At 38.6% G+C, this 72,089-nt stretch overlaps 2 protein-coding genes, 2 long non-coding RNA genes and 1 pseudogene across 5 annotated transcripts; 3 read left to right on the plus strand and 2 right to left on the minus strand.

Annotated features, from left to right (window-relative positions):
* Nucleotides 1-26,093: 26,093 nt before the first annotated feature.
* LOC145156732 (remorin-like) lies at nt 26,094-27,178 on the minus strand (annotated as a pseudogene). Its single transcript, XR_013736887.1, has 5 exons — nt 27,013-27,178; nt 26,739-26,780; nt 26,569-26,656; nt 26,411-26,492; nt 26,094-26,327 (listed from the first exon to the last, which is right to left on the minus strand). The product of XR_013736887.1 is annotated as a remorin-like (transcript).
* Nucleotides 27,179-27,955: 777 nt separating this feature from the next.
* Nucleotides 27,956-29,909, plus strand: LOC145160045 (2-methylpropanoate--CoA ligase CCL4-like). Its single transcript, XM_079079107.1, has one exon. The coding sequence runs from the start codon at nt 28,129-28,131 to the stop codon at nt 29,779-29,781; it is 1,653 nt and encodes a 550-aa protein (XP_078935233.1). The 5' UTR covers nt 27,956-28,128; the 3' UTR covers nt 29,782-29,909.
* Nucleotides 29,910-34,243: 4,334 nt separating this feature from the next.
* Nucleotides 34,244-34,612, plus strand: LOC145158158 (uncharacterized). Its single transcript, XM_079077089.1, has one exon. The coding sequence runs from the start codon at nt 34,244-34,246 to the stop codon at nt 34,610-34,612; it is 369 nt and encodes a 122-aa protein (XP_078933215.1).
* A 2,115-nt stretch (nt 34,613-36,727) lies between these two features.
* On the minus strand, nt 36,728-37,490 carry LOC145156733 (uncharacterized). Its single transcript, XR_013736888.1, has 2 exons — nt 37,094-37,490; nt 36,728-36,982 (listed from the first exon to the last, which is right to left on the minus strand). It is a non-coding gene; the product is annotated as an uncharacterized LOC145156733 (long non-coding RNA).
* A 10,034-nt stretch (nt 37,491-47,524) lies between these two features.
* Nucleotides 47,525-49,452, plus strand: LOC145156734 (uncharacterized). Its single transcript, XR_013736889.1, has 3 exons — nt 47,525-48,030; nt 48,494-48,571; nt 49,400-49,452. It is a non-coding gene; the product is annotated as an uncharacterized LOC145156734 (long non-coding RNA).
* The last annotated feature ends 22,637 nt before the right edge of the window (nt 49,453-72,089 follow it).

The following is a 72,089-nucleotide window of genomic DNA, read 5'->3' on the forward strand; positions in this document are numbered from 1 at the left end:
CCGATGCAGTGGGCACGACCCAGTAGTTGCTTTATATGTTATTATGTGGTATGTGGTAGATTGGGGGAACTCACTAAGCTTTGTGCTTACAGTTTCAGTTTTTGGTTTCAGGTACTTCCGCAAGTAAAGAGAAGAGTTCGGGATGATGACATGGCACACACCACAGTTTCAGTTTTATCCTGAGAGTTTTATTTAGATATTTTGATATGATTGATACAATATTTGTTTTGACACAGTTACATGACTTTTGAGTTACTCATTTTATGGTTCTTAGTATGTATGACATTCGATGATGTGATTTTAGTAATATTAAAACAAAAATTTTTGGGTAGTATTTTTGGGTTGTTACATCTTTCATTTTCATATACGATTAAAATTATATTAACATATTTCTACAACTTAAATATAATATTTTATATATTAATGTAGTTTCTTTGTTTGGTAATAGTTTAGTAAGTTTTTTTCTTTTAGTTTAATATTTATTTTTACGTGCTGAATTTTATTCGATTTAACCGTTAAACCGAACCGAATAAACCATAACCGAATAAACCGAAACCGATTAAACCGAACCATATTTGGTTTGGTTATGGTTAGATTTAAAATGTAAAAAAACCGATAAAACCGAACCGTTTTAACCGAAAACCAAAAAACCAAACCGAATAACACCCCTATATATATATATATATATATATATATATATATATATATATATATATATATATATATATATATATATATATATATATATATATATATACATATATATATATATATATATATATATTCTAATAAAAGAATATGTTTATTGTTTTTTTGCAATATGTCACCCTATTAAGTCATCTAATTAATGTCATGTCACTTGTCAATCTATTGATTCTCCATTTCAAATTTCAAAATTTAAATTTTTCATTGTAATTACATTAAATTAATAATATTAAAATAAAAATTAAAACAACATTAATACATATTATAAAGTCATGTATTTATTTAAATCAACGATTATAACTTTATATAACCAAAAAAATATCTCTTAATTAACAATTTATTTAAAATAATTGATTAATAATTTTGATTTTTTTACTATGAAAATTTAATTAATTTTATAATCGTGGTTCATACGGGTTATAAACTAGTACATATATATATATATATATATATATATATATATATATATATATATATATATATATATATATATATATATTCATACTTTTACATATCTATAAATACCTCAATACTTTCACCTTCAAATTCATACATTCTTCTATCAATTTCTCTCTATTTTCTGTTTAAAAAAAATGAATCCCAACAATCCAACCCCAAACTCCGATACAAGAAAAAAAAAGCCAATGTTTCGAGTTCAAGTACCCCAACTCGAAACATTTTTGGCATCGATTCATCCCATGGGGTTTATCGTCCCCAACTTGATCCCCTATTCAATCTCCTCTTCAATTTCAATAGCAAATTGTTAGGCAATACTACCTCGTGCAAGTGCTAAATGTTACTCCAAATATGTTCACCAACTTTGTCGTTTTTCCCGATCGACTTTCACCAAATCTACCCCAAAGGCCAAAGCTAAACCCCACTCTATCTGTAACACTCATAAAAATCATGCCAAATTAAAACTTTTTAGAACATTTCAAAACCAATTAATTATTACAAAACTTGTTTTCAAAATATCCAGTGTCAGAGTATCCCAGAATCAAATCATAAAAATCATAGGAGGTGTACGATCACGCCTTCGCCTTCCCGCGATCGTCAGAAGTACCTGAAACAAAATCAACAACTATAAGCCCAAAGCTTAGTGAGTTCCCCCAAAATACCAACGCCATACAGATATAACCATATCATATAACAAACACAACATGCATAATGAGCCATCAGTCTGACTGGACCACCTCGCAGGCCATCAGTCTATCTGGACCGCTCTCCGAGCCATCGGCACGTCTGGACCGCCCTCTCGGGGCCTTCATCCTATTCGGACCGCTCTTCGGGCCTTTGGCCTGACTAGTGTGCCCTAACCAGGTTTGCAGTCTATCCGGTTCGCCCTGGGTGTCTTGGCCTACAGCACAAAGCATGACCTGCCTCAACCCTATCCCAATCCCAACAAACATGTGCACATAAATATCATACAATAGCATGCAATAATAGATAGTCATACCGATCTAACAGATCACTAACATGGCAACCATCCTATACCCAGGATACGGATCTAACCGATCAATAACATAACAACCATCCTATAACCAGGATACTGATATAACCGATCTCTAACATAGCAACCATCCTATAACCAGGATATCAATCTAACAGATTACTAGCATAGCAATCATCCTAAAACCAGGATGAGATCTAACAGATCAACAACATAGCAACCATCCTAAAACCAGGATGCAAATCATAAAGGGCCGACCTTGGTGCCGTAGACCCTGTTGATATAGTGAGGAGAATTCACCTCACATGTAGCTCGAATCAATAAAGTCAACCCAACCAAATGAAGTGTAACGCCCGGGTTTCGGGGCTAAGCATTTTTAGACGATGTAATAGTCTAGGTCAACTATTGTAACTCTTTTGATGTAATAAAGATGAAATATTTGAGTATTTTGTGAATTATGTGAATTTATGTGCTTATTATTTAATTATAAATGTATAATTAATAAAGAATAAAAATAAGCGTCAAAATTAAAGTATGAGATAAGCCCGATATCTTTACATAAAGTCGTAGTGGTCGAAACAAGGATTCTGGAGATATAAAGAACGCCGAAATCCGAGTTATAACGAAGAAGTTATGACCCGTCGAAGTTTCATGATGAAACCGGCACGATACCGGGAAGCGTAAATAGTGAATTTACGATAGAGCGATTTTTAGCCTTAGCGATCTAAACGAAAGTCGTAGAAAATGTTAAACCGAGAGCATCCATAAAAAGAATGCCCAAATCTGAATTCGTATGAGGAAGTTATGATTTTTCGAAGTTTCGGCTTAGCAGTGTACAGCCCGAAATTCGAATATTAGATCGAACGGTTTTTAGCCGACACAACCTAAACGAGAATCAAAGATGTCATTAATAGTAGCACAACGATAAAAAGACAGACGAAAACGGACGTCGGATGAGGAAGTTATGAATTTTTAACGGACCAATCCTGTCCCGGCCTGTTAAAAATATAACTTTTAAAATAAAGTCAAAATTAGCCGACGGAGTCTAAACGAAAGTTGTAGAGTGCGTTCCCGCCTACGCGTGGATATAAAGAACGTCGAAAACGGAGCTCGTATGCGAAAGATACGAATTTTTAAAGTTTAGACTCGAATTTGCGAAATTTGTTGCTCGATTGATGACGTGGCATAATCTGGACCGTCGCTTGCTGATCACGGCTCGCTTCGGATGAAGGACACATCGCCCTTCGCTACGCCCCGCATCCGAAATTGAGTACGCCCGGCGTACTGATCTGATCCACTTCCGAGAGTAGGCGCGTGCGAGCCAACTGGATCCGAGCTGGTGATCTTATCCGAAGCCTACGCCCCGCGTAGACGGCTGGACGCCCAGCGTAACCGAGAGGCTTCGCGACTATAAATACCTGCGAGGGTCTCCGGGTTTTTCACACCATTTTCTTTCTCTCTCTAAATAACTTTCTCTCTCTAAGGATTTTAACCCTCCCCTAAGCCTAGGTGATCCCCTAGCACCCTAAGGAAGCCCCGAGGCTCCCGGAGTCCCGAGAAAAAGGGTCTTTCGGTTTCGGAAACGCTGCTCCGAGCAAAGTCCGGTTTTCTTTAAAATCCGCTGTAAGTGAGCTACGACTACGCAATTTTTAATATAACTTTTAAATAATTATAGTAATGTTATTAGGTCATTAAAATAATTATTTGGGTTATTATTATGAGTTATATTGAGTGTTATTTAACGCTTATATAATAATAATAATAGTCAGACAATTAATTAGTCGCGGTTAACGTTAAAACTAAACCCTAGTGGTATTAATACTAGGTTTTGACCAAGGAAAAATTGTTTTGAGATAACGAAGTGCTGTTCGAGTACCGAGTCACCACCTAATCAGGTGAGTGCATAGTTACTTTCATCTTACACATAGATATGAAGTATTTTATATAAATTACGTGCTATGTGTGCATATTATCTGAATACTTGCTGTCTATGTTGGATGAATGATTTTTATACACGTTTTTCATGATTTAAACTGTATATGTATTTTATATCTACAAAAATGTTGGGGTAAAACATGGGTAGATGTAATAAGATGATGTGTGATAAAATGATGAGAGGCCTCGATGTTGTTGGTGATCCAGTCATCTAGCGGAGTATAGATGACGACCACGGACTCTTCTAGACAGTCCAGTGGAACGCTAGCAGGCTCGCAACCTGTAGGTGTTTGTGAACGATGTGTTCACCGGTGTACTCCATCCCCCTCATGGTTGCCTTTAGGACATTTATTGCTAAGGAACCCCTTTAACAGTAGTGTCCATCCCGATGATGATCCTTAGGCTAGGTCCCTTATGATAGGTGTTTAGGGACGTAAAGTGAGGATAACGGGAACGGGTAATCGGGTTATTGTTGATTGATGAAATTAATAAACTTATTTATTGTGGGTTGAAAACCCTATGTGCTCACCAGGCTCCCAAGCCTGACCCACTCAGTTTCATGTATTACAGGTAGTGGCGCTCAAGCATAGATGTGATGTTTTGGATGAGGGATTACGGATATAGGCCTGTAGATATGAAATAATGTAGTAAGGCTTATATTGTACTGTTTATGCTTTTGATCTGTATCGAACATGACATCCCGAGTCTTTTAATGAAATACATTTCTTTGGAAATGCTTTTGATAAATCTTTATCATATTTTGTTTTGGGACAAATTCCGCAACACTTTTATTTAAAATGTTACTCTGATTTTCAAACAAGCATAAACAAAATCGGTCTTTTCTGGCCGTGAAAATGGGGATGTCACATGCAGCTCCAAATCCAACACCTACATCCACCGATGACTCACTTCCATGAATTCCCAAATTACCAAAATACCCCCAGAGGTCAAACTGGTCAACCCTTGGTCCAAGTTAAAGTCAACGGTCAAAGTCAACAGTCCATGTTGACCCAAATCATTGAGTGCAGCTAGCAACTCGTCGAGTTCCTTAAGAGTTCAGAAGATAATAAAACCCTCACTGACTCGTCGAGTTTCCGACCAACTCGTCGAGTCTATGAATGTACAGAAGTCGGGGAAAACCCTAACTGGCTCGTCGAGTCCTCTGCTGACTCGCCGAGTCCATGCAGAAAGCAAACCACGGGAAAACCTTTCCCAACTCGTCGAGTCGGCTTATCCGACTCGTCGAGATCATACAGTCTATTTCTTGTCCAGATGATTTTGAGCCATTCCAAAGCTCCAAATGGTAGATCTAGCCTCCTAGGGCCTAGTTATCACGTAAAGTTGCAAACTTTACATGAATGCAAGGTCTTAAGAGTCAAAACTGGGCTAAGGAAGAAGCTTAAGGCAAAGGGAAGGCCATAGCTTGACAAAGAATGAGACCTTATGCCAATAAGGGGCTAAAGGAGTCCAAATCTAGAGTTGCAACCTCGGATCTTGCCCCAAAACCGAAAATACCACAACAATACACCAAAAAGGGTTCTAAACCCATGAGTGGAGAGATCTAGCTAAAAGAGAGCGAAGGTAATGAATTGTTACCTTCAAAGTGATGCTAAGATGGAATAGAGTTCAGATCTACAACTTCTCCTTGTTCCAAGCTTCTTGAACTTCAAGTTCTTCTCACCAAGATCCGCCTTCCAAGCTTAAAACACACAAATATGGAGAGTAAACATGATTTATGGTTTCTGGGCTCAAGGGGGCGGTAAGGGAGGCTAAGGGAGGCCAATGACCCTTTAAATAGGGTGCAATACCCTGGAAATTAGGGTTTCATCCTCTAGCTCAAACTCGTCGAGTCGTGTCCTCCAACTCGTCGAGTTGGTCACTTAAAACACGTGACCAAATTCATTCCTACTCGACGAGTCAGGGCATCCAACTCGTCGAGTAGACCTTTCAAGATGGAATTAAAGTTGTAAAATTTATACCTGAGAGTCGGGATGTTACACTATCAATCTCAACCCCAAAGCCAAATACCAACCTTTCACTCTGAAGCGCAATACGAAAGCCTCGATGAGTGGGATGACGAAATTATACGGAAAACTCAATCCACCCCACCCCCACTTTGTCGCAAAGGAAAACAACGGTGCAAGAGATTACAAAGCAGAGGCTGATAACGTGTAGTCCCCAAGAAGAGCCAGTGTTGACAAAAGCTTGGGTTGACATTTCATAGGATTCAGCGCACAGAAATGCACAGTCAGAAGATCATTTTTGGATTCGCATTCTTGAAAGATTTCACAAGGAGTTGGATAAAGATGAAGAGTGTCGTACCAAACACCAACTTAATTCAAAGTTTCGAGAAATATCAAAAGTCGCTTAAAAAATGAACGGGTTGTATAACAACCTAAAACCCAAAGGAAAAACGGTCAAGGAGATGAAGAAATTATTCAAGAGGCTCTACATTTTTTCGCGAGGATACGGGAAAGACGTTCAAGTATAACAATCCTTGGAAATTGTTAATTCTTAGTCCAAGGTGGAGAAAATACAAACAAACGTTACATTAGGACAATCAAAAAGAACAAAAACTGGCTCCAGTGGATACAAAAATTCTTCTGATGGTCGTGTCGGGCATGATTTAAATGAGGAGGACGAACTCGAGCTAGAAGAAATTGTTGGAACGATGGGTAGGGATAAAGCAAAACAGAAGGGAAAGGAGAAGGGGAAGGGGACTTCTTCCAACGCATTGGATTTCAGCATAGACGCAGATGAAATGCGGAAAATAAAGGCAACATTTGATCAATACAATCTGAATTTTGTTGAATGTTTGACATTCGACAAAGAAAAAGAAGCCGAAAAAAAAAGAACACACGGAAAGACAAGAAATTGAGGATATGAAGTTCTTGATGGAAAACACCGATCATATTTCGAGACCGACCCTCGAGCTAGTTTTTAAGAAGAAAGAGAAGATCATGAAAAAATATTTCCCATAGATCATTTTGTTTTTTTAAATCTAGGTTGTGTTTCCTTAAATCTTGGGGTTTTTTTAAATTTTGGTTTGTTTTTATGTAATTTTAATTGAAGTAATGAAGTATTTTTATTTTAATTAATTATTAATCATTTTTAAAAAATTATATATTACTTTTTGAATTATAAATCTTAAAAATCAATTATTATTATTTAAAAAGTAATAAAAGTGAAAGATAGTGAAAGGTGACTATATACTGTCTTTTGGTGAGGGGAAAGCTGGAGTGACACTCAAAAGGTGAAAGGTGAAAGGTGGGTATACTCTATGGTCTAAGCCAACTCCCACCTTAGGTATGACTTGTGGACTTCTGCCATTTCAAGTAATAGTGGCTTGAAATATTACATTATCATTTTGGATCATTATCCTAATTATTTGTGGGTATATTCTTTACATTGAAAAGGTGATGCATTTTCCAAATTTATACACTTTTGAACCTTTGTCAACATACAATTTCAAAAAGAAATCAAATTTTTTCCAATGTGAGCATGATGGCAAGTTTGATAACTCAGTTCTCCATACTCTTCTTGACTCACATAGATTGCACATTCGTTTCTCATGCTAAAAAACATCCCAACAAAATGGAAAATTTGAATGGATGATCTGTAACTAACAACTTTATCTGAACTCTCCTCTTTCAAGAACATCTTCCCCCAATCTATTAGGTATGAGCACTAAGTTATGCAAAAATCACCACTTACTAAACATTCTTCCATCCAAATCCATAAACAATGACATACCTTTCGCCAAATTATGCAACAAGCAAACGTTGTACTCCCAATTCTACATTTTTGTTACCTATACTACCCACACAAATACACCAACCATAACCTCGAACCATGATCCACCCCGTTCATTTTCCTCGGTTATCTGTCCCATCACCGTAGGTATCGACACCTAGATCTTTCTTCCAAGAAAATCATTCTATCTCGCCATGTAACATTTGAAGAATCCATATTTCCATTTGCCTCAATGGAACCTACTATATAACCTCTTACACCTTCCTTGAGTCTAATACTGAACCTAATTTCCATATCTAAATGGCTTCTCTTATCATCCAACACCTCCCACCAGCCGACCCTCATTCATATTATAGGCCACTCTCAATCCGCCACATCCACACATATTCACCCCACCTATCACCAAGTCTATACCAACCCTCACCTTATCTTTGGCCACCACCAAGACACCCGTCCTCATCATCGAATATCCTTTCAACAGCCCCTCCACCACCTCATTCCCCTCTTTCCAGCTCCTTGAAAAACCACCAACCAACATGCCAATCACATCCAATGACCACTAAATCCAAACTTGGGATCACCAAGCCTATCTACAAGTTAAGCCTTCATACCACCTCTACCTCTCCCATGCCACGATCTCAACTTAAACCCCTATAAGATCCCAATCGGCAACAAGCTATAAGGTAATGAGTATAATATACTTAGCTACTTATTCTTAGACCTACAAGTGTGAATATTGTTTGTTGCATTAAACAACTTAAACATAAACATAACATTGATGGTTCTCTAAGACGGTACAAACCCACCTTTGTAGGGATGAGCATTAGAACCGCTGAAACCGGAAGAGGACCGGAACCGGAACCGGAACCGGAACCGGACCCGGAATTGGTAATAAGGTCCAGTTACCGGTTCTCCATTTTTATGAAAACCGGTCCCGGTTCTAAAAACCGGAACCGGTTTGACATTTTTCTTGTTTTTTTAAAATGCGTATAACTCACTCATATGAAGTCGGAATTATTTGATATTTTTTCCAACATGTAATTTGGAGTTTGTAATTCATTTTTTACTGTACAAACATATGTTTTTGTTAGATATTGAATCAGACACATGCCCCGAAAGAAAGAATATCGATGCTGTGTTTTTTCTATTTCAACATTTTTTTTGTTTTTTTGAATCTGTCTCATTTTTTAAATGTGCATAACTCATTTATATGATGCCGGAATTACTTATTTTTTTCCAGCATGTAATTTGGTGTTTGTAGTTCATTTTAGACTATAAAACACATATTTTGGTTAGATATTGAATCAGTTATAGACCCCGGAAGACAACATATCAATGATGCGTATTTTCTTTTTCAACATTTTTTTTTTGAAATCTGTCCTGCTTTTAAAATGCGCATAACTCACTCATATGAAGTCAGAATTACTTGATTCTTTTTTCATCATGTAATTTAGTGTTTGTACTTCAATTTAGAATGTAAAAATTCATAATTTGGTTAAATGTTGAATCATTTACAAGCTCCGGAAGATAACATATCATCTATAATATTTCAACCGGTTCTAGTTTAAAAAAAACTGAAAAACCGGGACCGGAACCGAAACCAGCTCTAGAACCGGCGATCCGGTTCCCAGTTCTTATAATATAGAAAAAACAGTTCCGGTTCCGTTTCGGTCCGGTTCTAAAGCTCATCCCTACACCTTTGTAACGACCGGTCATAGTTAATAACCAGAAATTGTTTGCAATGATATGATTAGCCCAATTGTTAAAACTGGCATAATTCATACCATTCTCAATCTTGTGGTATCTTGTTAGTGCCAAATCTACCAACTTGATGTGAAAAAAGGCATTTTAGATTTCCATCTTAATGAAACAATGTAATTGTATCAAACCCTAGGATTTATCGATTCCACTTGACCCTTGCAGGGTTGTCGCTTGCAAAAGTCCTTGTATGACCTCAAACAAACCCCTAAAGTGTGTTTTTAGCGTTTTTCTATGTTCGCGATCACCCTCGGTTTTATCCACTTTACAATCGATTCCTTTACAAATCTTATAGAATGGGATACTATGGACAACGAACATTTACTACAGACATATTTAAAAAAATGGAAGAAAGTTGGTGGCAAAAAATGTGCTTTTTTGCATCATATGGAGACTGATTGAACATCATTTCACAATGTTGCACAAAAGACACACAAGATATATGACACGTGTTTGAGAAATTTACAGATAAAGATCGTAAGAATAATATATTAAGATTGATGGCTACTATTTATACAGTTTTTTGGTGTGCCTTTCATTCAGTTGCATTTAGAAGCCATAACGAAAGACCATAGTCCATAAACAATGGAATTTTTCGTGAAATGTTAAAGGCAATTGATGATCTTGTAACACCCATAAAATTCAAGCCAATTTTAAACTTTTTCAAAGCACTTAAAACCATTTAACATTACATAGTTTGTTTTCAAAATAATAATTATCAGATTATCCCAATATCAATTCATAAAATCATAACAGCAGTAGGAGCAGTACGATCATGCCTTCGCCTTCCCGCGATCACCAGAAGTACCTGAAACAATAAACTGAAACTGTAAGCCCGAAAGCTTAGTGAGCTATCCCCAAAATACCAACCTCATATAACCATAATCATATCATGTCAACAAATATATAACAACATGCATCATGAGCCTTCAGCCTGACTGGACCGCCTCGCAGACCTTCAGTCTATCTGGACCGCTCTCCGAGCCTTCGGCACATCTGGACCGCCTCTCAGGGCCTTCAGCTTATCCGGACCGCTCGCCGGGCCTTCGATCTGACTACCATACCCTTTTGGGTTTGTAGTCTATCCGGTCCGCCCTGAGTATGTTGGCCTTCAGCACAAAGCAGGACCGCCTCAACCCAACCCCCAATAAAACAAACATGTGCACATACATATCATACGCTATCATAATAACAATCAAACCGATCTAGCAGATCAAATAGCATAGCAACATCCTATAACCATGACATTGACCTACCCAAGTCACTAACATAGCATAATCCTATAACCAGGATACCGACCAGACCAGGTCACTAAGCATAAGCATATCACCATCCTAACTACCATGATGTAAAAAAATAACATGTCATGTAATAATCCGGAAACAAATCCATAAAGGGCCGACCTTGGTGCCTTAGACCCTGTTGATATAGTGATGATAACTCACCTCGCTAGTAGTGTTGAATACTGTAACTCTCTGACTGTTGTCTCACCGGAAATCCCGAACTGACACATAATAAATACTAGGTTAATACCTGACATAACTCCCTTCACTAAGTGTCCACATTCCTCATTAAGTCCATTCTCTTTATTGGGCCAAGGCCCAATACCAAGTCCTTGACTTGAAAGTCTTAATATAAAGTCCACTATTGGCCCAATTTACTAAATTGGGCCCAACCTCCTAATTGGGCCTAACCCCATGATCCACTATCACTACCTGGACCAAAACATTTTATTTACAGAGTCCAGCAAAGGACCAATTCCATTTAGTCCATAAACAGCCCAAAATCCAAAGTCCATTTGTTAAAGGCCCAATAGAGGGCGTACGCGGGGCGTACTCCTCTAGTACGCAGGGCGTACTCGTCTAGTCGTTGACCACCATCGGGGTGGCTGACCCAGTATGCTGGGCGTATTGGATTTACGCTGGGCGTACTCTACAGTTTGCCAAAACCTTATTAAGTGCTTAATGGCTTAAGCACTTAAGCCCAAACTTCAGATCCCGAGACCTAACATGCCTAGGATCCATAAAAGTCGTGAACTTTATCACTTTTAACGTCTATAAAGTTCTAAATGCTTGGTCTTAATCCATTAAGACCTTATCCTTCCATGCATGGGACACCTTCAGCTAATGGGACCTCATTTTTATCACTCAAGGTCCCTTCAAGAGTCCAGAAGGACGGTTCTTTTCGTCCAAAACACAACATGCACCACCTTGTGGTTTTTGGGACAAGAAATGGGTCTTTTAAAGCAAAATGGAGAGATCTAATCATATAAGCATAAAGTTTGGAACTTTATACCTTCTGGAGCTTCTTGTGCATGAGCTAACTTCAGATCTACAAGCTTGGTCTCTTCCTTCAACTCTTTGATGCAATGGTTTCCTATTAAAGCACTCAAGAACACACCAAATGAGCTTAAACACACAAAGGGGAGGCTAGGGTTTGATAGAGATGAGTTTCATCTGTGGAGGCTGAGGTAAGAGAGGTGTTGGTGCACATTATGTTGCTTATATAGGCCCCAAACCGTAAATGTTAGGGTTTCATTCCTGACGTTAGTACGCCCAGCGTACACAAGTGTACGCCCATCGTACTAAGGCAGACCTTAATACGCTTAGCGTACTCCTAGGTACGCGCAGCGTACCCCCTTTTTGGCCCAAATTTGCAAACTTAGCCCTTAAACTTGTCTTGGCTCTCCATTCCCAATCCCAAGGGTTATAATCGACAAAGTAATGATAGAATAGGGTTCGGAAATACCTAAAAAATCTCGGGATGTTACAGTTCTCCCCCACTTGACCTAGACTTCGCCCTTGAAGTCTGCTGCGGCGAATAGATCCGGGTAATGCTCCCGCATCTCGGATTCGGGCTCCCAAGTCCACTCGGACCCTCTCTGATGCTCCCATTGTACCTTTACCAAAGGTATCTCCTTGTTCTGCAAAACCTTCATCTTCCTCTCCAGAATGGCCACGGGCCTCTCTACATAATTCAGGCGCTCATCGACCTGAATATCATCCAACGATACTACTGCCTCCTGATCCATGATGCATTTTCGCAATTGTGAAACGTGGAAAGTGTTGTGGATCCGACTAAGCTCCTCCGATAGCTCTAGACTGTAAGCCACCTTGCCAACCCCGGCAACAATCCTGAACGGTCCAATGTAGCGAGGACCCAATTTCCCCCTCTTCCTGAAGCGGATCACCCCTTTCCAGGGTGAGACCTTCATGAGCACCATATCACCCACCTGGAACTCTAACTTAGATCGGCGTCTGTCGGTGTAACTCTTCTGCCGACTCTGAGCGGTCTGCAGTCGCTGCCTAATCTGCTGAATCTTCTCGGTAGTCTGCAAGACTACCTCCGTCCGTCCCATCACCCTGTGTCTGACCTCACCCCAACAAACCTGGGTGCTACATCTCCGCCTATACAACAACTCGAAAGGCGGGGCGCCAATGCTGGAATGATAACTGTTGTTGTAGGCGAACTCTGCAAGGGGCAGGTGGGAATCCCAGCTCCCACCGAAGTCAATGACGCACGCCCTCAACATATCCTCGAGGTTATGAATGGTCCGCTCACTCTGGTCGTCGGTCTGCGGATGAAATGTTGTACTAAAGTGCAGCCGTGTGCCCAGTTCCTCGTGGAACTTCTGCCAGAACCGGGAGGTAAATCTAACATCTCGGTCGGAAACAATAGAGACCGGAACCCCATGGCGAGCAACGATCTCGCGAACATACACGTCGGCCAACATCTCGACGGAAGAACTCTCCCGTATAGCGAAGAAATGAGCACTCTTGGTCAATCGATCTACTATGACCCATATAGCATCAAACCCCTTCGCCTTCCTCGGCAGTTTGGTAATGAAATCCATCGTGATTTGTTCCCATTTCCACATGGGAATCTCTAGGGGCTGCATCTTACCATGCAGCTTCTGATGCTCGGCCTTGACCATCCTGCAGGTCAAGCACCTCTCGACGTACCAAGCGATTTATTGCTTCATACATGGCCACCAGTAACTCAAACTCAGGTCTCTGTACATTTTGGTGGCCCCCGGGTGAATAGAGAAGTGAGACTTATGAGCCTCCTCCATGACTGTCTGTCTGACCCCACCAGACATCGGAACCCATACCCGACCGCATCGGGTCAATAATCTCCGGCTATCCTGCACAAACCGGGTGTTCTCACCCCTGATCCTCTCCGGCTTCCAGTTTTCTGGTCGCATGCCCTCAACCTGAGCATCTCTGATCAGACTCACAAGCGGAGAATCCACCGCTATCCTCATACATATCACTGGGGTGGAAAACCCAACTGACTTACGGCTCAAGGCGTCTTCCACCACATTCACTTTACCGGGGTGGTAAAGGATCTCGCAATCATAGTCCTTGACTACATCCAGCCACCTGCGTTGCCTCATGTTCAGGTTCGGCTGATCCATGATATGTCTCAAGCTCTTGTGATCCGTGTATATGCTACGACGGACCCCATATAGGTAATGTCTCTATATCTTGAGAGCGAACACCACCGCTCCCAGCTCTAAATCATGCGTAGGGTATCTCGTCCAATGCGACTTCAGCTGTCGCGATGCGTAGGCTATCACTCATCCTCTCTGCATGAGGACCACCCCCAAGCTTGTGATGGATGCATCACAGAACACCACAAAATCCTCAACTCCCTCCGGGAGTGTCAAAATTGGAGCCTCGCACAAACGCTGACGGAGGGTCTCAAATGCCTTCTGCTGCTCAGGGCCCCACCAAAAATCTACCCCTTTACTCGTCAATCGAGTGAGGGGTACTGCAATCTTTGAGAAATCCCGAATAAATCTCCGGTAGTACCCTGCTAAACCTAGAAAACTCCTGATATTAGAGGGAAATCTCGGCACTTCCCACTGCATGACTGCCTCGATTTTGGCCGGGTCGACCAAAATCCCATCCTGGTTAACGAGATGCCCGAGGAACTGGACCTCTCGTAACTAGAACTCACACTTCGAGAACTTAGCATACAGCCGTTCTTGTCTCAGAACTCCCAATAACTCCCTGAGGTGCTCCTCGTGCTGCTCTCGAGTCTTGGAATATACCAAGATATCATCAATAAACACTATGACCGATCGATCAAGCATCGGTCTGCAGACCCGATTCATCAAGTCCATGAATACTGCTGGCGCGTTGGTGAGCCCAAACGGTATCACCACGAACTCGTAATGACCATAATGAGTCTGAAACGTGGTCTTCTCCACGTCCTCCTCTCTGACGCGGACCTGGTGATACCCCGACCTCAAATCTATCTTGGAGAACCAAGATGCACCCTATAACTGATCAAAGAGATCATCTATCCTCGGGAGTGGATATCGGTTCTTCACCGTCAACTTGTTCAACTCCCTATAATCAATGCACATCCGGTGCGAACCATCCTTCTTCCTGACGAAGAGGATCGGTGCTCCCCATGGAGAACTGCTAGGTCGAATGAAATGCTTGCCCAACAGTTCTTGTAGCTGTGACGACAACTCCTGCATCTCGGGTGACGCCAACCAGTACGACGCCTTGGCGATAGGGGCCGCACCTGGCACCAGGTCGATTCGAAACTCGACCTGCCTCTCCGGAGGTATCCCTTGAAACTCCTCTGGAAACACATCGGCAAACTCCTTGAATACTGGAACCTCTGAAACTGAAATCTGATACCTGGCTCGCGTATCCACCATATATGCCAGATAACCCGCACACCCGTGCTGAATATACTGCCGAGCCCTGGCAGCTGAACAGAACCCTGATCCCACTCTGGTGCCCTCGCCATATACAATCAGTTCTCCCCCACTTGGGGTGCGAACTACCACCCGCTGGCCCTCACAATCTATCATAGCACCAAATCGACTAAGCCAGTCCATCCCTACAATCACGTACACTTCCCCCATGGGAATCGGAATCAAATCTATCGGAAAGGACACTCCGAAGATCTCCAACTCGCATCCTCGGTAGACCGAAGAAGCAGAAACCCCGTGTTCATTGGCGATAGAGACTCGCAACGGACACTCTAACTCGTCTACTGGCACACTGAACTCCCTACTAAATGTCTAAGATACGAAGGACCGACTCGCCCCCGAGTCAAATAAAACCAATGCAGGCAAGGAGTTTACTAAAAACGTACCTAAACACAGGTACAATAGATAAGCATAACACATATATAATAAATGAGATAAAGGATAGAAACATACCAGAAACCACATCTGGTGCTGCCGTGGCCTCCTCGGCTGTAAGCTGGAAGGCACGCTCCTGAGCCTTCGGAGGCTCTGCCTTAACTGGCCTCCCATCCGCAATCCTCAATGTAGCCGACGCTGGAGCCTGCGCCGGCCTAGTTGCGAGCTGTGGACAGTTGGTCTTCACGTGACCAACCTGATGACAGTGATAGCATATCCTCATATCCGATGCAGGGGTGGACTGGCGACAATCCCTAGCATAGTGCCCCTCCTTGCCACACTTGTGGCACCCACTACCCGCTCGATAAACTCCAGAATGACCCTTGCCGCACTTTCCACAAGTGCGGCTATGCTGACCCCCGGTCCTAGAATCAGCGGTCTTAGACCGCTTCGACGTCGGCTGAGACTGTGTAGGGGCCTGCCGCTGCTCCCTCGACTGCAGCTCAATCTCCAACTCACGCCGCCTAGCGGCCTCCTGCAGCTCCAGCAGAGTATCACATCGCTGGGTAGACACAAACTGTCAGATGTCGGTCTTGAGCATGCTCAGATAACGAGTCATTTGAGCCTGCTCAGAAGCAAACTCTGGGCAGAACATCGCCCTCTCTGTGAACATACGGGTGATCTCTGTCACTGACTCCCCATCCTGTCTCAAACTCAAGAACTCCTGAGCCAATCGTTCCTGCTCAACTCGTGGAATGTATCGGGCGCGGAACATATCCATGAACTGCTCCCAAGTAACAACAGCTCTCTGATTATCAGTGTACGACCCCGTCGTCAATCTCCACCAGTCCTTGGCCCCAGACCCAAGCAGGTTCAGAGCACACCTGACCTTCTGTTCAGTAGGACACGAGCAAGTAAAGAAACACCCCTCCACATCGGAAACCCACCTCATAGCCTTGATGGGGTCCTGAGTCCTATCAAAAGTAGGGGGCTTCGTGTTATCTAAGTCCCGGTACTGGAATCCCTGACTGGCTCCTCCTCCTCCTCCTGCCGCTGTTACAGTCGATGCAGCTGCAGCGGCAGCCGTCTCCGCAAGGGCTGCGTAACGCTCGTCGAAATACTCGACCATGGCGGTCTTAATAGACCCAAACATCTCCGGTAACTGTGCCCGGAACATAGCAGCGACCTCATCATGCAGGATCTCTCGAATCCTGGCATCTAGCTCCTTTATACCCATTTGCAACACAACCTCAGGTGCTGCTGGCCCCTCCTGGCCTCCGTCTCCTGATCCTGATCCCGACCTGGATCCAGACACAAAGCGTCTCGTAGCCACCATACTGAAAATATAACAGGAAGATATCAGAAATTCCGCATAAATAACGGGGAACCAACTCCCGACTAAACCCTAGGGGTTGTGACTTCCTTGCTATGCGTATGGGTCCTATGCTTTCAGTAGTACGGGCCCATACTACCTTCCAAACATACCCATATTTGTCTCAAGTATCATCACAACACCTTAACAATATACATGCATATGGTGGTCGCTCTATCTCACTCATCCATGAGGCTTCCACCAATCCCTGCAGCACTTGTGTATGCTTACCATACATAACGCTGGACCCTACAGACTTTCGAATATTGGATCCTACCCTAAGCCCTAATCAATAAGAACAGAACATAAGGCCAAATCAAACATTCTCAAGCTATAAGATCTTAGTGATGTACAGCCGTGATACATACTCAAGCAACTACAGTAATGATGTCAATCTCATATAAGGAAAACCCTAGGCTAGCAGGCATCATGAAATCAGGCAATTCTATCATGCAATTTCCTGAAGATCCCTAACCTAGTTCTAGCATGTTGTTCTAACATATCACATAATCAATTAACTGGATGGTATTTTAGGGTCTACTTACTGGCTCCACCTGATCATACACCCTGTATCCTCCTTTACTTATTTTGAAAACCATTTAAAACCATTTTGAAAATCTTTCCTCGATTTGAGACTGGATTAACACGAATGTTCCTCCAATTCACTCAAACCAAGGCTCTGATACCAACTTGTAACACCCATAAAATTCAAACCAATTTTAAACTTTTTCAAAACACTTAAAACCATTTAACATTACATAGTTCGTTTTCAAAATAATAATTATATATCAGAGTATCCTAGTATCAAATCATAAAATCATAACAGCAGGAGGAGCGGTACGATCATGCCTTCGCCTTCCCGCGATCACCAGAAGTACCTGAAACAACAAACTGAAACTGTAAGCCCGAAAGCTTAGTGAGCTACCCCCAAAATACCAACCTCATATAACCATAATCATATCATGTCAACAAATATATAACAACATGCATCATGAGCCTTCAGCCTGACTGGACCGCCTCGCAGGCCTTCAGTCTATCTGGACCGCTCTCCGAGCGTTCGGCATGTCTGGACAGCCTCTTAGGGCCTTCAGCTTATCCGGACCGCTCGTCGGGCCTTCGGTCTGACTACCATACCCTTTTGGGTTTGTAGTCTATCCGGTCCGCCCTCGGTATGTTGGCCTTCAGCACAAAGCAGGATCGCCTGAACCCAACCCCCAATCAAACAAACATGTGCACATACATATCATACGCTATCATAATAACAGTCAAACCGATCTAGCAGATCAAATAGCATAGCAACATCCTATAACCAGGACACCGACCTACCCAGGTCACTAACATAACATAATCCTATAACCAGGATACTGACCAGACCATGTCACTAAGCATAAGCATATCACCATCCTAACTACCAGGATGCAAAACAATAACATCTCATGTAATAATCCGGACACAAATCCATTAAGCGCCGACCTTGGTACCTTAGACCCTGTTGATATAGTGAGGATAACTCACCTTGCTAGTAGTGTTGAATACTGTAACTCTCTGACTGTTGTCTCACCAGAAATCCCGAACTGACACATAATAAATACTAGGTTAATACCCGACATAACTCCGTTGACTAAGTGTCCACATTCCTCATTAATTCCATTCTCTTTATTGGGCCAAGGCCCAATACCAAGTCCTTGACTTGAAAGTCTTAATATAAAGTCCACTATTGGCCCAATTTACTAAATTAGGCCCAACATCCTAATTGGGCCTAACCCCATGATCCACTATCACTACCTGGCCTAAAACATTTTATTTACAGAGTCCAGCAAAGGACCAATTCCATTTAGTCCATAAACAGCCCAAAATCCGAAGTCCATTTGTCGAAGGCCCAACAGAGGGCGTACGTGGGACGTACTCCTATCGTACGCGGGGCGTACTCGTCCAGTCGTTGACCACCATCGGGGTGGCTGACCCAGTACGATGGGCGTAGTCTACAGTTTTCCAAAACCTTATTAAGTGCTTAATGGCTTAAGCACTTAAGCCCAAACTTCAGATCCCGAGACCTAACATGCCTAGGATCCATAAAGTCGTTAACTTTATCACTTTGGACGTCTATAAAGTTCTAAATGCTTGGTGTTAATCCATTAGGACCTTATCCTTCCATGCATGGGACACCTTCAGCTATTGGGACCTCATTTTTATCACTCAAGGTCCCTTCAAGAGTCCAGAAGGACAGTTCTTTTCGTCCAAAACACAACATGCACCACCTTGTGGTTTTTGGGACAAAAAATGGGTCTTTTAAAGCAAAATGGAGAGATCTAATCATATAAGCATAAAGTTTGGAACTTTATACCTTCTGGAGCTTCTTGTGCACGAGCTATTTCAGATCTACAAGCTTGGTCTCTTCCTTCAACTCTTTGATGCAATGGTTTCCTCTTAAAGCACTCAAGAACACACCAAATGAGCTTAAACACACAAAGGGGAGGCTAGGGTTTGAGAGAGACGAGTTTGATCTGTGGAGGCTGAGGTAAGAGAGGTGTTGGTGCACATTATGTTGCTTATATTGGCCCCAAACCCTAAATGTTAGGGTTTCATTCCTAACGTTAGTACCCCCAGCGTACACAAGTGTACGCCCAACGTACTAAGGCGGACCTTAATACACTTAGCGTACTCCTATGTACGCGCAGCGTACCCCCTTTTTGGCCCAAATTTGCAAACTTAGCCCTTAAACTTGTTTTGGCTCTCCATTCCCAATCCTAGGGGCTATAATCGACAAAGTAATGATAGAATAGGGTTCGGAAATACCTGCAAAATCTCGGGATGTTACAGATTTTAACAATGAGATTAAAGAATTGTTTTGCATTGCTCATAAACATGCATGTTTACTAGCAGGAGCTGTTTAGATATGGGATATGGTGGCTGTTTATTGATATGTGATCAAGCTAAGTCGATTTCAAGTATTTTTTTAAGTTGGTTTCGAATAAATTACAAGTTTGCTCGATTCGATGAGGAGTTGTACAATGCATTCTACCGTGGAATGAGCAAAAATGCAGTGAAAAGGGGAAAGGGGTACTCTTCACCGTATAAGCCCACATGCTATATCAGTTTATCATTGTGCAGTCAACCCAAACCCTATACCGTAATTAGACGGAATGTGGAAAGCGAGATATTTTTCACAAAATGTTAAGTGGATATAAATTTGAGAAAAATGATGTTTTTTTTTAAACGGTAAACTATCTAAACATACTCTTAAATACCACAAATGTTTCCTGAGAGACTTGAATCTATGACCTCTCATTTGAGAGGATCTTTCATTACCGCTAGCCCAAAGAAGTTAAAAGGATGTTTTAACTTTTAAATTATGACGACCAAACCCATCTTAAACGGTCCAAAAAGATCTTCTTTAAGAGAGAATTTTAATAGCCCACACATGCTATTAACCATTAACAATAATAATTTGTCTGGATAACTTTCCCTAATTCCCTTTAACTCGTAGCTTTCTATGTCTACTTTGTGTTTGTTTTATTCAAAGAATTAAACTATTTTATTTTATGCAGTTCTTTTCAAGCCTTACCGAAACTACCCATAGCAAGTTAGCAACATATGAGATAACTACGTCTAACATGTCTAAAATGAACGGATGAAAAGAAGTTATAATATTATATATCGTAGAAATAGGGATGTAAATCTGCCTAGCTATTTGAGCTCGTTTCATTAAAAGCTCAAAATGTGTCGAGCTTTAACGAGCTCAAGCCTAAAATAAAGTTCATTTAATAAACGAACATGATCTCGAGCCTGTGGGTGAGAGCTCATTTATGCTCGCAAGCATAAATGATCGTTTGTATAATATACAATTTATTTTATTTATTATTATTTATTACTTATAATGTTAATGAAATATGAAAAAATAACCAATTGTTCCTTATCTTTAACGAGCTTCACAGACAAATGAGCATTAACGAGCCGAGCTCGAACTCAAGCTCTCGAGCCTCCAAATTATTAATGATCTCAAGTTTTTATAGCTTTAAACGAATCTAATTCGATTAATGTCAAAGTCGTAGCAAAGTTGTAAGAAATCAACAAGTGATCCACTATCTTTGTCCCCTGAAAATAGATTTTTAGGTAACATGTAAACAAGGAGAATGATTCTAAACTAGTGTGGTATAAATGGATCGAGTTCAAGAGGTGATTGACTTTGCTGCGAATTGAAGTCACTGCCCAAAGAAAAGAAAATTCTTAATATCTATTGTTTATGGAACAATATGGTCCATTTGGAAGTTGAGGAATAACAATGTTTTTAACAAGATCCTGACCTCCCTGCAAAAATGGTGAGGAACAGAGAGAGGGTAGTTATAATAATTATAATTGGGCATATTGGAACTTTTATTGGTGTAATTCTCCTTGTTTTGTCTCCCTTGTCTTGCATCTTGCTATGGGTTTTTAATAAAATTTTGCTGAGTTCTAAAAAAAACTAAAATCTCTTTAAAGAAGTTATAATATTAACATATCCTATAAATCACTTTTTATAAAACTAAAAGTCTAACTGCCTCATAAACCAGACAAAATTGCAAAAATGGTCTTTGTGGTATGCATTTTTGGGGTTTTAGTCCAAACCACGATTTTTTTGAATTGGTGGTCCTTTTAAGGTAGTTTGTTTGTGATTTTAGTCATTCGATAAACTGAAAAGACTAAATTGCCCTTATTATATTTATTTTCCATTTTTTTTCTATAAGTATTTATATATATAAAATTAAAAAAAGGGGCCCACATACCCATCTCTCTCTCTCCACTAATTGTATACATATATATGTTGTTATATATACTATATAAGACTAGTTTTGTTGCGGGATTTCACTCGTGGAACTAAACATCCTATACCAAGTCATCATTTGAATCACCCTCCAAAAGGTGAGTTCATACCCCCCGTATTTTCATAGTTTTTACTGTTTTAAAAGGGGAGGGGGGGGGGGGGAAATACAAGTCTAACACAAGGATTTTGTGTTACAAACAAATGGTTTCAAAACATCTTACCAAAATGGATTTCAATTATTATCAAAACAAATGGTTTCAAAACATCTTACCAAAATGGATTTCAATTATTATCAAATCAAATGGTTTCAAATTGTGTTAAAATGACATCAAGTCACCAAAAGTATTTCGAATTATTAAACTTTTTAAATGATTTTATAAACTTATATTTTTCCCCAGAAATCATATATATATATATATATATATAAGATTTAAAATGCTAAGGACTGATAACTCACTTTGGTTCCTTTTCCTTGTTTGGATGTGGGCTTATAAGTATCGGTTATTTGTCCGAATGTCATTTAAATTTTACTTATATATATATATATATATATATATATATATATATATATATATATATATATATATATATATTTTGTATATGTATATAAATATAAAAGTTATTTCATTCCGTTCAAATACCCTTTGTAACATGTTGAGCAATGGGTTGCATTCATGAACAGTTAGTATCAATTCAGAAAGTACATATAAATTATTATAGGTATAATTTATGATTCATAGAACATTAATTCACGATTCAAGTATACTAGAGTACACTGTTTTTGTAACATCCTGGATTTCGAGTCCAAAAATTTCTTTTAAAAACATTACTGATTCATAGCATTAAGTCATTCAAACATACTAAAAGGGTTTATATGACAAATCATAGTTTCATTTCCAAAACACTTGTTTAATTATCAGAGTAAACATCCCAGGCTAACTTGTCATGGTGTGTACACTGCAACCCTTCCGAGCTCCTCTTCTGAAAACTGAATACCTGAAACCAAAACTGAAAACCCTAGCACGAAGCTTAGTGAGTTCCCCAGATACCACATACCATACAAACCAACCGATCCATACATACCATACGTAACCATGAGCCATACATAACAAACATATCCATAATCAAGTAAAGTGCTATGTGCCAAACATAGTCTTGCTGTATTGCCACGGGCCGCACGTGGTCTTTCTTGTCAAGCCTGGGGGCCACTCCCTGGGTCTTACAGACAAGTGCCAAGGGCCACCCCCTGGTCTTCCATGCAATCATCACAAAGACAACTATACCTACTACTCTACTAGGCTACTCAGCATACAGTGTGCCAGGAGTCACCTCCTGGTCTTTCATTCATAATAGTATACAGTGTGCCAGAAGCCACCTCCTGGTCTTTCATACATGTTGCCTAGGGCTAACCCCCGGGTCTTCCTACCATACATAATAACATAATGTGTGCCAGGAGCCTCCTCCTGGTCTTTCATGCATAATGCCTAGGGCTAACCCCCGGGTCTTCCTACCATACATAATAACATACTGTGTGCCAGGAGCCTCCTCCTGGTCTTTCATGCATAATGCCTAGGGCTAACCCACGGGTCTTCCTACCATACATAAACTAAATGGGTCGCCATTGTGGCCGTAGACCCATACAAACAGTGAGGAGACTCACCTCGCACTGCTGACTTTGCTGATAACCCTCTGGCTGCTGTCCGACCACTCTCTGAACCGCTGCTCCGCTAGCTCCCCGAGCAACTAATATCAATAAAACACTTAGTTCCAAACTGAACTCTAGAAGTCAAACTAAGTCAACTCTGGTTAAAGTCAAAGTCCTGGTCAAAGTCAACCTTCCAGTTGACTCGACTCGCCGAGTCAACCCGACGACTCGCCGAGTCCTTAAACTCAGAAGCTCTCAAAATACGACCCAACTCGCCGAGTCACCCCAGGACTCGTCGAGTTCAACGATCTCTGAGTCCCATCCTGTCCAACTCACTGAGTCACCGCTCAACTCACTGATCTGCATCTTAACCAGAAGAGGTTGGGGGTTCTGCGACCTGACTCGTCGAGTCCAAGAACAGACTCGCCGAGTCCTAGGCAATCTTCAACAGACTCGCCGAGTTGTTCTTCCAACTCGCTGAGCCCATGCACATATTCATACAACTCGTCGAGTACACCCATGTGACTCGCCGAGTCTCTCCAGTTCTCAATCCATACAGTGGCTTTTCGAGCCATGCAGGGGCTCCAATCCATAGATCCACTCTTCTACAGTCTATCCCCCACGTAAAGTTGCAAACTTTACGTGAAACCAATGAGCTAAAGGCCCAAAACACTCTAGGGCTAGGGTTTAAGGCAAATGGGCTTCACCAATAACTTATTGACATAAACTTTATGACCTTCTGGACCATCATAAGTCTAGATCTGAGGTAGCAACCTCAGATCTAGGCCTCTAACTCGACATATATCTCAATCATGCCCAAAATGCCCCAAATCTCAAACATAAGATAGATCTATTTGTAATAAAGCCAAAGCAACAGCTTATTACCTCCAATATATGCTCCAACTGAAGTAGATCCCGGATCTACACCACTCCTTTGCAGCAAGCCTCTTGATCTTCAAGCCCCTTTTCCACCAAAATCACTTATCTAGGCTCTAAATTGCTTCCAAGGGCTCTCACTCACGATTTAGGGTTTCTGGATCTCAAAAGGGGAGTAAAGAGGTTGGGGAAGGGATGTAATGTTCTTTAAATAGGGCACAACCCCCGGGATTAGGGTTTTTCTCGCCCAGACCAGACTCGCCTAGTCCACTAGCCGACTCGTCGAGTCGGTCACTTACTCTATGCCCCGGATCCCGCTTCGACTCGTCGAGTTCCTCCCTGGACTCGATGAGTTGACTCTTGACTTAGAGCCTTTCCTTCCTTTTCTTGGTCTTTCTGATTCTGAGTGTTACAGTTTTACAAGAACAATGGTTTGATTCAAAACTAATCAAGGGTATACATATTTCATATACATGTTAAGAATACTAATTCAGGAACATACTATCAATCATTTATTTCAGAATGATTGGGTTTTCATAACTTTTATACACATAACGTCTATATGCTTTTTATGAGTCATTTGATTTAGTTTGTTTAATTTATTTAAACAACATAGTTAAAGTCCTGACATTATAACCAGAATCTCCAGTCGGGGATCGAAACAAGTGTGTATAGATCTATATTGGGATTGACAACCCCGCACTCAGACTGCTAGCTATAATCAGGCATACACGCCTACGAGTGACAGTTGTTATCAACAGTTTTTAACGCCTTCAAAGCGTTGTTTCAGGCCATCTAGTCTCAGTATGGTTATAATAACTCATTAAAAAGATATTAACAATACGTTAGTGTGTAATTAATCAAACATAAGTACATCTTCAAAGTACTAGTTTACAAAATACAATCTACAGTATTACATTATAGTTTACAATAACAGCTGGTGGAACCAGGCACACTCACAGTTACAGGTTTTACAAAAGGAATACAAATACAGAACATTCGTTTACAAACAGAACGGTTTTATGAGATTAAAACTACTTTTCACATACAGCAGAAAATATAGGATTTTTCTGGAACAATTTACATATTCAAGAAACAGAAAACATACTTTCAAACATAAATGCTTATGCACTCACTCAACTTTATGTTGATACTCTCTTTTCAAATTACTTGTATTCTCAGGGAATCAGTAGACAGGTACTCCCCGAGCTTTTGAGAAGATGGAGCTATTTTTGAGTCATGTCTTCTTCTTTTGTATAACTATTTTGGTGTCAATATACATTGATTGAACACATGTAAAAACTTATACTTATTAATGCAATGGTTGTTTGTACTTTGATTACTATAATGCATGTGTTGTGATACTACAAATGAAGTCATCCACCCCGGACGTTTCCGCCGACTGGTTTGGGGTGTGACCATCCAAGACCGAGGCGGTGGCTACAACTCCAGTGAACCTTGCTAAAATTATGTTCTTCTTGCCTACTTCTGGTTCCATAAGGGAGCAAAGCAAGATTGCAAGTTGCTGAATCACTTGGGCGCATAGTTCTTGGGTTGATAAAGGTGGAGGTTGAAGGTGATCATGAACACAAATGGTAGAACACAAAATGAACCTGGAAAAAAATCTATCAAAACCCACATCCCCATTTTCAAACCTCAGGCACCAGAATACTTTTATGCGTTCATCTTCTTCACTATACCTGAATTCCGATGAGAAACATGAACATCTAGCTCGAAAACCACCCTTTCTTTGGGGTTTCTCCGGTGGCTCTGCACTTAGCCGCCGTCTCCTCTGCTTTCAAAAGAGCTTCTCCTCTTTTGGCTTCCGTCATCGCCCTTTTCTCCTCTGCTTTTTTATGAAGAAGAGTTATCTGGTTCTTTATCTTCTCAATATGCTTTAGACTTTTTTTTCTCCAAATTCTCCTGCAATACATTATTTTTCAATTAAATGATTTTCTTTCAACATATTTCATGATCGATGATCGATGATATGATGTAAATGTTACCTCAATCTTCTTCAGTTCAGCTTCTAAGTCTGCTTTCTTGCTGTTCTCCCATGCTCCAATCGAAGATAGCTTTTGTTGAGCTCTGTTCAAGATCACAAGTTGAAAATGAAATCAATTAAGATCAAAGTTTGTATTTTTTTTGGTGGTGGTGTTCTTACTTGTTCTCTGCTTTTGATTTCTCGCTTTCTTCCCATGCTTTGATTAGTGCGTCTTTCTTCTCTGTTGAAACTCTCGCAAGAACAACATCTGAAGAAGTAGTCGATTAATTAATCTCTTTGAACTTTTCAAAATCAAAACCAAAATCGGATTTTTAGATTGCTAATATTACATCTATGGACAAAACCCTCTTCCGATTTATCCTCGATAGGCTCTGACAAATTAACAATCAGTTAGACTGCAATATTTCTTAATGAACATACTCACTGAAAATTGAGAGGTCTTCGTTTTCCAACTTTAATTGGTTCAAGAAACCGGTGTCAATAAAAAACAGAGGGTAAAAGGATTCAATCATAGTAAAAAAGCAAAAATCTTTTTAATTGTAACGAAAAGTATGGAATTGCTTAATTTAGTTGAAATTTGTGAGAAGTACGAAGAAGAATTACTTTCAACGATGGCAAGGGCTTTGGTATTATCGACAAGCTTTTCTTTTGTAACAGGAGGTTCAATAGCTTTCTCCTCCACCTCGGCGGCGGGTGGTGGCTCCATCGGGCACTCGGGTTCAACCTCTACCTTCTTAACCTTTTCAGTTGCCATATTGAGAGAGAGAGACGTGGGCCCCTCTCTTTTTTAATTATTAAAATAAATAAATTTTAAACTTTTAAAAAAATAAAAAAAATAAAAAAAAAGTAAATACCCCAAAGTTATTACAGTCATTTCAGTTTACTGATGGGCCAAATCCGCAATGAAACTAGCTCAAAAGGACTACGAAGCCAAAAAAGTCGAAGTTTGAAATAAACCGAAGAAAAAATGCATACCATAAGGACCATTTTTGAGCGACCATTTTTATAGTTTTGTCCATAAACCATTTACAATTTAATATTATACAATTTTATTAGATTGTCTTAAAAAAATACCTTTAACATTATATAGCATTATCCAAAAACTAGCAATGACAATCAAATAAAATATTATTAGACTATATTTGGCGTACTAGCTGAAAAGTTTGCTGTTAAATAAAAAACTAGCTGATAAAAAATAATGTTTGGTAAACTAGCTGAAAAACTAGTTGGAATATATAAAATTACATAAAATGACAATTAAAAATATTTTTTTCTATAATTAATTAAAGGGTATATTTGGAAAATTTAAAAAGAAACTCCTAGAAAACTAGTCTAAGTAGCTTTTCAAAAATCTAACAAGCTACTTTTTCGTCTGCCGTATATAAAAATATTCGAAAAATAAACTAGCTTGATGTGACGCCTCAAACACACGGATAGCCCTTTATTTGAAAGTAGCGTTAAAAAAGATAACATCTTATCTTATTAACTATTAATTAATAGCAAATGAATTGATGGATTCTCATATATCGATAAGCTAAGCTATCAACAACCACGTGATCTCACGACGTCCGTTGGATCTGTTGACTTGTAAAGACAGAAAGTCAAACAAGCGATCCCTTCGCACATCTTGCCATTAAATGCAGCTCGCCGGAGTTTACTCTCCATAACTAAATTCAGTTTATTGTGGCCAGTGTCTTACTGAGATAGATAGGCTCGAGCATGGATCAGTTCCGCCGAAGTCCAGCCAACTCATCGCCGCTTACTCCTCTAAGCTTTCTTGATCGGTGCGCCACCGTCTATGGCGACTGCCCTTCCGTCGTCTACGGCGACACTACCTATACGTGGAACGAAACCCGACGAAGGATTCTTCAGGTGGCTTCCTCCATTTCCAACTTCGGAATTAAGAGAAATGACGTCGTTTCAGTCGTTGCCCCAAATGTCCCTGCCATGTATGAGCTCTACTTCGCCATACCCATGGCCGGAGCTATCATCAATTCAATTAACACCCGCCTTGATGCCCGCACAGTTTCTGTAATCCTTTCACACAGCGAATCGAAACTTGTTTTTGTAGATTATCAGTCGGCTTCTATCATCCTGGATGCAATCTCCATGTTTTCCCCAGGTTTACAAAAACCGATGCTCGTACTCATCACTGATGATGGATCTACCCCCCAATCCATGGTAGGATTCCGATGTACTTATGAAAGTATGGTGGAAAACGGCGATCCGGGGTTCAATTGGATTAGACCAGTATCGGAGTGGGATCCGATGACGTTGAATTACACCTCCGGCACGACGTCGTCTCCTAAGGGAGTAGTTCACAGCCACCGTGGTATGTTCCTCATCGCCGTTGACTCTCTTATTGAATGGTCTGTTCCGAAACAACCTGTTTACTTATGGACTCTGCCGATGTTTCATGCTAATGGTTGGAGCTACACATGGGGTACGGCGGCGGTCGGCGCCACCAACATCTGCTTACGCAAATTCGACGGAGCCATTGTCTACGACGCCATTAACAAACACGGCGTCACTCACATATGTGGTGCTCCGGTTGTCCTCAACATGTTATCGAATGTCCCGAACGTGAAACCCTTAAAGAAACCCGTTAATATCATGACGGCTGGAGCTCCTCCGCCTGCGGCGGTTCTGGCTCGGGCGGAGTCTCTTGGGTTCATCATCAGTCACGGGTACGGGCTGACGGAGATAGGTGGGTTAACTGTGACTTGCGCATGGAAGCAGAAATGGAACCGATTCCCAGCGACGGAGAGAGCTAGACTGAAAGCTAGACAAGGGGTGAGAACTGTTGCATTTACAGACATGGATGTGGTGGATCCCGAGTCAGGTCTGAGTGTGACTCGGGACGGGTCAACACTAGGGGAGGTGGTGCTACGCGGCGGATGTGTTATGCTGGGTTATTTCAAAGACCCGGTCGGAACCACCAAGTGTATGAGAGAAAATGGGTGGTTCTACACCGGCGATGTTGCAGTGATGCACCCAGATGGGTATTTGGAGATTAAGGACAGATCAAAAGACGTGATCATTAGTGGTGGCGAGAATTTGAGCAGTGTGGAGGTGGAATCGGTTTTGTATACGCATCCGGCGGTGAATGAGGCGGCAGTGGTGGCGAGGGCGGATGATCATTGGGGAGAAACGCCGTGTGCGTTTGTGAGTTTGAAGGCGGAGATGGTGGGGAAAGTGACGGAGAGAGAGGTGGCGGAGTATTGTAGAGGTAAGCTGCCGGGATTTATGGTGCCGAAGACGGTGGTTTTTAAAGAAGAGTTGCCGAAAACGTCGACGGGGAAGATTCAGAAGTTTATACTCCGAGAAATGGCAAAAGCAATGGGACCAAATACGAGGAATAGTCGCCTGTAAAGTGTAAACTGTAGTTCTAAATCTTTAAAATATTAATAAAACCTTGGGAAATTATTGTTTCCATATCAAAAAATGAAAATATTGAAGATATATAATTATACATCGAGAATAAATTGTTATTTAGCTTATTTCACTCTATACATGATCGTTTGAATATTGTTTACAAACTTGATTAGTTGATTTATCTAAAGTTATATAAATGGTCGATGTTTGGTGGGTTTGTGGGGTTTTTTTTGGAATTGTTTACAGGAATGGCAATGTTTGGTTGGGTTGTGTCTTTATGGGTTCTTTTTTTGGATTTGTTTGGTGGATATGAATATTTAACTCGCGATTTAAAATTTATTGTGAAACTTTCATCATTTAAAACTCTTTCTTTTTTTTTTTTTTTTTTAAACATCATGCAATATACTGGTCATGTTGTAGAATAACTTTTGTAAAACCGAGTGTCAAACCATAGGGAAAACGACCAAATCTTGATTGTAACCTTCCTTTACTAATTAGATTATGGCCAATTTCCATCTTTCTTAAATTTGCAACAACGCAAAGAAAGAGAAAAACTCTTCAGGAAAAATGGTAATGGACAACTACAATCGCAAGAATCCGGTAAATTGAATGGTTATGATATAATGATAGTTAAGTATTCCTGTCGCCGGTTACCATGGACGGAGAATGGACAGAAGTCCGGTGGAAGAAAAACACTAACAAAGCACAAGTCAACAAGGAGCTTACTAATTACTATGTGGCAGGCTTTCCAGATGGAACAAGGAAGGAAGAACTAAGGACACCATTCGCTAGATTTGGGAAGGTGGTTGACATATATTTTGGTCTTAAAAAAGATTTCCACAAAAAGAACTTTGCATTCGTCAGGTACATTAACATCGAAGATGCCAAGAAGTTGGAGGATAAACTACAGGGCATAAAATGCAGAAACAAGACTTTAGAGATCAACATCTCGAAACATCAGCGTAAAGTTGTCCAATAACCACACCGGGAAACAAGGCACCAACCTATACCTAAAGCCAGGCAATATCAACAACAGGGGGCCTTTAGGGCGGATTACTCTCACTTGACAGGAACAAGGGATAAAATGACTTTTGCACAGGTTGTCGGGGGCTTGCCTATTGACCGGAACAAGTCTGCAGTTCCGCAGGTAGTCCTCAATTCAAATACATACATGAACGAATGGTTAAAGAAAAGCCTATTAATTGGTGAAGCACATAGTCTGGATCACATCGGCACCATCCATGCCATGGGAATATTGAACGACGAAACGAAGTATCTTGGGGGACTAAGGCTTGCCATTCACTTTGGTTGTTCTAAGGATGCAGATGTGTATCTGGAAAATAAAAAACATTGGAAGGATTGGTTCAAATGGATAGTACGAGCTGACCAACAAGAACTAAACTATGAAAGAATGGTCTGGCTAAAAATTCTCGGTGTTCCACTAAATCTCTGGGATGAGCAAAATTTTTCCCTCATTGTCAGTAAATTCGGAAGAGTGATAAGTCCCTTTGACAACATCGCCAATAGAAGGGATTACTCCATGGGAAAAGTTGGAGTAATTACATCTAACAGAAAGTGGATCAATGAAGAACTAATGATAAACTCAAACGGAGTAGAATACAAAGTAGGTGTGGTGGAATATACAGATGAATGGACGCCCTTTAAACCCCTCCCGTTTGATAAAGTTGAAGATTCTGATGACGATGAAGAAGATGTTGAAGGGATATCAGAAACTTGGATGGAAGAAGAAAACGACGAACCGGAGGAGGGGGAAATCAGACCGGAGAAGGATGAAACTAGACCGGAGGCGACGCAAGTAGAGATGCAGGACAAATCTCCGGCGACATCTGGGCCAGTACCGACGATTGTGGGTAACGAGGCGGTGGCGAACGAAAAGCCGTTTAGCGTGGCAAAGAAGGGGATTAATGAATCGCAGCTTCCCGATGCGGTAGTGACGAATGAAATTCCCAACATCCCTTTTCTAGACAAACGTAATATAGAAACTACCCAAAGTATATCGGTGGACCCCAATCCATCAAATAATACTTCTTTTATTGGGCCAGTGGAAAAATTAGTCCCTTCAGGTTGTTTTGGGCCGTTCCCTACTACGAACGTGGCCTTTTCCTTCACTTCTCAACAAGCCCATGCCATTGATCGGACTACTGAGGAGGGTTCTATTAGTGGTGGTCATAAACAGAAAAAAAGAAAGAGAGATAAATCGGTGCTCCTGTCACACATATCTGATCAGAACTCTATACCAAACAGTAATTTTACTCTCCTCGCTCTTAAATTGAATCAACCGGTGCTGGGAAATCAATCCAAGACAATGAACGAAATGTTAAACCATTCGACCTGTGTGGTAAATCATGCGTCGGCAAGTGATGTTGGTATTGTGTCAGAATTAGAGGAAACAGCTGCGGTTGGGGCCGCGATCGGATTTCTGGTCAACGAGAGGGACTCAACCCTAGCAGAAGTTGTAGGAGAATAAGGTGAGCAAATGTTTGATCAATGAATTGCATATCACTAAATGTTCGTGGCATTGGGGTGGAGGCGAAAGTCAATTGGGTGAGGAAACTAAAAAACCTACACAAGGCCGATTTTGTGGGTTTGCAGGAAACTCAATTAACAGACCATGAAAGAATTGATGTTCAAGGGTGCTGGGGTTCTCAAGATTTCGAGCATGAAGGTGTAAATTCTAACGGACGTTCCGGTGGCTTAGTATCGATGTGGAACACACTATGCTTTTAGAAAAAAGAAATTATAAAATCAAGTCATTATATCATTGTTATAGGTAAATGGATTGGAATCGATGGGGACACCGTCTTCGCAAACATTTATGGCCCACACAATCTTGTTGATCAAAAGAACCTATGGAAAGAGCTACTATCAATCAGGTGTATAAAACCGGGCAATTGGGTCGTATTTGGCGACTTTAATGCAGTAAGAAGACAGGAAGAGAGATTTAATTCACACTTTTGTCCGACCAGCGCATTCTCTTTTAATGAGTTCATTCAAGAGGCGGAACTACATGATTTCAGAATGGGTGGCGAAGCATACACATACATGTCCAGAGTTGGTGCAAAACTTAGTAAACTAGACAGGTTTCTGGCATGTTCAAATTTCCTATCTGCCTTTCCCTCCCTTGCTGTGACAGCACACCCCCGTGAAATCTCAGACCATTGTCCCATCACCCTAAAATCCCTCAATGCAGACTATGGCCCTCCCCCATTTAAACTATTTAATTCATGGCTTCTCAAAGATGGATTCGACTCCACTGTTAGGGAAGCGTGGGAGAAGTTCTTTGGGTTCGGTTACCCAGACGCATATCTTGCCAATAAGCTCAAATTCTTGAAAGATGAGATTAAGCAGTGGAAGAAAAGGACTGTCTTAGAAGAACATCAAGATGTAATTAAAGTCAAATGGGAAATTGCGCAGATTGAGAAAGCGGCTGAAGATAGATCCTTAACAGATCATGAACTACAATCACGAAGTCAGGGCCTTCAAAAGCTATTAGAACTTGAGAAACTTGTTGTGTTAGATTTAAAACAGAAATCTCGGGTGAAATGGAATGTAGAAGGGGACGAGAACACAAAATTTTTTCATGGATTTATCAATAGCAGGAATGGGAAGAATAGAATTAACGGCTTAATGGTGAATGGTAAATGGACCAGTGCGGTAGATGAAGTAAAAGGGGAAGCTCTCTGTTTCTTTACAAGCAAGTTCACTGAGACTAAGACTTCGAGGCCTAAACTCATCAGTCCACTATTCAAGTCTTTATCCATGATGGAGGCAATTAAACTTGAATTTCCATTTACGCTTGAAGAAGTAAAAACAGCGGTCTGGGCATGCGGTAGTGACAAGGCCCCTGGGCCTGACGGACTAACATTTAAATTTATCAAGACCTACTGGGATTTATTTAAAGTAGACGTGATGAATTTTGTTATTCACTTCGACAAATTTGGGACTTTAGCAAGGGGATGCAATTCATCATTCATCACTCTCGCTCCAAAGATTAAAGATCCCATCTCGCTCACTGATTATTGCCCAATCAGTCTCATTGGATGTATGTATAAAATAATCTCCAAGATCTTAGCGTTGCGTCTCAAAAAGGTCATTGGTGGGCTCATAGGTGATGTGCAATCCACATACGTAGAAGGTAGAAGTATTCTTGATGGACCCTTGGTGATAAATGAGTTGTTGTCATGGGCTAAGAAAGTGCAAAAAAAGGTGTTGATGTTCAAAGTAGACTTCGATAAGGCATTCGATTCTTTAAACTGGCAGTACCTTGACTCCATTCTCGCCCAAATGGGTTTCGGCAGCAAGTGGCGATCATGGATCCACGGGTGTCTTATCCGCGCGTACCTCGGTAATTATAAACGGATCTCCCACAGAAGAATTCGAAGTTTCTAAAGGGGTCAGACAAGGCGATCCATTGTCCCCATTTCTTTTCATCATAGCAATGGAAGGTCTCAATGTTGCATTGGAGGCAGCTAGAGACAAAGGAATCTTCAAAGGTATTCAAATCCCGAACAACGGTCCCATTTTATCACATCTTTTCTATGCGGACGATGCCTTATTTGTCGGTGAATGGTCTAGAACCAATCTTAAAAATTTATCACGGATCCTCAAATGCTTCAACGCCTCCTCGGGTCTCAAAGTCAATTTCCACAAATCTAGGGTATTCGGGATCGGGGCTGCAGATCGTGAGTCCGCAAATTGGGCTAGCATCCTTGGTTGTGAAGCGGGCACATTCCCATTCAATTATCTTGGTGTGCCGGTGGGTGCAAATATGAACTTAATAAAAAAATTGGAAACCGATTCTAGATAAATTTCAGTCAAAACTTTCAGCCTGGAAAGCAAAGGCGTTGTCTTTCGGTGGGCGGTTGACCCTAATTACCTCAGTTTTGGGGAATCTCCCAACCTATTTCTTCTCTTTGTTTAAGGCACCGATGGCAGTCACTGAGGCTTTGGAGAGGATTCGCCGAAGGTTTTTATGGGGTGGTGATGAAAATAATAGGAAGATCCATTGGGTGTCGTGGGATAAAATTGTGGCCCCTAAATCTGAGGGTGGTCTAGGCGTGGGATCAATTCGTACTCTAAATACAAGCTTATTAGTCAAGTGGTGGTGGAGACTGAAAGTGGAAAAAAATTCGATCTGGAGTTGCACTATAAAAGGGATTCATAATATCCATAACAAACCACATGACTATCTATCAAACAGGAACGTTACTGGTGTTTGGAAGAATATTGTTGCATCAAGGACTGATCTCAAAAAACATGGGTTAGAGATTGAAGACATCTTTAAAGTGCACATAAAATCAGGTGAAAACTCTTTGTTCTGGTTCGATAGATGGCTAGGTACGGTGCCCTTAAAAGTCAAGTACACATCACTGTTTGAGCTTGAATCAAGGAAGAACTGTTTGGTGGCAGATAGATTTTTTGAGGGTACTTTTGAAGGACACTGGTCCATTCGAGTAGAAGACACAGTTGAATCCAACAACCTGATCAATTTACATAGGGATCTTGATCTAGTTAGGTTGGTACCAGGTGAGGATGAATGGCGATGTATCCTAGATAATAGTGGGACATTCTCGGTGAGTAACATGCGGAAAAAGATTGCATCAAAATTGTCCCCATCCCCCTCTTGCGCCTCAACCAGCTTTGTCTTCAAATGGAATAACGTATCTCCTAATAAAGTCAATTGTTTTATTTGGCGGGCATTACAAAAGAAGATCCCTTCAGCGGTGGCGTTACGATCTCGTGGTATTGACCTCACGACGATTACATGCGGTGCATGCATCAATGAATCCGAGTGTGCAGATCATATACTACTTCTATGCCTATTTGCTCGTTCTATTACTGATAAAATCCTTTCTTGGTGTGGTGTGCAACATAACTCATTCACATCTGTGGGTGAACTGTTGGAATATGCAAACAGATGGGGTCGAAATTTGAAGATGAGAAAGAGATTCATCACCATATGTCATGGACTTATCTGGAACTTATGAAAACTCAGGAATGATCGTGTGTTTAAAGGAGTATTCGCAAAGCCCGCAACTGCTGTTGAAGCCGTAAAATCAATGGTGTATTTTTGGTTAAAATGCAGGGGTAAACAAGTAATGTACACTTGGGAAGAATGGTCAACATATCCGTTTTGGGGATGTCTTTAATTGTCATTTGTTGTTCTTTTGTATTTGTTTTAGTTTGAACAATGTTCTTTCTGTTGGTTTGTTCCTTCGCTAGTTTCTTGCTAGTCGTGGGTTCTTTTTATAAAAGTTGCCGTTTCCAAAAAAAAAAGTATTCAAAACATTCCATAGAACCAACCAATAACATGTCCATAGAACGGATGTAACAAAAATTGAAAATAGTTATCATCAAAGTTCATTACATATTAAGACTAAGGTGATGTTTGTTTTTTCAGAGACAAAATGTTTGCAGCCTGCGGACTACATCTGCAAACTTCTGATGAAAAAGAGGTGGACCAAACGTCTGCAAGAAGAAGACTGTTTTGTTTTTTAATGTCTGCAGGTTGATAAACTAGACTGAAATTTAAATAAATTGATTTGACAAATATTAATATACAATATATTATGAGGTTTTCTGTGACAATTATATACATAAATAACATCAAATTGTCAATTGCAATCTAATCAAATTATCATTTAACGAGATAATTTTTCTTTTACATTAAATAGCCATTGTAATCTAATCAAAATTCCATGTATATAAAAAAAAATCATCAAAAACTCCATATAATAACATTAAGCAGCATCATCAAACACATCTTTCACCCATTCAAATTTGTGTAGATGAGAAGACTACAACCAACAACCAACACATGTGAGATCATATATTGTTGTTACCGTGAAGAGAAGAGTGAAGTATATGTTCAAAATTATCATGGCTCTATATATAAGCATAAGATTGTGAATTGCAAAATCAATTAAATCTAAGGAAATCAATGTGAAATCATATAAATGATCAACCGAATTCAATTACATATGTGACAATAGTTAATTAAATAAAAAATTGAAATCATTTGAAAAATCCAATCATTTATTTGCCAAGAAATAGCGCCATCGCTTCACATAGAAAAAAATGGGATTTCAATTAAATAAATCGGCGACCCAATTGACTTCCAATTGTACCAGTAAATGGTTCCCAATTTCACCGATTCGCGTTCCAGATTCGATCAATTCTAGATCCCAATTGAATTAGATACAAAATCGGGAACAACACATATTCAACAAATAAATAACACACAATAAAACAAACTCTAGAAAAAATAGTCGAGGAAGATGGGGGTTACCTGGCATCGGCGGAAGAATGTAGCGGGAAGAGGGTGATGTCGGAATAGCGAACGACTTCTAGACGACGAAGACGGTTGTGAACGACCACCGGGACGACGCCGACACCGAGAGAGAGGAACAAGATGAACGATGAAGGAGGGAGGCGTTGAATTGTGGAAGAATGAATTATGGAGGCGTCGATACATTGAGAGAAAACAGATAAACATTTTTTTTTCAGGTTATGAATAAAAGCGTGTAGACCTTAAAAGACTCAAGGCCAAGTCTCTGCCACGAAGACCTCGCGTAGATGTTTTTATGTCTGCGGACTTCTGAAAAACAAAAAACATTGCAAGCCTCTATGTTTGCATGTGGCTTGCGGGACGCAGATAAAAGAGGTCACACAGACATGTAGAGAAAAAACAAACAACTCCTAAATTGTAAAATTAGTCTTTTGTGGTTTCGTAATATTATGGGTAAGGATTAAAAAATTTTCAACTGGGCATCAAAAATTTCTGATAGTTTTGGAACAAAATTACATAAATGGTCCTTGTGGTTGACACAATTGACCAACTTTGGTCCTTATGACAAATTTTGGGCTTAGATGGTCCATTTGGTTACAAAATCTTACAAAGACAGTGTTTTTGGCTAACAATGTTAACTTTTTCTGATAAGTACTTTGTGAAATGACCCATTTGCCTTTCATGCCATAAGGACCATTTATGTAATTTGTTCTAGCCACAAGGACCATTTATGTAACTTTGTCTATTATTTATTATTATTTTTATTTAACTTATTTATATTCTATGATTTAGATTTTTTTTGACGTTTTGTTCGAATATACTTTTAATTTTTTTCTTTGTTTTTACTTTTTTCGTTTGCGTTTTTTGATATTTGTTCGTATAATTTCTTCTAATTTTTTTGATGTTTTATTCGAATACTTTTATTAATATTTCTTTTGACTTTTTGCTTTAATAATTTTTTTTGACGTTTTGTTCAAAAAAAAAAACTTTAATGATTTTTTAATGTTTTTTTTTACATTTTGTTTGTTTATATTTGTTTAAGATTTCATGGTCACTATAGTCATAATTCGTAACTTAATTAACTTGTAATCATATTTTTCTATTTTTTTGTTCTTTTAATATATATAAGATTATATAATTATTATTTTTTTAATTCAAATATATAACTATATAACACATATAAGGTTGTATAATTATTATTTTTTTAAAGCTTTTTATAAACATTCTTTTTTAAATATATAAAAAAACTTTGTTAAATGTGAATATGATTAATATAGATAGGCTAATCGGAACATATAGGCTAATCGAAAAAAAATGCCTAAAAGAATTAAATAACTCGAAAATACTAAAGTTAAGTCCAATGTGAAATGACATGGGCGCTCTCGTCAAGACTACGAGGCAGTCTTAGGTTAGCTTATGTGTACCTAATTTATATTAATTATATTCACGTTTAACAAATTTTTCTATATTTTTTTTATTAAAAATGTCTATAAAAAGCTTTATAAAAATAAGAATTATAAAACCTTATATGTGTTATATAGTTATATATTTGAATTATAAAATAATACTTGTAAAACCTTATCTATATTAAAAGAACAAAAAAAGAAAAATATGATTGTAATTGAATTAAGTTAGGAATTATGATTACAGTGACCATGAAATCTTTAATAAATACAAACAAACAAAATATTGAAAAAAACAATAAAAATATATTCGAACAAAAAGTCAAAAAAAAAATAGAAGAAATTATTCAAACAAAAAGTCAAAAGAAATATTAATAAATGTATTAAAAAATGTCAAAAAAATTAGAAAAAATTATACGAACAAAATATCAAAAAATGTAAGCGAAAAATATAAAAAAAACATTAAATAATATATTCGAACAAAACGTCAAAAAAAAATCTAAATCATAGTAATATAAATAAATTAAATAATAATAATAATAAATAATAGTTGACGTTACATAAATGGTCCCTGTGGCAGGAACAAAGTACATAAATGGTATCTATGGTAGGAAGAGCAAATGTGTCATTTCACAAGGGACTTAACTGAAAAAGTTAACACCATTAGCCAAAAAGTCTGTCTTTGCAATATTTTGAAACCATATGGACCATCTAGGCACAAAATTTGTCATAAGGACCAGAGTTGGTCAATTGTATCAACCATAAGAACCATTTATGTAATTTTGTAAGGTTTTGGTCCTAAAAAAGTTGACAGGACTGATTTACCCTTATTTTTTATTTTTACATTTTTTATTTACTTTTATATTTTAATAATTATAAAAAAAGAAAAAATATCAATCCTAATCGAAACTCACAACTAGTATGTTCAGTGTTCACCCTTGACATCACTGAAGATCTTGTTAGTAATCTAAACAAATTAATCTCTCGTTTCTCTCTCACTCCTGGCGGAAGAACATCAATACAAAAACTATATGTGTATATTCTTTATGCTCCAACACTAGCGGAAGAACATCAAGATCTGTTGGGGTTGGAAAACTCTTCTATTAAACACTAAAATAGAATTACAATATGAGGAGTAACTCTCACACTCAATTATTACAAAAAACCAACCCTCTCACTAACACTCTCACTCTAAGTGTTATACTATATGTTTCTCTGTGTTTGGGATGCATACAACTGAAGAATGAAGTCTCTATTTATAGTCTTGGCAGCCACCATTGTAGTTGCCTTCATTAATTGTGTTCATCATAGGGTGGGAAGAAAAACTTGTCCCGTAGGTTTCATTTTGTCAACAATGATGGCTACTGTAGCTTTGGAGGCTTTGGAGGCTGGAACACAACAAATCTCCCCTTCCAGTCTCCGTCCAACAATCCTCATCCCAACTATGTCAGCACATAGTCTGTGTTTCTCTTGTGTCACCACCTTTGTCAACATGTCTGCAGGATTGTTGTTGGTGTTGATCTTTAACAACTTCAATTCTCGTCCCTCAATTGCTTCTCTAAGCCGGTGATAACGTATATCAATATGTTTTGTGCGGGAATGGTACATCGAGTTCTCACTCAGGTCCATAGCACTCTGACTATCGCAATGAATGATGTACTCTTCTTGTGGAAAGCCTAATTCTTGAAGAAACCGTTTCATCCATATAAGCTCCTTCCCAGCTTCAACAGCAGCAATATACTCGGCTTCTGTTGTTGACAGTGCGACACACTTCTGTAACTTGGATTGCCACGAGATAGCTCCCCCTGCCAAAGTAAAAATGTAACTTGATGTAGATTTCCTACTATCAAGATCTCCTGCCATATCGGCATCTGTATAACCTTCCACGATTGGCTTTGCTCCCCCGTAGCATAAACATAGTTTCGAACTACCCTTCAGGTATCGAAGTATCCATTTGACTGCTTCCCAATGTTGTTTTCCCGGATTAGCTAGATATCTACTCACAACACCGACAGCATGAGCAATATCTGGTCTTGTACACACCATTGCATACATAAGACTTCCTACGGCTGAGGAATAGGGGACTGCCTTCATCTCTTCTTTTTCTTTCTCAGAAGATGGACAATTTTTCTTACTCAACTTGAAGTGGTTAGCCAAGGGCGTACCAACGGGCTTGGCATTTTCCATGTTGAACCTTTTGATCACACGTTCAACATACTCTTCCTGTGATAAGAACAATTTTCTTGATTTTCTATCACGGATAATTTTCATGCCTAATATATGTTGTGCTTGGCCTAAGTCTTTCATATCAAAGAACTTAGACAAATCCTTCTTCAAGTTGTTGATCATCGTTGCATCTTGGCCCACTATCAACATATCATCCACGTAGAGCAAAAGGATGACAAATTTCCCATCTGGAAACTTCTTCAGATAGACACAATGGTCTGCAACAGTTCTCTTGTACTCATGATTCATCATAAATGAATCAAACTTCTTGTACCACTGCCTTGGGGCTTGCTTAAGACCATAAAGGCTCTTCTTTAATTTACAGACGAGATGCTCTTTCTTTGGGACTTTAAAGCCATCAGGCTGCTCCATGTATATTTCTTCATCCAAATCACCATGGAGAAAGGCTGTTTTCACATCCATCTGCTCAAGTTCAAGATCTAGACTGGCAACTAATCCGAGTACAACTCGAATAGACATCATCTTCACAACCGGCGAAAAAATTTCATCAAAGGCGATTCCTTCTTTTTGTTGGAAACCGTTGACAACGAGTCTCGCCTTATACTTCATAGTATTTCCCTTGCCGTCTTTCTTCAACTTGAAAACCCACTTGTTTTTTAAGGCTTTTTTTTCCTTTGGGGAGTTTCACCAACTCATATGTTTGATTCTTCTGCAAAGAATTCATTTCTTCTTCCATGGATTTCTGCCAATTTGCTTTGTCAATATGAGATTGAGCTTCTTGAAAGCTCTCTGGCTCCCCCTCACTGGTAAGAAGGATGTAGTTTGAAGTCGGATATCTTCTTGATGGAGCACGGACTCGTTCGGATTGTCGAAATTGAGTTCCTTCATTTGCAACTTCTGGCAGTGGATCTGAATTATCCAGGGGTGGAAGCTCCCCCTGCTCAACACCTTCTTGATCTGCATCATTGACTTCTTCATCAAATTCTTCAGCGGAAACATCTTCTTTATTTTCAGATATTATATTTGAAACTTTGGAGCTTTATTGCTTGTTAACCGCTGCCTTGAAATCATAATACTGGTTTTCATAGAAAACCACATCTCTACTTCGAATAACCTTCTTTAGTTCTGGGTCCCATAGCCTGTACCCGAACTCTTCATCTCCATATCCAATAAAGATGCATGGAGTGGATTTGAGGTCCAACTTCTTCCACAATTCACTTGATACATGTGCAAACGCCTTGCACCCAAATACTCTCAAGTGAGAATATGATATGTCTTTACCTGTCCATATCTTCTCCGGAACTTCAAAATTCAATGGAGCGGAAGGTGACCTATTTATTAGATAGCAAGATGTCAATACAGCTTCACCCCAGAATGGCTTTGGGAGTTTAGCCATGCTGAGCATGCATCAAACTTTCTCAACAATGGTGCGATTCATCCGTTCTGCTACACCATTGTGTTGTGGGGTTCATGGGACAGTCTTTTCATGTCTGATACCATGTTCCGTGCAGTATGTAGAGAACTCACGGGACTAGTACTCGCCTCCATTATCTGATCTGAGACATTTCAACTGCTTGCCTGTTTGTCTTTCCACCATTGCATGAAAAGCTTTGAAGCGGTCCAATACTTGGTCCTTCGTCCTCAGACAGTATGCCTATACCTTTCGTGACGCATCGTCAATGAATGTCACAAAATACCGGCTTCCAGCAAGAGATTCTACTTCAATGGGTCCACATACGTCGGAGTGGACAAGGCTCAACAACTCAGAGCGGTTCTTTCTTGTGGAGCTAAAGGAAACTCTATGTTGTTTCCCAAATAGGCAGTATTCAGAGGAATCCAGGGCAACGTCTTTTTCCATTGAAATGGACTCCTTCTTTGCAAGAGTCGTCAATCCCTTTTCGCTCATGTGGCCTAGTCTTCTATGCCACAAGTTTGGTGATGTCTCTTCTTTAACAACATTGAGACTTGGTTGAAGCAGCTTTGCATGGCTTTTATAAAGAGTACCATCAAGTCGTCCCCTTGCAACAACCATAACACCTTTCAACAACTTCCAGGTGCCATTTTTGAATTGATTATCATATCCTTGGACGTCAAGAGCTCCAACTGAGATAAGATTCATTCTCAGCTCTGGGACATGCCGAACATCTTTCAACACCAATGTACATCCAACATTGGTCTTTAAATGCACATCACCAATACCAGCAATGCTTGAGAAACTGGTGTTTCCCATCTTTACGGTACCATGGTCTCCGGGTTTATAAGTAGTGAATAAATCCCGGTTTGGAGTCGAATGATATGATGCAGCGCTATCAATCACCCACCCATCATCATGAGTTCCAACATGTAGGCATGCTTTCTCCTCGTATGTAACAAGGGCAACGTCTTGTGTTATGGTGACCATGGTTTCACCATTCTCCCTGCTTGGATTCTGGCTTGTCTCGGGCTGTTCTCGTAAGAACCTTCGGCAATCACTCCTTTTGTGGCCATAATAATTACAATGATTGCAATAGCCTTCGAACCATGTATTTGAAGATTTACCTCGCTCTCGCAATTTCCCTCGGTCTCGTGATTTCCCACGATCTTGGGATCTTCCTCTACTTTGACCATGTCTACCTTTACCTCTACCTCGACCTCGGCCTCCAGTTCTGCCCCACCACTTTCTTTGTTTTCTGACACAAGGGCAAAAGACTGTTCTGTACCAGCTTCTTTCCTTCTTGCTTCCTCGTTCATTAGGGCGTCTGTGACCATCTCCATTGTCACTTTACCACCGGGGGCAGAATTGCTGAGAGTCACAACAAGCGTCTCCCAATTATCTGGTAGAGAACTCAAGAGCAATATGGCTTGTTCCTCATCTTTGAGAACCTAATCAGCAGCACCGAGCTGGTTTACGAGATCCTGGAACTGACTTGTATGCTCGGTTATGGACATACCACTTCGTAACTTGTGGTTTACAAGGCGCCTCATCAGCAAGGTCTTGTTGCGTGCCGTCTTTGCCTGATACATATTCTCGAGCTTCTCCCAAAGTTTGTACGCGTCTGTCTCTTGAGATACATGATGAAAAACACTGTGGTCGATCCACTGTCGAATTTGTGCCACCGTTTTCCTGTTTATTCTCGTCCAAACTTCGTCTGTCTTTGTGTCGGGTTTGACGCCTTGCTTTTCTATAGGCTCTGCTAAATCTTTCAGATTAAGCAAATCTTCCATCCTTGGATTCCACATGTTGTAATTTGTGGGCGTAAGTCGAACCATCGTAATCGTACTTGTAGATTCCATCGAAAATACTTGTAATGTGCTTTTACAAATATTTCGAGGAAAAATTAGATAAAAACGAGCTCTCGGTTGGATTCGGAAGCGTCAAAAATGGTGGGGTAGAATTTTTTGGGCTCAAAATATACTTTCTTGAAAAGTTATGTGCTAATTTGTAACTTTTCAGAACTATATGGGCTTAACTGTAATTTTCAGAACTTACAGGGGCCAATATGAAATGTTTCTGCGAGCCAGGGAACCAACTGAAACTTTTCAGAACTTCAGGGACCAAAACAGTTATTTTCCGAACAACAGGGACCGAACTGCAGTTTTTCAGAAACAGAGGGACCTTTCTGCAATTTTCTGGAACTTCAGGGGCTAAAATGCAACTTTTCTGAACTATGGTCAAACGCTGACGTCACTCGTCTTCTCCGGCGAAACGTCTCCGACGACTGGTTTTGCCGGCGATATTTCCGGCAACTTTGACCGATCTTTGACCGGCGTTTTGGAGGTCTTCCCGTGGTCAAAAAATCACGAAAAATATATTTTCGAAATCCTTGAAACGAGACCTTTCTAATGGTGTACCCAGAAATCGATTTTGAGACAAAAAAAATTTTGACGAAAAAACAGAGAAATTCGTGAAAAAATCCGTGGACACCAAACCAAGCTCTGATACCAGTTGTTGGGGTTGGAAAACTCTTCTATTAAACACTAAAATAGAATTACAATAAGAGGAGTAACTCTCACACTCAACTATTACAAAAAACCAACCCTCTCACTAACACTCTCACTCTAAGTGTTATACTATCTGTTTCTCTGTGTTTGGGATGCATACAATTGAAGAATGAAGTCTCTATTTATAGTCTTGGCAGCCACCATTGTATTTGCCTTCATTAATTGTGTTCATCATAGGGTGGGAAGAAAAACTTGTCCCGTAGGTTTCATTTTGTCAACAATGATGGCTACTGTAGCTTTGGAGGCTTTGGAGGCTGGAACACAACAAGATCTCTATATCTAAAAAAATCATAGGAATTGATCCCAGATGCCCCTTCATTGGCCTTGCAATCAATACAAAAACTGATACTTAGATTTGATCTAAAAATCACAAATTGAAAAGGGTTTAGTTCAATTGTGTACCTCAGACACTAACGTTTGGGAGTGAAACACGAATTGATGTTCGTTAAAGAAGACCGACCTCAGTCTGCAATGGCAATGGGAGGTAGATGGTGACAACATGATCGGCCGGCAACATTCTCCGAAATCTTCAAAAAACACCACCATCGTAATCGATGTCTGATTCATTTTCAGGGGTTCTACTTTATCACGAACACCTCTCCTTCGTGTTCGATTTGGAGCAACCGGAGGTGATTGGATGTTAAAATCATGAATGAAAATGGTCTGTCAGGATATTAGGGTAAATAGAAAGAGAAGGTTAATCGAAAAAGATGCACATGAGGGGGTGGAAGGGGTGGATTACATGGGCCTTTTGCATTCTTTTATTTAATAAAACATTAAGAAAATTCAAAAACGGCCAAATAAAATAGAAAAAATAAATGCGCAGGGAAAAATTGACCGTTCAAGTCTTTCAAGTCTACCGGGTAGGGATGAGAATTTGGCTCGGAAAACCCGAACCAAACTGAAACCTGAACCGAATCGAACCGAGTTAGGCCCGAATAAACAATTCAATACAGGTTTCGGGTATCTATATTATGCTTATTCGGTTCTCGGGTTATTCGGTTCGGGTTACCCAAATAAGATCTTATTTGGTTCTAAATACCCGACCCGAATAAGCATCCTTCGTCCCATTTCTCTTATCGACAGAAGTCAAAATCACGATTCACACTTCTGTCTTCGTCGTTCATAACAAAAAAAACCCTACGCTCATTATCGTTGTTTCAAAATCGACAAATCTTCTCAACTATTTCTAAACTCGAAATCACTTATTTCGATCCTTCCTCTTGTTTCAGACTTTCAAAAATCGACCATTCTTATTGTATCTAAGGATTCACGAATTCCTACTTTGTCTAGTCATGGAAAATTAGGCTCCAGCTCAAGAAAATCAAGTAAGAAGTTAATTCTCATTATGTTAATATACTATGTAAATGTTATTCTTTCAATGTGTTATTATGTTATGTTAGTCTTTGAATGTTTTACGTTGATGTATAAAAATACATTGTTATTCTATTATTCGGGTTATTCGGATTATAGAATCGTAATATGGGTTATTCAGTTTTTTTCGATTATATTAGGTCCTTAATCATCTTGTACATGTTATTCGGGTAATAACCGAATCGAACCAAACCGATTAATACTCGAACCGAACCAAACTCGTATTGGTTAATCGGTTCGGTTTTCGGTTCATGCAATTACCCTTATTCGGTTTTCGAGTTATTCGGGTTCGAGTCGGTTCTGTCCGGTTCCGACCCGAATAACATCCCCGCTACCAGGGATTAAAACTATAGAAAATTTCTTATTTTAGATCTTTCCTACAAGTTGCAATTTTTTTGGACAATATCCATAGTTTTTTACAAACTACAGTGACAGATTTTGCAGTTTTGTCGTACATTAATCAATATCAACCTTTAGATAATTAACTTCAAGTTCATAGTACATTAATCAATATCAACCTTTAGATAATTAACTTCAAGTTCATAGTAGTTATTTTCACAAAGATCAGTTCAAATCTATATAATATATAAGTTAAAGAAGCATTTTGTTGAAATGTCGCAAGAAGAGGGTGTATATACCATTAAAGTGGCGGGTTGTGTTTATTTCGGAATAATCATGTATTGACTCACTTTGTTTTCTGAGGTGTCGTCCAATTGTGGGTGGCTCTTCAATTAACTGCAGTTATGGTTTAGCTTTGGATGTTGTTGATCTTTTAGTTTGTATTGTAGGGGTTATTGGTTGGCATTTATGGCTGTTCAACTTCGTCATTATTAAGTTCATATGTAAATGGTGTTTGTTGTGTGTATAATTGAGGACGAATGGAGGTTCAAGTAATAGTATTTCGGCTACTATCAGCCACAACTTTCATTTAAATCAATTATATTCAACTATAATTATTCGGTTATATTTAACCACTACTGTTTTGCTATAAATAGTTATATCAGTTACATTCAGCTATAACTATTCTACTACATCAACTCGCTACATTACACAACGATATACATTTATTAATTTATTCCAAATCACTACAACTCACGGCAATAAACCGCTTTACCAACTCACTGTAACTCAGCACAATAAACATCTATACTAATTCACTGCAATTCACAACAATAAACAACTATACTAACTCACTACAACTCACAACCAGCATTTTGAAAACCGGACCGGACCGGCCGGTTGGACCGATTCAACCGGGAACCGGCAAGGTTACCGGTTTTTAAACCCCCAAAAACCGCTTGTAAACCAAGCCGTTAAAAACGGCCGGTTTTGTTTAGAACCGTAAAAAACCAGTCTGGTTAAATCGGGAATAAAACCGGTTTAATGAACAAATTTGGCTCTCATATTCAGTTCAAAGGAGCAAGCCAGCTCAAAGTAGCGAGCCGATTGAAATGAGTCTTTAGTTTGTTCCTCAAAGCGTTGATAATGCCCTGTTTTATAGTTTCACTTTACCCTCTATTCCTTCTCACCCACTGATGTGGGATGTACTTCCTCAATCCTTAACACTTCTATTTCATTTACAATTTACAACATATATATATATCTACCTCTTTTAATAAAAGAATCACATGACATCTTTATACACAATGTTTATGCCAGGTGTCATCTTTCCTAAATATCATCCATTTAATTAGTAATATTAAGTAAATTTCAATTTTGAATTCTACCTTATTATTTGAATACCTAGAAATCAGGAATCAATTGAACGTACTTTTTTTGTAATTTGATAACTACCATATACACTTTGATTGACGTATTGGATGCGATCCTAATTATCCCATGTATCTTTCACTCCACTCGACATCGACGACGACGATGCTGGAAACATGTGGTTTTGATTTTGTGTTCACCCATGGCTGATTTGGTTATCTCCCGTCAATGCACTATCCACAGCCACCACCACTCACCCTGTTCTTCATCATTTGCCAATTGGTAAGATTGTTTTCAATTTGTACTTATCTTTTTTAAAGCTTCAACCTTAATGCAATCAAATAAGTTGGTTTAATAGATTTGAATGTGCACGACAACCATTCGATAAAATGCATACATGAATATAGAGTGGAGTTTTATTTTAGGTTTGCTCTATATTGGTTCTACAAGTTTCCTAGAGATAATCATATTTTTCTGGGAGTTACATGCTTGAAATTTATAATTAGATTCTTTTTTGAATTAATTTGTGTTAGATATATGTAGTTGCGCTTGAAATATTTATGTATTTTTTGCCCTGGAGGATGAAAGGTGGATCAATCTCTTCTCATAGAAGTTCTCCTTACATCAGAATGTTCTTTTTTTTTTGTCAAATTTATGAACATTTTTGTTATTGTAATACTTTTTATGGAGTGAAACATGTGTCCTTTGTCCTCACTATTGATGAATTATGACTTCTTTTTTAAAGGTTATGAAAAGCAGAACTAAATGCAAGAAAGAGGACAACAATATGAAAGACTAAATCAGTGACATGACAGCAAACAAGGTGAAGCATCATACTTCATCATTTTCGTTACACCATTGTACTAAACATGCCTCTTTTCTTTTTAGTTTTTTAGTGATTTGAGAAAAATGAACATAGCTATCTGATTGGATATTTTTGTTGTTTCGACTCATTACCACTTGACAACAGAGGACATGAGAAAAATGGGGAGTTCTTTATATATCCTGGAATGAATTTGTCATGTGCGAAATTACTTAAACACCCTTAGGAGAAAAAAGGATTAATAACATAACTCCAAAAGGAGGTCCAGGTTTCTTAAGATGATTATAGAGAACTACTAAATGAAAGTATGATACTATTTTTGTAGTTGAATTGTTTCGGGTTAAATGTTAGAAGTATATTTCTCTTTGTTTGCTTACTCTAATTTATACTATTACAAGTTGTGATTTTTTGTATTTCTCTTTTTTTATTAAAATGAAATGAATGATATCTTTGATCGCTATCACATCATTAAACTCTCAAAAGATGTAGCCATATAATTAGGTAAACGCTTAATAATATAAAAAAGAAGTACATCGCTTCTTACATTTTGATGATGATTTTTTATAGTAAAATGTTTTGTAGGTATTATTGTTGTTTTCTATCATGAAAGTAGCATGTTATTTTAATATCACAACGATAATCGAAACGAGTAGTTTTAATCATTTTTGTGTTGGGAAATTTACAAGAAATACCATCATTTTTTACTCATTTGAAATTTCCTTTTCATTTTTTTTAAATGACCTTTGTTTATGAATTTTATAATGTTACTAAATATTCCATGAAGAAACTAGCAGGAGCATGACTTACCCTACTTTGTTATGCTTGCAGTTATCAACATGACCATATGTAAGAGTATTGCCTAAGAGAACCACTAAGAAGAGTTTAACATCGTATAATAAAATAATTTATTTGTTAAATGCATTAGGTTGTTGCATTTATGTGTACATCCTTCACTTGCATTCTTAAAAAAGTAGCAAATAGATTATTTTCATTTATGTAACAATATGTTTTTGTTTCTTTTTTATGTTCATTTTTATTTGTTCCCAAACGGCATAATATGTTGTATCTTATGTCATGTCAAAAAAAGTTTCAAAAAATAACAACCTAGTTTCAGAAATAGCAATTTTAATAACAACATACTTTAAAAAAAATTGTCTATTAATAGTAACATACTTTCTGAAATGGCATCTTTTATAGAAAAAGTTTATAGAAAAAATATTTTTTTTTTAATTTTGATGTCTATTGCCTGCAATCTACTATTTTACTTTGAAATGATGTAATCCGGTATGAGTCTGATCACTAATGTCATTACTTTTGTACGAGTCTGATGATCATATGTTAATTAACAATATCACATTAATATGACTTTTGAGCATACTAGATCTTTCAATCCCCCTCTTACGCAAGACTCATATTAGACTAATATAGACAGTAGTGAACGTCTAGCAACATTTCACTGCCCCCCATCAACATACGACTGTGTGCCATTCTATCAACGCCCAATTCCCAGAAGCTCAAAGCTACAATTAGTGTATAAGGTAAGTTAATCAGTTATCCTTTTGTCTCATACATCTTGTTGAAAATGAGATACGGATCGCGATCAATCTCATTAGGTGTTTAACTTTTGGTAAGGCGCCTTAGATGTCTCACTCTCAACACATTAGAGGAACAAATCTTATCTTGACTACATAATCCTCTTGCATAGTTCACACTATACCTGAAAATGGATTTTATAATTGCCCGGTTAAGGATCAGCATTTGACCATATTAAAGCACAACACTCCCCAACTTAAGTCCCACTATGTATCTCAGGTGTTAAGGATACAAAGATAATACCTTTTAATCAAATATCACTCATGATAGCGATCCATGAGGAGATTTTGATGCGAGTCGGTTCAATACTAGTTCTCTAACAAGTACCTATGAAACTTGGTTACAACCCATTACCTACTTTCATCTAGTGAAAGTCAACCAATCCAATTTATATTAGTCTTACTTTATAACTACTTCCACAATTATAACTGACTATGAACTTTTAGAATAATAAAATTATTTATGGATTAAACATGTTAATATAGAACACAACAAGTATTGATGTTATGATCATATCCCAGTATATCAAAACATTATATAATAGTTGTTGTCACAATGTTCCAATATCCAAATACTAAATCCAAATCAAAATCCCATTTCTAGAATAATAAAGCCTTACAGCTGAAGTGTGACTATTCATACTTAGCTCAGAAGAAGGACTTTATTAATGGGTTCGACTAAACTTAATTTGTGTGAATTCTGCAAATACTATCATCTCCATATTTGACTTTACTCTAGGTATATATAAATATCATGGAAAATATGATTGGTGTTCTTTTCGTGACATAGAGTCTCTTAGCTTGATTAAGTATACTCTCAAAGTCAAAAACATTTCTATGTAATTCGTGAATGACAGAAATCAACATAGTTTTTCAATGAACACATTCATCCAATCATATTTGATTTCAACTTCTAAAGTAGTGTATTTTTATTTTGTAGTAAATTGTGTAATTATGTTTTGATTGGACCTCATTCCAGCTAAACTTATTCTTGATCCCACAACGAAGTCATGATCCAATTACAACTCATATATATATATATATATATATATATATATATATATATATATATATATATATATATATATATATATATATATATATATATATATATATATGTTTAGAAATCAGAATCTTATGTAGCTCTTTACAACAAGATTTTATTCTAAACTAATTATCTCATATATATATATATATATATATATATATATATATTCTCTTAGTTCTTCTAAAGTACTCGTAGAATGTTTCTATAGCCATCTGGTGACTTAACCATGTATCTAATTGGTTTTTTATGATATGCTCATAGCATGATCATATAGCATGTCTTATGCATAATATGGCATAAATGATGGATTCATTTGCCAAGAAAATCGAATATAAATCATTTCAGCTAGTTCAAACCTATGAGCTAGGTCCCTTTTAAGGCTGTTATTTTAATATCCAAACGATAATCGAAATGAGTAGTTTTAATCATTTCCATGTTGGGAAATTTACAGGAAATACCATCATTTTCACTCGTTTGAAATTTCCTTTTCAAGAATACATCCCGAGTTAAGGTGAAAAGCCTGACATGGACAGAATGTAATTTCTCATGATTAAGTATGTCTCATTCATATAATATTAGGAATATCACTCTGCTCCCACTAGTTCTTAGTAAACACACATGTCCTGTTCATTTTGATATAAAGCACACCTTGTGGTTTTATATAATAATCTAAACCACATTTAGATCATTATATAATTATGTATTTAGTAGATATTGGGTTTAGAAGCTTTAGTCCAACATAGGTTTTAAATATACAAAACATCTTTATAAGATAAGGATGGAGCCAAATTGGCTCGCATTTGCACCCCCCCAGCGTGCGCGCGCAAGAGAGAGCATTGGTTTTTATTAATCTTACAAAGGTAGCTAGTTTTTGTAGTTATAAACCAATTTCCTTTTTATTCTCCCACCAATATGGGATGAGTTAAAACCCACTTAACTCCTTTATTTTCTCTTCCAATTACCTTACTTTGACAAGTAATTTCTCATTCATTTTTAATCCGTTTTGGACGTGTGATATATCGAAACAAAGATATCACTGAGGAGAACATGAATATATAATCAATAGCCCGTTTTGATTATATTTAGAGTCCACAATTTGTGATCAAAAATGGGAAAAACCTATTTTCTGAAATTAGTAAAACTAATTTTCTAACAGTCCCCCACATGAATGATAATTGCTTCAACAATTTCAAGCTGCTTAGGTAAAATCCAGCAGTTGAATCATGCATAGGATAGGTAGGTGTTACCCTCTGAACCTTCCCTTAAGATACATATTTATTTTACTAGTAGACCGGTATACTCGATGTCCTTGAACTGTTCCTCCATTTGTGTAAATAATCAATACATATCTTACATGATTCTCCCTAACCTAGTTAGGTTCTCCTTGATGTGTCCGCTATGGTCGTGGACACTTGCCTGGTTTTGTAAGAGCTCTTAGGAACTTGCTCATTCAATTCCATTTGAAGCGACCCCACTTCTCTCTCACATAGGTGATTATATCATAATCATTAAAAGTTAAAGCTTGATGATTTCCAACTTATCATCAACATATGTTATATGCAAGTAGGTTGTCCCATTGAAACTAGATCTTGGGATCTCCAGTCAACTAGGTTGGGTTTTCCTTCGCAATAACTTATTCATTCATGGGTTTTATTCCCATTCCTTTTGACGATTTTTGCAAGTAACTCCCTATTTAACCCTTTGATTAGCGGATCTGCAATGTTATCCTTGGACCTTATGTAGTCAATTGAGATAACTCCAGTTGAGAGTAGTTGTCAAATGGTGTTGTGTCTTCGACAGATATATTGAGACTTACCATTATACATAGCACTTTGCGCCCGTCCAATTGCCGATTGACTATCGCAATGGATTGAGATTGCAAAAATTGGTTTAGGCCATCCTGGTATTCTTCCATAAATTATCATGGCCATTCAGCTTCTTCTCCACTTTTATCAAGTGCTATAAATTCAGATTCCATGGTGGATCTAGCTATAACTGTTTGTTTTGAATATTTCCATGATATGACTCCACCACCAAGTGTGAACAAAACCTCGATGGTTGACTTGGAATCTTTAATATTAGATATCCAATTTGCATCATTATACCCTTATATCACCTCGGGATATCTTGTATAGTGAAACCCATAAGTGCGAGTGTACCTTAAGTATTTTAATACTCTTCCAATGTTCATCACTCGAATTACTGGTATGTCTACTTAGTATGCTTATAGAAAAAGCTAATTCAGGTCTGGTACAACTTATAAGGTACATCAAACTACCAATAATTCTTGCATATTCGACTTGTGCAATGCCTTCACCTCTATGTTTACTTAGATGGTGACTTCTATCAATTGGTTTCCTAGCTACAGTAGTATCAATGGATTTGAACTTCTCAAGAATTTTATCCACATAATGGGTTTGATTTAAAGTAAGTCCATTTGCAGTCCTTGTGATTTTCACACCAAGGATGACATCTGCCAAGCCCATATCTTTCATCTCGAATCTTGCCTTTAGCATGTTCTTTGTTGATTGAACCATTTTATCGTTGCTACCAACAATAAGCATATCATCAACATAAAGGCACAATATAACATAACCCTCACTTGTGTTTTTAACATAAACATACTTGTCACATTCATTAATCTTGTATCCACTTTCCAACATCACATGGTCAAACTTTTGATGCCATTGTTTTAGGGCTTGTTTCAACCCTTATAATGACTTCACTAGTTTGCAAACCTTTGATTCTTGTCTTGGGGAAACATACCTTTCTAGTTGTTCCATGTAGATTTCTTCTTCTAAATCCCCGTTTAGAAAAGCTGTTTTAGCATCCATTCGATGTACTTCAATATTTCTTATAGAAGAGATTGCAAGTACCAATCTAATGGATGTAATACGTGTGACATGAGAGTACGAATCAAAGTAATCAAGGCCACTTTTCTGTCTATATCCTTTTATTACTGGTCTTGCCTTGTACTTGTCAATTGTTCCATCTTCTTTCATTTTCTTCTTAAAAATCCATTTATAGCCTAGTGGTTTGCAACCTTGAGGTAAATCCACTAGCTCCCATGTATGGTTTTGCAAGATGGAATCTATTTCGCTTTTAGTTGCCTCTTTCCATTGAGGTCCTTTAGAAGAGGTGACTGCCTTTTTGAAAGTTTGAGGCTCTCTTTTAACCATGTAAGTGTAGAAATCATCTCCAAATGACTTCTCAACTCGTGCCCTTTTACATCTACGGGGCTCTGTTTCTTCCTCTATTTCTTCTTCATAAGAGGATTCATTGTGCTCAATTAATTTTAAAGCGCTTGTCTCAACCTTATCAAGACATGGAAACATATTCTCAAAGAACGATACATTTCTTGACTCCATTATTATGCCTTTGTGAATTTATGGTATTTTTGAGTCATGCACAAGAAATCGATAAGCACTACTATTTTGCGCATATCAAACAAATATGCAATCAATAATCTTGGGTCCTATCTTAACCAGCTTGGGTGCAGGTACCACAACCTTTACAAGGTACCCCACACTCGAAGGTATTTGTAGGATGGTTTTATACCCGACCATAACTCGTATGGTGTTTTATCTGATTTCTTTCGTGGGACCTTATTTAAAAGGTAGCTAGCTGAAAGTATAACTTCCCCCCACATTGAGGGTGGCAACCCAAAACTTAACAACATGGCTTTCATCATTTCCTTAAGGTTCGATTTTTCCTTTCTGTCATGCCATTTTGTTGTAGTGAATAAGGTGTAGTAAGCTCATGTATGATACCATGATTTGCACAAAATTCCTCAAACGGTGATACATATTCACCTCCACGGTCACTTCTTAGTACTTTTATTTTCTTATTAAGTTGATTCTTAACTTCACTTTTATACACTTTAAACTTCTCTATAGCCTCATCTTTACTTTTAATTAAATAGACATAGAATAATTTAGTGCAATCATCAATAAAAGTGATAAAGTACTTATTTCCACCATTAGATGGAATTGATTTCATGTCACACACATCAGTGTAAATTAATCCAAGTGGTTCAGTCGTCATTTGAATGGACTTAAAAGATTGTCTTGTTAATTTGATTCAACACAGGTGTTGTATTTGTATTTTGAGTCAATGTGAAAGTGTGGTATGTGTTCGAGTTTAATTAAACGTCGAAGAGTATCAAAATTAACATGTCCTAATCTAGCATGCCAAATATTTGAAGACTCAAGCAAGTAAGTAGAAGAGTTATTAATCTCATTATCATTTGGCTTAAGAGCCATTACACAAAGTTTGAACATACCCTTCTCAGCATACCTCTTACCCACATACACACCATTTTTGGTTGACACAAATTTCTCTAACTCAAACACCAAGCGAAAACCATGCTTGTTCAACAACCAACCCGACACAAGATTCTTATGAATTTCGGGCACATACAACACATCATTCAACGTCAGCTCTCTCCCGATGTCATCTTCAACACAATCTTCCCAACACCTTAGATATCATAAGTTGTTGAGTTACCCATGAACAACTTGTCACCATTATCCACTACCTTGAAGTTTCTGAACCATTCTATAGTAGAGCAAACATGACGGGTAGCTCCCGTATCAATCCACCATTCTCTTGGATTGGAGTCCACAAGATTAACTTCAGAAATAACGGATGCAAGATCGATGTCAGATACATTTTTGGTTATCTTCTCCACAATGTTTGCTTCTTTTGTTTTCTTTGGAAGCTTGCAATTGGCGGCCCGATGACCACGTTGGTCACAATTTTTGCACTTTCCTTGAAACTTCTTCATAAAAGTTCCACATTTGGCCCCCAAGTTTCCACCTTTGCCTTTCTTTTGGAAGTTACTCTTTCCAAACTTGCTCTTCCCCAAACTTTGACCATGCTCCACCACATTAGCTTTTTCTAAGGTAAGGTTATATGTACTCTTTTGAGCTACCTTATTGTCCTTCTCAATTCGAAGGCGAACAATATGGTCCTCAATAGTCATCTCCTTTCGCTTATGTTTCAAGTAATTCTTGAAATCAACCTAACTAGGGGTAACTTCTCAATCATGGAAGCAATAGAAAAAGGATCTTTAAACCCCATACCCTCGACATCAATTTCATGTAAGAGGAATTGTAGTTCTTGGACTTGGGACATAACGGATTTCCCATCTACCATTTTATATTCTAGAAACCGGGCAACCACAAACTTCTTGGTCCCGACATCTTCTATTTTGTACTTTTTGTCCAATGAGTCCCATAGTTCTTTAGCCATTTTTGTTACACTATAAACATTATACAATGAATCAATTAGACCATTTAGAACATTGTTCCTACCATGGTTGTAGAACTCGCTACTCGACACTTGTTCGGCTGACTACCGAGTAGCGAGTACTTGGGAGTACTCGGATTCGGTAATTCATGTAAAAATATTTTTAGGGAAATTATATATGTCAAAATCGTAAGTTAAAAACATAAGTTGATTGAAATATATAACAAAATGAGATACATGTGAATACACAAAAACTAAAAAACACACAATGGTCTCACTTCGTGAATAATTACTGAAAAATTTAGATATATATGTAGTAATATTCACATGTGTGTGTTAAATAATAAACCATTAAGTATATTATACTTATTAATCACCGAGTTGGCCGAGTTTTACAACACTGCTCACTTAATAAGGGGCCGGTCGAGGAGTACTCAGATTCTATAACTCGCCTCGGTAAAGGGTCGAGTAGCGAGTACTCGGACAAGTAATCGGCCAACTCGGCGAGTTTTACAACACTGGTTCCTATACAAGACATCAAAATGTTTCCAAGCTTCAATAGCATTCAAATCTTGCACATCTCCCTCTCCTTCGGGCATCCTCGGAGCCTCTTCAGTTAAGAATCTAGCAATATTCAATGTGGTAAGGTAGAAAAGCATCTTTCGCTGCCACCTCTTAAAGTTCAATCCAAAGAAATTCTCACATTTCTCAGCATGATTGACCGACATGGTCATCATTGGAGCTCCTTGAGCATTAGGAGTACCATTAGGCTTTGATGGTTGGGAGCTTTCACCAATCATACTACACATATAAACCAACAGTTTTAGTTAAAACAATGTAAAACAGTTAAAGATTAGGACACATCAACAATAACTAAAACTGTTAAAGAAGAGTCTTTTCCCATAAAACGAATTCTAGAAACTGTTAAGATAACTGTTTTACTTGAATTTTGTCTTAGAAAATAATTTATGAAAACAGAAGCAGAAAAGAAATTCTCTGAACAAGAATTATAGAAACTAACTTAGAAAACAATTTCTGAAGAGATGATCTTAACGGAAAAAAAAATATTAGAATAAACAAGAACCGAAGCAGAAGACAGAAGCAGTTTTTTTTCCTTCAAATTGATCGTTTCGTACAAACGATTTGTTTTAAGAGTGTTAGGGATAATATAACCCAAAATGCACGAAAGAAAAAAAAAATCAGATATTGTTACTGAGGCCAGTGTTTGACACAATTTTCTTAAAACAAATTCACCCTATATGGGTGTTTGTTTCCCAGGATACAACAATAGTAAGTGACTATTCTAGGTCACCCAAACCCTCACTTGGCCCGAAAAATTTCCTTGGTTGCAACAAGATATGAAAGAAGAAGCAAAATCGTAAGAGAGGAATAGAGTGATTTCGTTTCATTCGGTGTCAACTAAACAATCAAGGAGAGGCTCTATTTATAATGTAAATCGTCATTGATGTCATTAAACATCAAAACGTAACAGCCAATTAAATGTCATAAATTAATTGATAGATCAAAACCAAAATCTATTATTAACAACCTTTAATTCGGGTTTGTAATTGTTAAGCGGAAAGAAAATAATTACAAAAAGGTCGTTGAACTTTTATGGTCGGCCGATGGTGCATTCGTACCTGCACACAAGTTCAATGAACCGAAGCCAAAGTGGCTCGCATTTGCACCCACTGCGTGGGTGCGCAAACAAGAGTCTTCATTTCTATTAATCTTTCAAAGGTAGCTAGTTTTTGTAGTTATAAACCAATTTCCTTTTCATTCTCCCACCAATGTGGGATGAGTTAAAAACTCACTTAACTCCTTTATTTTCTCTTCAAATTACCCTACTTTGACAAGTAATTTCTCATTCATTTTTAATCTGTTTTGGACGTGTGATATATCGAAACAAAGATATCACGGAGGAGAACATGAATATATAATCAATACTCCGTTTTGATTATATTTAGAGTCTAAAATTTGTGCTTAAAAATAGAAAAAACCCATTTTTGGAAATTAGTAAAACTAATTTTCCAACAATAACTAAGTCATTTATAATTGATTTACATTTTGGGGCTATGGTGCTCAAATTGGTGAAATGATGAGTATGGTAGGATAAAGTTTATGTCTTTATGAATTATGACATGTAGACAACTAATTTATGGTGTATAATTAGTTTGTATCAATTAGATGTTATGAAATTGATAAAGGTGTTGTATCAATTCATACATAAGGGAATTGTATCTTGAGTTATAATACTCATGAATTATGTGTTATCTTGACAGTTACTAGAGTACCAGAAATGGGAGTAATCACGGGACTTTGACAGCTGGAAATCAATACATTGGGAATGTTTAATATGAATAATCATACTTCTTTTCTAGACATTTGATATCTATATATGTGCTTATTATTGTGTTATGTGATAAATACAATATGTTGGTCATTATAGAACAATGTTTATGAGTTAATGAGCTAGTAGAGTTCTTTATTATCGTGAGTTGTACTGAGCTAGTATAGATGAGTACTATAGTAAGTTATTGTTATATGAAGTAACAAGCTAGTTTAGTTGACTTTATAGTTGAGTAATGTTGTATGAGTTAAAGAACTAGTATAGTTGTTCATTGTTGTGAGCAAGGTTTTGAAAATCGGATCGGACATCGAACCGGCCGCCTTACTGGTTTGATGGTTCAACTAGTCCGACCGGTCGGACCGGTCCAGAAAACCGAAAAAACCGGATATATATATATATATATATATATATATATATATATATATATATATATATATAAACTTGTGTTGTGTTATGTGTAAAATAATAGATTATATATATACGTATGTGTTTTATATATTTATATATGTATATTAATTAAATGTGCACGGTGTGTGTTTTTTATTTGGATATTAAATATATGAAGTGCAGATATTTAGATATACGCATGTAAAAAATAAATAGTTTAAATAAGAAAATATACGTAATGTGTGTATGTTGTGTAGAAAATAGTTAACGTAAAATAAATTTAACTAGGTTATAACCCGTATACTACACGGTTGACAAAATAAAATAACACAAAGATTATAAATAACATAATCTTAAATTTAAAAATTGTAAAAAATTATTTTATACAACATAGATGTTTTGTTCGTAATTCTATTATCATTATTTTTAATTTATATATTAAATGAGTATTCAAAACATCAACAATGTTCTTTAACCGAAGATTAATGATAAAATCATCATGTTATAGATAAAATATAAAATTTAATAAACCGAAAAAAAACCCAACAATCATACTTGATAATACTATTTTTTTTTTGGAATGACGAAATTAAAAAAGCTCTAAGAAAGAGCAAAAAAAAAAATCAAGAGAGCTATATGACAGGGATATCTAACTAACAATCCCAAAACAAAGTTCTAGACTTACTTCTTTGCGGTATCCAAAAGTAAGAGTACGAAACGATATCGTAAAAGATTACGTCTCGTTTAGGATTCACCGTTCCAAAAATAAACTCGTTACGATACTTCTAAAGGGCAAACCACCACATCAAAATGTTTTCCGAAGCAACAGAGCGAGATCAGACCACTGAATAAGTGACGCCTTGAGAGGAAACCTTATTTGAAAAATTATCAAAGTCCTAAAATAAACACAATAATACATAACCACATATTTTGATTGCCATTTCATGAAAGTAGAATTCCATATTGCCATTTCATGAATATTCTGAATAAAACATACTATTTAAAAAATCCACATCCTGACCACTTGTTACTAATGGACATCAAAAATAAAAAATAAAACAAACTTTTAAAGTGGGTTGTTATTAAAACTAACATTTCAGAAAGTCTATTGATATGAATAAACATCAAGAATAAAAAAAACATTTTTGTAAAGTATGTTGTTATAAAAACTGCCATTTTAGAAAGTATGTTGCTGTTAATAGACATAAAAAAAATTAAAAAATAAAAATAAAAATATTAAAAGTATGTTGCTATTAAAACTGACATTTTAGAAAATACGTTGCTATTTTTGAAACATTTTTTGACATTGCATCATACTTGACCTCACATCAGAGATCAAACCTGGTATTTTTTTACCTCGGAAACAGATCTAAAATTCTTTTTTTACCTCGCATCAGATATTTATACTTGTTACTCTTTTTTTCCCCATTGAAACCTGCATCAGACTCGTACAAAAGTAATGACATTAGTGATCAGACTCATACCGGATTACATCATTTCAAAGTAAAATAGTAGATTGCAGGCAATAGACATCAAAATTAAAAAAAAAACATTTTTTCTATAAACTTTTTCTATAAAAGATGCCATTTCAGAAAGTATGTTACTATTAATAGACAATTTTTTTTAAAGTATGTTGTTATTAAAATTGCTATTTCTGAAACTAGGTTGTTATTTTTTGAAACTTTTTTTGACATGACATAAGATACAACATATTATGCCGTTTGGGAACAAATAAAAATGAACATAAAAAAGAAACAAAAACATATTGTTACATAAATGAAAATAATCTATTTGCTACTTTTTTAAGAATGCAAGTGAAGGATGTACACATAAATGCTGATCCTTAACCGGGCAATTATAAAATCCATTTTCAGGTATAGTGTGAACTATGCAAGAGGATTATGTAGTCAAGATAAGATTTGTTCCTCTAATGTGTTGAGAGTGAGACATCTAAGGCGCCTTACCAAAAGTTAAACACCTAATGAGATTGATCGCGATCCGTATCTCATTTTCAACAAGATGTATGAGACAAAAGGATAACTGATTAACTTACCTTATACACTAATTGTAGCTTTGAGCTTCTGGGAATTGGGCGTTGATAGAATGGCACACAGTCGTATGTTGATGGGGGGCAGTGAAATGTTGCTAGACGTTCACTACTGTCTATATTAGTCTAATATGAGTCTTGCGTAAGAGGGGGATTGAAAGATCTAGTATGCTCAAAAGTCATATTAATGTGATATTGTTAATTAACATATGATCATAATGGTCACACTAACAACAACTAGATACAACTGATTATTTATTAGAAATTGATTTTAATAAATATTCAATAAACTATTATATGCTCCTCATATGCCTTCCATCTACCAACCACTTCATCGAATAACATTGAATCCAACTCGAAACATTGCTCTATTGAAGCTACGATTTGAAGAAACGATGTGACATCCCCATTTTCACGGCCAGAAAAGACCGATTTTGTTTATGCTTTATAAAAATTAGAGTACTTCTTTTGATAAAAATGTTGCGGAATTGTTCCCAGTAAAACATGATAAATACGTTATCAAAGCATTTCCGAAGAAATGTATTTTTATTCATTTTAAAACATTTGCGATGCCATCGTCAATACAGAAACATAAGCATAAACAGAACTTACATTCATTATCACTAGTGATCTACACCTCTTTAATCTCTCAGTGTAATGTAACTTCATATCGACACCCGTGATAGAAATAAGCTGGAGTGGGTCAGGTTGGGAAACCTGGTGAGTACATAGGGTTTTCAACCCACAATAATATAATTATTATGTTTAAACATCAAACAATCAACCCAATTACCCATCCCCATTATCTTCTTTACTCTTAAGGATCTACCCTAAGAATCAACTATTCCTCGTTCATTCATTCCTAAGGATCATCCTAAGGAATCAGCACGAAGTCCATCGTCACCGGGATTTAGGCACTAAGTCTGCATAGTCGCCAGGATTTATACAACAGGCACTAAGTCCGCATAGTCGCCAGGGTTTAGGCACTAAGTCTGCATAGTCGCCAGGGTTTATACAACAGGCACTAAGTCCGCATAGTCGCCAGGGTTTTGGCACCAAGTCAGCATGATCGCCAGGGTTTAGAGTACACCGGGTGAACACATCGTTCACAACACCTACAGGTTGCGAGCCTGCTAGCGTTCCACTGGACTGTCTAGAATAGTCTGTGGTTGTCATCCATACTCTGCTAGATGACGGGGCCATCATTTGGGAAATGCTTCTCACATCGTCCACCTCTCACACTCACCTCGTGGTCTATAACACCTCTAAACTCATCATCCAACTCATATTCCATCTATTACATCTACCCATGTTTTACCCAACATATTATCGTATATATATATATATATATATATATATATATATATATATATATATATATATATATATATATATATATATATATATATATATATATTGTAACACTCGTGTTTCTAGCCTAGGCATTAATATTAAGGTGATAGTCTAGGTTAACCTTTGTAACTCATTTTGAAGAAATGAAAAAGGAATTATGTGAATTCTATGTGTTTTATGTGTTTTATGCTTAATTACTAGAAGTTAATTAATTAAGAAGAAAAATGAGCGTCAAAATTAAATTTTAGATAAAGCCGATATCTATTAAGAACGTTGTAGTGTTCGTGACAAGGATTACGGATATATAAAGAATGCCGAAATCCGAGTTATAACGAAGAAGTTATGACCTGTAGTTTAACGACAAAACCGGCTCGGTGCTGAATGTCGTAAAAAGTGAGTTTTTCGATAAACTACTTTTTAGCCTTAGTGATCTAAACGAAACACGTAGTATTTGTTAAACCGAGAAGTTCGACAAAAAGAACGCCCAAATCTAACTTCGTATGAGGAAGTTATGATTTTTTGAAGTTTCAGCTTAGCAGTAGACAGCTAAAAACTCGAATTTTAGATCGAGTGATTTTTAGCCGACACAACCTAAACGAGAATCGAAGGTCTCGTAAATAGTAGTACAACGGTAAAAAGTCTGACGAAAACGGACGTCGGATGAAGAAGTTATGAATTTTTAACGGATTTCATGTCCCGGTCTGTTAAAAATAATAATATAAAAATTAAAGTCAAAATATGCCGACGAAGTCTAAACGGAAGTTGTAGAGCGTGATTTTACCTACGCGTGCATATAAAGAACGTCAAAAACGGAGCTCGTATGCGAAAGTTATGGATTTTAGAAGTTTTTGCACAAAAACCGAGAAAATTCGCATAGTCACGATTTGCCACGTCACCCTCGCTTAGAACGTGCCATGTGTCCGAAATGGTGAGTCAGGCGAGCCACGTGTCTGAGCTGCTGAGTCATCCGAGCACCTGACCTTATCCGAAGCGGTCCAGTAGCGATGCGACACGTACCTTCTTGCACGAGACCGAACCCTCGCATGAGTGCCACGATGCCTCTACTTCGGACCAGTAGACCTCGGTCCAATCAGGAGAGGACAGCAAGCCTTCGCACGCGCAGACCTCGTGCGAGCCATCCCCCTGCGAGCTTCGGATCTACGACGCGTGGTTCCTTCTCAGCCGTTGGATCAGGACTTCGGACCCCTATAAATAGAAGGGTCATGCGAGCCTTCTCGGGTACTTTTGGGATTTCACCATTTTTCACCCCTTTCTTCATATTTTCTTCATCTTAACATTCCCCGAAGCCCCGATATCGATTATAAGCCCCGGAATACGCCACGAAGTGCCCGTGAAGCCCGAAAAATTTATCTTTTCGGTTTCGAAGCCCGACTTTTGCAGAGCCCGGTTTCTCAATAAAACTCCCGGTTTTATTAGAAACGATCGTTTTAGGAAACGAATTGCTGCCCTATTTTCATCAAAACATGTGAGTGTGTACTTACTTTCAATTTACACATAGATATGAAGTATTTACCTTAAAATACGTGTTATGTGTAAATATGTTAATTGTTTATTTGAGGTGACTGTTGAATTGATGTTTTATACAAGTTTTAAACTGTATATGTATTTTATCTACAAATATGTTGGGTAGAACATGGTTAGACAAAATAGTCGGTGTCGGTGTTGATGTTGTTGTAGTCGTCTAGCGGAGTATAGATGACGATCACGGACCTTTTTAGACAGTCCAGTGGTACACTAGCAAGTTCGCAACTTATAGGTGTTGATGAACTAAATGTTCATTGGTGTACTCCAATCCCCCTCATGGTTGCCTTTAGGACATGTATGGCTGAGGAGTCCCCTTAGCAGTAGTGTCCAACCCGATGATATTCCTTAGGCTAAGTCCCTTGTGTTAGGTGTTTAGGGACGTAAAGTGAGGACAACGGGAATGGGTAATCAGGGTTTTTGTTGATTGGTGAACTTAATAAGTTATTATTATTATGGGTTGAAAACCCTATATGCTCACCAGGCTCCCAAGCCTGACCCACTCAGCTTTTTATGATTACAGGTAGTGGATCCCGAGCATAGTCGGAGGATGATGAGAGATTTTTGGATTATAGGCCAGTAGTTGTAAATAACTGTTGAAAGGCTTATAATGTCTTGTTTATGCTTTTGATCTGTATCGGAACATGACATCCCGAGGTTTTGATATATATGGAAAATATATACCTTCTTAAAGAAGGGTTTTGATAAACTTTTATCATGTTTTATTTTGGGGACCTATTCCGCAACATCTTTTGAAAAGATTTCTCTGATTTTATTTTAAAAAGCATAAATTAAATCGGTCTTTTCTGGCCGAGAAATTAGGGGATGTCACAGTTGGTATCAGAGCATTAGTTTAAGCGAACTAAGAAATTGTAAAATTTCTAGACTTGAACTTAGAATGCTAAGTGATGATTGTGAGGTGAGTGTCTACCATATTTTAGACATGAGCACTAGTTTATTTTAGGAAAGGTGCCTAAAATGCCTTTATGTGCTAAATGCTATATGTTGCCATATATGTCATTATTTGTTCGGATCTATGGTCTGTTGTCGACCGGATCTGGAAACCTTATGTGTGTAGGATTCTAAGCGTATGATTACGAGATTAGAACTAACATGTAAACGTTTCGGAGTGATAAGGGAGTTAAAATATCTAACAAGGATAAAGACCTAAATTCGCCTTATTCGGTATATAGATTGTAATGGCAAAAACTAGAAGTGGAGCGGGAAATGCAAACAGAAACCAACAACCTCAACCTCAAGTGGTGGAACAGGTGCCTATAGTAGGAGCTGCACCCGAACCCATCACCATGGCTGGAGTACGAGCTGTGATTCAGACCATGATGGCTGAACAAAGAGAGGAGTTAAGGCAAATGTTGCTGAACAACATGGATGAACCTTCAGTTCCTGTTGAACGATGTGAATTCAATGACGATCGATCTGAAGAAGGGAACAATAGCAGATCGGTTGGTCATAGTGAACCGCTTGTGGTTAGGAGGAATAACCACGAGGGTAGAGTGGAGAGAAATGGGTGCAAGTATAAGGACTTTATGACTTGCAAGCCATCGACCTTCACTGGAAAAGAAGATCCTGTCGGAGTAATGGACTGGATCTCGAAAATGGAGTTGGCTTTCATGACTTGTGATTGCCAAGGCAAGTTACAAACCACCTTTGCAGTGCGTCAGTTCAGGGGTAGTGCTGCTCGTTGGTGGAATACATTGGGGAAAACCTTAAGCCCTAATGAGCCACTGCAACTGACTTGGGCAGAGTTCTTGGTGCACTTTAAGCGCAAGTACTGCTCGGCCCAAAACGTACTTGAGTTAGAAAACCAATTTCTAACGTTGCAGAAGGGGAGTATGACCGTTGACGAGTATACGAATAACTTCACAGACAAAATGGAGTTTGCTTTGCGTATTGTCCCAGATGAGCTGGCGAAAATTGACAGGTACGCAAAGGGACTTCCATGGGAGTATGCGGTGCCAGTACGTCAGGCACTTACTTTGGAGGCAGCTATCTGGGCTGCCAAGTCTGTTGAAGATATGATCAAGGGGAGAGCCGCCAGCAAGGTTGAAGTTGGCGAAAAGAGAAAGTTTGAAGGAACGTCAGGTTCCAACAAAAAGAACAAATTCTCGAAGTCTGGTTCGAGAAAATTCAGAGGAGGAGCCGAAGCCAAGTGGTGTGACAGGTGCAAGAAGAACATGTTGGGAAGTGCAGCGTGGAACTCACTTGTAACAAGTGTGGAAAGCTAGGGCATTATGCCAATAATTGCACCTTCACTAATAACGTCTGTCATGGGTGCCATGAAGAAGGGCATATTTTAAGGGATTGCCCGAAGAAGAAGGACGCAGCGAAACCCAATCTTCCACCAAAGCCGAAGGCGAGAGCCTTTCAGATGACACTCGAAGCTGCGAAAGAAGAAGCCGATGTCGCTTCAGGTACCTTTCTCGTAAACGAATTGCCTGCCTAAATTTTGTTTGATTCTGGAGCCAATTACTCCTTTATATCGCATGAATTTGGTAGAAAACTAGGTTTGCCTGTAGATAGACTAGTTAATGCCTTATTAGTCGAGATTGCTAGTGGCAAGTTTGTACCTGTTAGCCATCGTATGAAAAATATCCTCATTGACTTGGATGGGAATAAGTTCCACGAGGAATTATTGCCTATCGAGTTAAATGGATTCGACATAGTTTTAGGAATGGATTGGCTTAGCGCCAATGATGCCGAGATATTATGTAGGAAGAAGATAGTAAAAGTAAACCCGCCAAGGAGAGAGTCGTTTATGGTGTACGGATACAAATGCAGAGTAAACTCTGGAATCATTTCCCTAATGAAAGCAACAAAGTGTTTGGCCAAGGGGTGTACATCATATTTAGCATTCGTGATCGATGCTAAAAAGGAAAAGAAGGAGGTGCAGAATATTCCGGTGGTGTGTGATTATCCGGAAGTCTTTCCCAAAGATCTTCCCGGATTGCCCCCTGATCGACAAGTTGAGTTTCGTATCGACTTGTTACCAGGAACGACGCCGATAGCAAAAGCACCGTATCGATTAGCGCCAACCGAAATGAAAGAACTTATGACACAACTTCAGGAGTTATTGCACAAAGGTTTCATTCGACCTAGTTCATCACCCTGGGGAGCCCCTGTGTTGTTTGTAAAGAAGAAAGACGGGAGCATGAGAATGTGCATCGATTACAGAGAGCTGAATAAAGCGACGATAAAGAACAAGTACCCGTTGCCGAGGATCGATGACTTGTTCGACCAATTGCAAGGTTCGAGCTATTTCTCGAAGATCAATCTTAGGTCGGGATACCATCAACTGAAGGTGAGAGAGCAGGATATCGAGAAGACTGCGTTCAGAAAAAGATATGGACACTATGAATTTTTGGTTATGTCGTTCGGATTAACCACTGCCCCAGCAGCTTTCATGGATTTGATGAACAGGGTTTGTAAACCATACCTTGATAAATCCGTGATAGTATTCATAGACGATATCTTGATCTATTCGAAAAGCAAGCAAGAGCATGACAAGCATCTGCGTGAAGTGCTAGAAGTCTTGAAAAAGGAGAAGCTGTATGCAAAGTTCTCCAAATGTGAATTTTGGATTCAAGAAGTCCAATTTTTAGGTCATGTGGTTAACCAAGAAGGAATAATGGTTGACCCAGCAAAGATCGAAGCTGTGATGAAGTGGGAACAACCAAAAAGTCCTACGGAGATTAGAAGCTTTTTAGGATTAGCCGGATATTATCGCCGATTTATCCAAGGCTTTTCTTCGATCGCTACTCCATTAACAGCTTTGACCCACAAAGGAGCTACTTATGCTTGGAATGAAAAGCATAAGGAGGCCTTTGAAAAGTTAAAGAAGAGACTGTGTGAAGCACCAATTCTTTCGTTACCTGAAGGAGTTGAGGACTTCGCAGTCTATAGTGATGCCTCTGGAGTTGGGTTAGGATGTGTTCTGACCCAAAGGGATAAAGTGATAGCGTATGCATCGAGGCAGTTGAAAGAGCATGAAAAGAACTACCCCACTCATGATCTGGAGTTGGCAGCGGTAGTATTCGCCTTAAAGATATGGAGGCATTATCTTTATGGTACTAAGTGTAAAGTTTTCACTGATCATAAGAGTCTTCAATATCTCTTTAATCAGAAGGAATTGAACATGAGACAGCGGCGCTGGCTGGAACTACTCAAGGACTACGACTGTGAGATACTTTACCACCCTGGTAAAGCAAATGTTGTTGCTGATGCTCTCAGTCGGATGGTAAATCTTGAAAAGAGAAGGCCAAGAGCGTTGAGAATTATAGTCGTCTCGACAATTGTGGAAAGTATAAAGAAAGCTCAGGAGGAAGCTTTAGAAAAGAATGACCGAAAGGAGGAACGTTTGGGAAAAACGTTGGTGTTTGATACGAACGGTCAGGGATTGAAGGTATTCAAAGATAGGATTTGGGTACCTAAGATGGGAGGAGTAAGAGGTCTTCTGATGGAAGAAGCTCACAAAACCATGTACTCGATTCATCCCGGCAGTACGAAAATGTATAGAGTTCTAAAACCCTATTACTGGTGGTCGACGATGAAGCTCGATGTTGCTAAGTATGTGGTCGAGTGTGTAACTTGTGCTAGGGTTAAGGCACAACATCAGAAACCGTATGGGAGTTTAGAACCTTTACCTGTACTCATGGGTAAATGGGAGGACATTACCATGGATTTTGTGACTAAACTGCCCAGACCAAAGAACAGTCACGACATGATTTGGGTGGTCGTTGATCGCTTCACTAAGAGTGCGCATTTCATAGCCGCTAACGAGAAATGGACTATGGATAAACTTGCGAATTCTTACGTGAAGGAAATTGTGAGGCTACACGGTGTTCCGTTAACGATTGTATCCGATCGTGACAGCCGTTTTACCTCAAGGTTTTTGAGGAGTCTACAAGAGGAATTGGGTACTAAATTGTGTTTGAGTACGGCTTACCATCCTCAAACCGATGGCCAGAGCGAACGAACGATTCAAACATTGGAGGATATGCTGAGAGCATGTACCCTAGAATTCCAAGGTAACTGGGATGAACACTTACCTCTAGTAGAATTTTCCTATAATAATAGTTTCCACTCAAGCATTAAGATGGCACCTTATCATGCCTTGTATGGAGAAAAGTGTCGAACACCATCATGTTGGCTGGAAGCTGGGGAAAAAGCAGTTTATGGGACCTGAGATAGTCCATCAAACTGCTGAAAAGTTGAAAGTGATAAGGGAGAGGATGTTAGCTGCTCAAGATCGACAAAAGAGCTATGCTGACAAAAAAAGACAACCGATATCCTTCGATGTTGGAGATTCGGTTTTACTTAAAGTCTCGCCGTGGAAGGGACTTATAAGATTTGGTAAAAGGGGAAAGTTGAGTCCAAGGTTTATTGGACCATTTAAAGTTCTTCAGAGGATCGGGAATCAACCTTACAAGCTAGAATTACCGGAAGAACTGGAGGGTATTCATAACACATTTCATGTGTGTTATTTGAGGAAGTTCACGGGAGATGTGCCCGACATAATTCCGATTTCTGAGTTAAGGTTGGATGAAAACAAAAGGTTGATTGAAGAACCTGAGGCAATCGTTGACCGTAAGACTATGAAGTTGCGACGCAAGATGGTTGATTTAGTGCTTGTGCGCTGGAAACATACGAATGGACCAAAACGGACGTCGGATGAAGAAGTTATGAATTTTTAACGGATTTCCTGTCCCGGTCTGTTAAAAATAATAATATAAAAATTAAATTCAAAATTAGCCGACGAAGTCTAAACGAAAGCTGTAGAGCGTAATTTTACCTACGCGTGCATATAAAGAACGTCAAAAACGGAGCTCGTATGCGAAGGTTATGGATTTTAGAAGTTTTTGCACAAAAACCGAGAAAATTCGCATAGTCACGATTTGCCACGTCACCCTCGCTTAGAACGTGCCACGTGTCCGAAATGGTGAGTCAGGCGAGCCACGTGTCCAAGCTGCTGAGTCATTCGAGCACCTGACCTTATCTGAAGCGGTCCAGTAGCGATGCGACACGTACCTTCTTGCACGAGGCCGAACCCTCGCATGAGTGCCACGATGCCTCTACTTCGGACCAGTAGACCTCGGTCCAATCAGGAGAGGACAGCAAGCCTTCGCACGTGCAGACCTTGTGCGAGCCATCCCCCTGCGAGCTTCGGATCTGCGACGCGTGGTTCCTTCTCAGCCGTTGGATCAGGACTTCGGACCCCTATAAATAGAAGGGTCCTGCGAGCCTTCTCGGGTACTTTTGGGATTTCACCATTTTTCCCCCCTTTCTTCATATTTTCTTCATCTTAACATTCCCCGAAGCCCCGGTATCGCTTATAAGCCCCGGAATACGCCACGAAGTGCCCGTGAAGCCCGGAAAATTTATCTTTTCGGTTTCGAAGCCCGACTTTTGCAGAGCTCGGTTTCTCAATAAAACTCCCGGTTTTATTAGAAACGATCGTTTTAGGAAACGAATTGCTGCCCGATTTTCATCAAAACATGTGAGTGTGTACTTACTTTCAATTTACACATAGATATGAAGTATTTACCTTAAAATATGTGTTATGTGTAAATATGTTAATTGTTTATTTGAGGTGACTGTTGAATTGATGTTTTATACAAGTTTTAAACTGTATATGTATTTTATCTACAAATATGTTGGGTAGAACATGGGTAGACAAAATAGTCGGTGTCGGTGTCGGTGTCAGTGTCGGTGTCGGTGTCGGTGTCGGAGTTGATGTTGTTGTAGTCGTCTAGCGGAGTATAGATGACGATCACAGACCTTTCTAGACAGTCCAGTGGTACACTAGCAAGTTCGCAACTTATAGGTGTTGATGAACTAAATGTTCATTGGTGTACTCCAATCCCCCTCATGGTTGCCTTTAGGACATGTATGGCTGAGGAGTCCCCTTAGCAGTAGTGTCCAACCCGATGATATTCCTTAGGCTAAGTCCCTTGTGTTAGGTGTTTAGGGACGTAAAGTGAGGACAACGGGAATGAGTAATCAGGGTTATTGTTGATTGGTGAACTTAATAAGTTATTATTATTATGGGTTGAAAACCCTATATGCTCACCAGGCTCCCAAGCCTGACCCACTCAGCTTTTTATGATTACAGGTAGTGGACCCCGAGCATAGTCGGAGGATGATGAGAGATTTTTGGATTATAGGCCAGTAGTTGTAAATAACTGTTGAAAGGCTTATAATGTCTTGTTTATGCTTTTGATCTGTATCGGAACATGACATCCCGAGGTTTTGATATATATGGAAAATATATACCTTCTTAAAGAAGGGTTTTGATAAACTTTTATCATGTTTTATTTTGGGGACCTATTCCGCAACATCTTTTGAAAAGATTTCTCTGATTTTATTTTAAAAAGCATAAATTAAATCGGTCTTTTCTGGCCGAGAAATTAGGGGATGTCACAGTTGGTATCAGAGCATTAGTTTAAGCGAACTAAGAAATTGTAAAATTTCTAGACTTGAACTTAGAATGCTAAGTGATGATTGTGAGGTGAGTGTCTACCATATTTTAGACATGAGCACTAGTTTATTTTAGGAAAGGTGCCTAAAATTTCTTTATGTGCTAAATGCTATATGTTGCCATATATGCCATTATTTGTTCGGATCTATGGTCTGTTGCCGACCGGATCTGGAAACCTTATGTGTGTAGGATTCTAAGCGTATGATTACGAGATTAGAACTAACATGTAAACGTTTCGGAGTGATAAGGGAATTAAAATATCTAACAAGGATAAAGACCTAAATTCGCCTTATTCGGTATATAGATTGTAATGGCAAAAACTAGAAGTGGAGCGGGAAATGCAAACAGAAACCAACAACCTCAACCTCAAGTGGTGGAACAGGTGCCTATAGTAGGAGCTGCACCCGAACCCATCACCATGGCTGGAGTACGAGCTGTGATTCAGACCATGATG

This window comes from Lactuca virosa, chromosome 2, assembly GCF_052849685.1.
Source record: "Lactuca virosa cultivar CGN04683 chromosome 2, Lactuca_virosa_CGN04683_v6, whole genome shotgun sequence".
Classification (NCBI taxonomy): Eukaryota; Viridiplantae; Streptophyta; class Magnoliopsida; order Asterales; family Asteraceae; genus Lactuca; species Lactuca virosa.

Coding starts and splice junctions, on each gene's coding strand:
- LOC145160045 (XM_079079107.1), top strand. CDS start 28,129: ATGGATCAGTTCCGCCGAAGTCCAGCCAACTCATCGCCGCTTACTCCT.
- LOC145158158 (XM_079077089.1), top strand. CDS start 34,244: ATGGAAGGTCTCAATGTTGCATTGGAGGCAGCTAGAGACAAAGGAATC.